Below are 70676 nucleotides of genomic sequence, written 5' to 3' on the forward strand. Positions count from 1 at the left end.
GATGAGGGGATCGAGTGCACCCTCTGTAAGTTCACACACAACACCAAGTTGGGCGTGAGTGCCTCTGGGGAAGATCCAAGGCTGCCCGGGGTATCAGCAGAACCACAGAATCACTTGGGTTTGGAAAGACCCCACAGATCGCCGAGTGTAACTACCGTGCACCCATCACTACACCACGTCCCTAGGCACCGCATCCACACCTCCCTCAAGTACTCCCGGGGACGGGGACCCCACCGCTTCCCTGGGCAGCCCCTTCCGATGCCTGACCCCGCTCTCCGTGCAGAAATTCCTCCCCTGGCATGACATGGGGCCATTTCCTCGCACTCCGAGGACAGACTGATGCCCTCCCTGTTAAAGCCCCCTTACAAATAGTGGGAGGGGGCCATGAGGCCTGCCCTCAGCCTTCTCCTCTCCACCCTCAACAACCCCAATTCACTCAGGCCGTTGGCCACCACGTTCAGCTGGCCATGCCCATCTCCCCCATTTCCTCATCTCCCCCAATTCACCAGTTCCCCATTTCCCTATCTCCCCTATTTCCCCATTATCTTCCCCATTTCCCCATCTCCCCCACTTCCCCATCATCCCCATTTGCCTGTCTCCCCCACCTCCCAATTTCCCCCATCTCTCCCATTTTCCCCAATTCCCCATTTCCCCCATGCCTCCATCTCCTCCACTTCCCGATCTCCCCCATTCCCCCATCTCCCCTATTTTCCCCATCTCCCCCATGTCCCCAATTCCTCATCTCCCATCTCCCCCAGTTCCCCATCTCCCCCATCTCCCCTATTTCCCCATTATCTCCCCCATTTCCCCATTATCTCCCCCATTTCCCCATCTCTACCATTTCACCCAGTTCCCCATTTCTCCCATGCCTCCATCTCCCCCATTTCCCCATCTCCCCAACTTCCCCATCTCCCCTATTTCCCCATTCCCCCATCTCCCCCATCCCCCATCTCCCCAAATTCCTCATTTCCCCATCTTCTCCAATTCCCCATCTCTCCCAATTTCCCATGTCCCCATTTCCCCATGTCCCCAACTCCCCATCTCCCCTATTTCCCCATGTATCCCACTTCCCCATTTCCCCCAGTTCCCCATCCCTCCATTCCCCCATCTCCCCCATCTCCCCAATTCCCCATCTCCCCCAATTCCCCATTTCACCCATCTCCCCGTTTACCCCATTCCTCAGTCTCCCCAGTTCCCCACTATCTCCCCCACTTCCCCATGATTTCCCCCAATTTCCCCCATTCCCCCCGAGGCGGCGGTGACCTCCCACCGCTAGGGGGCGCTCTCTCCCCCCTTCCCTCCTCCCCCGCCCCCCCCATGACGCACGTCCCCCCCCCGGCCGCCACGCGTCCTCCCGGCGCGTCCCCCCGGAAGCTCGCTCCGCGCTCCCTCCGTTCCGCCCCCCTCCGCGTTCCGCCCGCCGCCATGGCGGAGCCGCCGCCGCCGCCGCCCGCCGAGCCGGCGGGGAGGGAGCCGCGGGACCGCCTGGGCCTCTGGGACCGCCGCCCGCAGCCCCGCGCCCCGCTCAGCGACCGCCAGACAGACTCCGTGCTCGAGCTGAAGGCGGCCGCCGAGGACCTGCCCGTGCCGCCCGAGGTGAGGCCGGGGGGGAGGAGGGGGCCCGCGGCCTGCCCCCAGCACAGGGTGCCCGGGACCCCGTCCAGGCGCCTCGTGCCGCTCTCCCGGGAGGAGACCCCACAGCCTCTCTGGGCAGCCTGGGCCAGCGCTCAGCCGCCCGCCCAGCACAGAGGTGCTGCCTGGTGCTCAGGGTGAGCCCCCTCCCCTGACCCTCCTGACTCCTCACTCCCACCTTTGGCTCTCAACAGGTGTCGGGAAGGTGGAAGCGACCCGGGGGGGGAGCAGACCCACCCCTGCCTCAATCCCTTTCTGTCTAATTCCGTGCTTCCTGCTTTTCACGTAGATGCCCGCACACGTAACCGCTGGCAGGTGTCCAGAAGGATCGCAGGAGGATGTCCTGCTCCTGGAGCGGGGTCGTAAGGCTCTCAGAAACCTCTGCCGCGGGCGCAGTTTTGTGGCAGGGCACTGAGGGCTTCAGCTAAATGTTCCTGGCTGCTGGTGACGTGGACTGGGACAGCAGCTCCTCAGCTGCTGTGAACAAGCAGGCTCTGATGGGCTCTTCTTTTCCTCAGTAATTTTCACAAGAAAATCCCCAGCTCCGCAGCCAGGAACCTGCCCGGTTTCCTCCAGAGGGGTAGGGGAGGGTGGGCGATGTATAGGAAGCGAACAAGATCTGTCACTCGGTGTTTTCTCACGCATGAAATCTTGGTTGTTCCTTCTTTGACAGAGTAATATGATCAGAAAATCAAAATTTTACTAAGCAAGTGACTTTCTAGAGAGATACCAGGTTGTTTTTAAGTAGTGTTTTCTGTTTTTTTGTTACTCGTTTTCTTAGCAATAGAACTTCTGTGAAGTGAATCAAAAGGGGTGTTATGCTAATTAAGATCATATAACAATGTTTGTTTCTTTTTGAATTATTTTCACCATATGAGCTGATTTTCATCTCCAGTCATGTTTAAATAACATTTCTCTCAAGTTACTTCTTTCCATATTTTTATTGCTTAAAAAGTCATTGCGGCTGATAATTCCTATTCAGCAGGAACCATTCCTTGACTTCTAAAAAAAAAATTCAGCTTGACTTCTTCACTTAAAAAGTCTTTGAAAGAATCTGAAATTGTATTTCCCAAATAAGTTCTGGGAGCGTAAAATCATAAATTTTCCAAGGACTTCTGGCAAGGAAATTTGACAATTCCTGTACTGTGGTCTTGCTGTGTAGCATCGACAGTAGTGGTATTTATTTTTGCTTCTACATAATTCTGAGTTCTTATGTTCTCAGATACTTTTCTAGTACATTTCTTGAAGTATGTAATCAGCTAAATTGGAAATTAATGCATTGGTATGTCAAGTACATGCATATTCAGTTTCAGTTCCTACACAAATATATAAATACTTACACTTATATAAATACTTACATTTTCCGACTTTAAATAAATACATTTGTTGGGTGTTTCTGAATATATATAGCTGTGCTGGTGCTTGGTGTATTATCATATTGATTAATAAAACGTCCATTGCACTGATTACTTCAAAAATAAATGCTAGTATAATTTTCTTAAATTGATGCTTTGGATTCTGTTACTGTAGTTGAGCTGAACATACTCATTTTTAATAAACTGACTAAAGTTTGTGTGTTTTTGTGAGCAGCTTCCAATCGAAGATTTGTGCAGCCTAACATCCCAGTCTCTAAGCGTTACGTTGACGGCTGCGGTGCCAGAATCCACAGAGGATGTTCTCCTGAAAGGATTTGCCATGCTGGGGATGGAGAATGAAAGAATTGAAACAGCACAGCAGGTAAACGATTCCGGATAATCTCCAAGGTGCAGTAATCTTCTTCAGAGGGTTCTTCGAATTTTTTTTTGTCTCCTGCTCAGCTTTTGGTGGTTTCATTATTTTTTTTGTCAGTCTTTAAGATGCATGAAGAAACTGTGGAAAAAATCATTCGAGTCTGAGCTCTTGAGTAACAGATACTTTCTCCATTTTGAGTGGAGTCTTATGTGAGAGTAAGGTGGTGTGGCTCCCAATATCGAGGAGTGGCAGATCTCCCCCTTTTTTATTGTGAAAACCTTGCTTGTTCTTGTGCAAATAAGAACAGATGAAATTCCTTATTTCCTATTTTACTACTGATGGTGGTGTATTTTTATTTTTTTTTGATTAGTAACTAAGTTCTTAAACCTCTCTGTTTTTAACAAAAGCTCATCTTCTGAATTTCTACTTAATTGATCTGTTGTTTTGGGGGGTGAGAGAGAGGGTGGCTTTTTTTTTTTAAAATTAATTGCATTGCGTGTGAGGTGTGTTGTTCACACTATAAAATCTCTTCTAGTTCTTCTCGTGGTTCGCTCAGCTACAGACACAGATGGATCAAGATGAAAGTGCCAAGTATAGGTAAGTGTTCTTCCTCAATTTCTTTAATTTTAATTATTTTAAATCCTGAAGTACTTTTATCTTGTCCCTATAATCTTAGCATGCGCTTGGGGTCACCTGGCGGGGAATGTGTTGGAACAGCGGAAGCTTTCTGAGGCTGAAAGCCCTTCTTGAAGGCTGTTTCCCTTGTGACAGAGCAGTTAGAGATGCAGATTTCCTTCCAGACTGCCTAGTATATTAAGACAGTTTGGAATTACTTTTGGCTTATAGGCTGAGCTGTAGACAAAGGCAGCCTGAGAGCTATCTGAGAGCCTTTTCAGCTGCCACTGCCGCTGTAGTGGCGTGCTCTGAGGGCGACGCTGGGCAAGCAGGTGCGGGCGGTATTCTGCTGTCACCATTCAGTTCACCAGGGCCTCTATCTGTGAGGGTGTAGCTGCATTGCCAGCGTTCCTCGACACTTTGTTTGGCTCTGCTTTTGAGACATGGCATTCTCATCTATTTTTGTCTGCCTGACTTTTCCATCAGGCTCAGAAGAACTCCTTTCCACTGACTTCTGTGAGAATCTGTAGCAGGGCTGAACGGCGTAGCCAAACCTGCTGTGGCTTCTGTGGAAACTGGCCCGTGTTTTGAAACTTTACAAACCTGCCCTTGGCTATGAAGAGATTGTGCTGAATTTCTTCTCTTTTTTCTATTTATCTTTGGTCTATCTCTTCTGCTCTTGCTCTGACATTTGAGGACGTGGCGTTTCCTAAAAGCAGAGATCGAGGCATATGCTAAAGCCCACGCTCAGATCATTAGCAACCTGTAAAGAGCGGCAGCCTTGCACTTTGGTAGTTGGCATGTTCGTATTACTGCAGACAGACACGTGTGTGTGTCATGAACACAGGGCGGTTTGTAGGATGGCCAGGAGGAGTAATTATATGTAGGAGGCCAGAGGAGCAGGGAAAAAAGAAGTTGGTTCTTTGCGTGTTGTACATTGATGGTGAATGGTGAACTGCAACAACTTTGGGAGGGTTCTAAAAGGAAACTGAAAATTGTATAGAAAAGGAGACCCAAATTAATATTGCCCCTGTTGGACACAAGGCAGGTAGAATTTGGCTGCTAGCAGTAGCCTGCAGGAATTGCTACGTGTGTTCTGTCCATTTAGGCATTATTTGCATGCTCTAGACAGGCTGCTATTCCAAATCCTACAGCTTTGTTATTTCTGCAGGTCATGAAACACGTGCTTACTGTGCACGTGAGCTTGGTGCCAGTCTCTTATTCCTAGAGTTAATTTGTCTCAGGGAAAGGTACTGCCAGTGTCCCTGTAGGCAGCTGAATTTGTAAATACGAAAAGTGAAATTGTGCTTGTTTTCTGTTGATTCTTCCCCCCCCCCTTTTTTTTTCTCTCTAGGCAGATGAGGGATTACTTGTCTGGGTTTGAGGAGCAGTGTGATACTATACTGAACGACGTGAATAGTGCCCTGCAGCACCTGGAGTCACTGCAGAAACAGTATCTCTTTGTGTCCACGAAGACAGGAACGCTGCACGAGGCCTGTGAACAGCTTCTGAAAGAGCAGGTAAGCTTCGGTGGGAGGATTACTGGAAGCTTCCAAAGTACCATAAAGTTTCTTAGGCTGAGGAAACTTGTGAGCTGTGGTGACAATCCCTCCCTTTCCTTTGGAGCACCTTTCCAGTGTTTCACCTGCAGTTCAGGGTGTAAGGCTCTGTGTAGTGGGATGTTTAGCATGTGTTGATACATGCTTCAATCAAGAAGGGAGGCTGGTTGATAGGAGCTTTGGTAATCGATGCCTGACAAGTACAAATCTTATTGAGATCAGTAATTCGTGTCAGAAATATTTTGAGCTGGTTATTTGAAGAAGAAAAGTGGATCTTTTTCTCCAGTTATTAGCTTAGTTCCCAGATATTCTCTTTCCCTTTCCAGCAGGGATAAAAGCAGACATGCTTTCTTAGCCCTCAGAACTTCAGTGATCCAAGGTTGTTGAGGCATGATGTTGCATGTAACTTGTAATTATAAAATATCCTGGTCCAAAATTAGTCTTATTTTTATTCTGCTTTTCAGGGGGAGGAGAGGGAAGGACGAATCATGAACTCTTTGTCTTTGCTTTTACTCATAAACTATTGCCTCGTTTTAAATATGGCATGAATATCTTTCATAAACAGCAGAAACATAACACATACTCGTGGTGTAATCGGAATTTGTTTGAAGGAATGGTTAAAGAAAGAAGTACCTTGTAAGAGAGGGATGGTAGAGAACATGTATTTGTCTCTTTTGAAAACAAAAACTTTTAAGCAATTTTTTGTTGGTGTCTGCCATCCTCATCCCCACCTGCTGTAGTAGTTGTACATCTTTGTGGAAGAAACAATATCAATTTCAGATGAATCGATAGAATAAAGTTCTTAAATACATAGATGAGAATTAGAAATACTGTTTACGGTGTTGAAAATAAATTACAGACTAAAATACAGTTCCAAAAACTTTTGACCTTCTCCATGCTTGCTGGATAGCATGGGCTGTTTCAGTGTACAGAGAAGCAGGATTAACAAGTTCAAAGAGAAAGCAGCTTCCAAGTTACTATCTCTGCATCTCTATGCTGACTTTTAAGAGTTCTCCATTTTTGTGGATGATCTGAGATGTTCCAAACTGGAAAAGGGAGAACTTTTAAAGGCTCCAGTCCTGAAATACAAGACTTGGAGTTCTCTGAAATACTGATGTCAGCGCCGGTGTTTGTATGCAGGACTATCTGTGGAATGCGGACAAACCTGTAGAATAGACTTTTTAAAGACACTTCTGAGAGGAATGTATCTTTGAGAGAGAGGCAGAGAGAGAGCATGCACTGCTATATTCTGCGTGTTTCGTTGTATTTGTTCAGGTGCATGTTATTTGAAGATAGTTAACACTAGTGTGTGTTGAGATGCTGAGAGTGTTTTACGTCTCAATTTTGGGGAAAGGGAGGCTGATTTTTTTTTCCCGTATTTAAATTACTTGCTGAGTTATTGGTTTTCTGTAATTTATTGCTTTTTTTAATAGTCAGAACTTGTTGACCTGGCTGAAAACATCCAGCAGAAACTTTCTTATTTTAATGAGCTGGAAAACATCAACACAGTAAGTATATTATTTCACTGTTAATAATTTTAGCAAATGAAAATGTACTAATCTTCTGAACTACATCACTAAAATTAGGTTACATTGGTTATAGCAATGATGCTTTGTCTTGTTTTCCAAAGAAACTGAATTCCCCCACATTGTCTGTGAACAGTGAAGGATTCATTCCCATGCTGGCTAAGCTTGATGATTGTATTGCATATATTTCATCACATGTAAGTAGTTCTGAATTGTTTCTAGTTAAGTCTTAGGTTTCAAAACTATGTATTCAAACTATTTTTTTTTCCTCTACAATATCCTGTCTGTCAAATACAGTCAGAAAGCAATGATGACAGTTTATATACTTAAGAATATTTTTTTTTATTGAATATACTTAATGTTTTTATAGACTTTTGCTTTTAGTTTGTGTAAATTAGCATTTCTGGCTAGTAGAAGTATCTTAAGTTTTGATAACCTTTTGACTCTTTTTGTTCTTATTTAAAATGGGTTTCTTGTTTTTTCCAGCCAAATTTTAAAGACTATCCTGTATATTTGACCAAGTTTAAACAATGCCTTTCTAAAGCTATGCACCTTATCAAGACGTACACTGTGAACACACTACAGAACCTCACAAGCCAGTTGATGAAAAGGGTAAGGGGGATCAGTAAGTGGTATCTCAAGCTGTACTGAAATGTGTGTTGTAATGCTATACGGTTTTATTCTGTTGTCGGTTTTATTTTGTGGATGGGAGGTGTCAGCAATTGTCTGTGAAAATAGGTCAGTCCTATCATGGGTGCCACAATGTTTGTGTGGATTGGCCAAGTTTCAGCCAAAATCTGGCAGAGACTTGGTGATCTAAAAGGAAAAAAAAAAAGAAAAGAGGGAAGTTGGAGACTAAGCAGATGAAGTTGCCAAAGGCCAGGAATGGCTAAGTAGCTGAGTTAAAACTGCTGAGGGGCAGCAAGCAGCTGGCCAGACGGCATGCTTCCCTGAACTGGTTCGTGCACAGCAGCTCTGAATCAGCCACAGCACGTGCTGCTATCTGTGTTGACAAATGGGGAGGTGCACGAGAGAAATACGGTACTGTGGGGATTAGCTCTGGAGATGAATTGTTAGAGATGTAGAGAGGTTGAGGGGAATACTTGAAGGGTGGACGCAAGAGGCAGGAATCGGGATAAAACCTGTTTTAAAGCACAACAGCTCTGAGTTCCTGACGTGAGTCTGCCACTACTATGCTAGGCAGAAAGAATTTTGGGGTGCTTTTGGTCATCTAAATAATTCTTCTTTGATAAGTCCGTGGTGCTTAGCGTAGCTGCAGAATAACTGACAGGTTCCTCTTGGTTTTGCTACTCTCTTTTGGTCAGTTTTAAAACGTTAACAACGATGTTCAGGAGTCACAGGGAGCAGTTAGGTGCTTCATTCCTACTCACTCCAGGGAGTTTTGGCATAAAGGTGAGTAGGGAGGTTTTCTGGTATTAAAACATTAATAATCTCATGATGCAGTATTTTAGCAGAGGAGAAAGGAGAGGCAGATGTCCTTTTCTGCCTGTTTTATTTCTTTCTCTGATTAATTGTTGAATGCTTTGCTCAGTCCTCTTATAGTCAGACTTGGTGTCTTGAGGGATAACCAGTGAAACTGAAAGATGCTGGAATTGAGAACTGATACAAATGAAGGGATTTTAGGCATTTTTTGTGGAAACTATTGCTAAAGGATACTCTCAGAGTAAAGGTCTTGGTTAAATGGCATTGAACGTGTTCCATGTCTGGTATAAAATGACATATTATTTAAAAAATCAAGATAAAAACTTGGTATAGCTTGGTTTGATGCCAGCGGATTTCCATGACTTAGGAGAATCCAGGCAGAATTGGACATTCCTGTTAATAAGCATGTCTGCAGAACAAAGTGAAACCTCTTTCCCAGATTTGAACTGCTGCTTAGCAGTCGTAAGTCAGGGAGGAAACCTCTACCAGGAGACAGATGACCTTCTTCCCATCTGCATGTTTTTGTGTGTGTGTGTGTTTTGCATATTTCTCCAAGATACCTTATGTTCTTATCTGCTAGAAGTGCCAAGTGATCTTTAGCTGTGGTCAAGTGTTGAGTTTTCCTGTTGTGGCATAACAGAGGTCTTGTGAGGACTGTTAAAGGGCTGATGAGAACTAGACATTCTTCTGTGTCACACCTCACGTGCAAGTGTCTGGGCATCGCAATCTGTGTTTGAAGGATGATCAGGTTGCTCACAGGGGGGAAATGAAGAGGAGATAGGGAAGACAGGATAGTTTTCCTGCCCTCACTGTGCTTCAGGAGAAGGGCATGTGCTTCTTTTGATGTCATCAGTAGGGATGAGGCGAAGAAAGCTGGTTGCTAACCAGGGTTTCTACTGTGCTGCGTTAGTGCTAGAGTCCATCCAGATAATCTAAGGAGCCGCAGGAGCAAGTGCCTGAAAACTTGACCTTCTAGTTGAAGCTCAAATGTGCGTTGAAATTTATCTTCTCAGGTCTGGGACAAGACCTGCAAGGGAAATTTTGTTCCATTGTAGTACCATGGATCAAAGAGCAATACTCAGTAGTACTGTGGCAGGTCCAGAGGAAATTGTTATCTCAAATGGAGAGTGTCGTAATTACTGGAAGTTACTTTTGCTGTAGAGACTGTTCGTTGAAGCTTTCATCGTGGCTTTTGTTCTTCTATCTGCCTTATCTGAGTTCTGAAACAAGCACGCCTTTCTAGGTGGAAATTGTCAAAGACTGTAAAAATCCAGTTCCCTGTTTTAGAGCCTGATTTTCTCAGATGGTTAATGCTAGAAGTCAAATACAATATTTTCCATTTTAACCAATTATCCACGTCTTCTTTCAGGATCCTTCATCTGTGCCAAATTCTGACAATGCCTTCACACTGTTTTATGTAAAATTCAGAGCAGCTGCTCCCAAAGTCAGAGTAAGTAGACTGGTAGTTAACTGTTGAACATAAAGCTTTGAAAATGGGTTTTAAATTTATTGGTAGTGTGAATACAAGGATTGCATATTAACTGTCCAGGGAGAAGATAATTCTCAACTATTGTCCAATGATAAGAAAAACTCATTTGCTGCTAATAACTTTTTTCTTTTTATTTATTAGACTCTTATTGAGCAAGTAGAGCAAAGATCTGAAAAAATGCCAGAGTGAGTATATCTATGGAATTTATTTTCAGCTATTTTAAGTTTTAAAAATCTTTATTTCTATTTTAATAAAACTTTCTTTTAAACAAATAATGTGTTAAACTAAAAATTGAAATTACATAGACTTGAAAGAAGATATTAAAATTAATTTTATGTTTACCAGAAAATAAGCATTAGGATGTTGTCAATGTTCTAATTTCTTGATTGTTTGGCCTAGGTATCAACAAGTTCTCAATGAAATCCATCAATGTTACCTCGATCAGAGGGAGCTTTTGCTTGGTCCGAGTATCGCCAGCACCGTTACAGAATTAACCAGTCAGAACAACAGAGATCATTGTGCTTTGGTAAGCAGAGAGTGGTCATGTGTTGTGTTTTTTTTTTTTTTAATATATTTTCATTTTTCCCCTTCTCTCAGTAAAACTCATTTATTTAATTTGACCCTTTACACACAGAATTATGAGATTTTGTTTGTGGTTTTGAATCATATGAAGTTTTTAGTGATTTTTTCAGTTAATGTGTTTTGCGAAAGATTCTTCTGTAAAAACTTTGCTCTGCTACAAACCTCAGAAAGGGTTATTTACAGAAGCATGAAATGTGGTTACTTAAATTTCATAAGAAACAAAAAGGGACAGTATTTGCACAATGAGCACTTATTTCGCTGGTAAAATCTTTTTAGGGTTGTAGTTGATCTCAATTTTCAATTTCATAAAGCTTCCATTTAATCATATCTGTAGTTATATAATACATGTCCTTTGGCACCGATGCAAGGAAAATCATTTAATAATCAAGTATTTGTATTTCTCTGCACACAGGTACGAAGTGGTTGTGCCTTTATGGTCCATGTATGCCAGGATGAACACCAGCTTTACAATGAGTTCTTCACAAAACCAACACCAAAACTGGAGTAGGTGGTACATGCTGTTTTTGTTTTACTGCATATAGTATTTACGGTGTTGTGATATGGCAGTCAACAATATATGGCAGATAGGGTGGTATTGAAGTGGTTTGGTAATAGCCAGCATGAAAAAAAAAAAATCTTAGATTCTTTTATGCATCAGGATTTGATGCTCTTGTGTTTTTTCCTTCAAGTGAAGCTGATCATTTACATTCTTTGTAAGTAATCTGAGTAATGTAAATGGTCAGAGAGATAGTGACACACAGTTGCTTTGGAAGTAGGTATAGAAGTTTTCAATTCTACAGCCCATAACTGTTTTTGTATTAGGCTGATAAAGACACACAAAGCCTGGCTAAAAATCCTCCATGTTGCAGAGTTCTGAAAGATGTCTGAACCTTATGGATGGACTCCAAAGCCTAAGAAATTCATCAAAGCGTGGAGGTGTATTCCTCTGAGCAGGAGCATGGGAGAAGGGGTCATAGATAAGGGGTCATGGTTACTTTTAAAATATATATCTCGGGAAGATAAAGTTCTTCTCCCAACTCTCTCGTTCCTTTGTTGGAAGTTTGAGTAAAGAGTTGCAGTAGCTGTGATGCTACTCTTTTCTTTTTCCTTCCCTGAGAAGGAACTGTTCTCTGAGAAACTGAGGTCTCATGTGAGATGTGCTCAGGATTTGAGGTGACCTAACTCAGTTGACTTAAGAGCCAATTTAGTCCAAATCCTGAAGTAAATGTCCTTCCTTGAAATTAGTACAGAATATTGTTCAGAAAGAAATTTCCTCACTGTTGCATTACACGCCAAGAATGAGAGCGGACAAGAATGAGAGCGGTTATTTTTGAATCAATGGCATGTAGTTATCCCCTGTCATAAGAAACTGTTTCCCTTTCTTGCTTATACCTAAGTAAGGTGTTTTGAGGAAAATGTTTCAAATACATTTGAAACATTGGACCTTTGGTACAAAAGTACCTTTTTAGGTTTTTCTTAAGTGCATAATAAATAACCTCATTTTTTCTAAAGTGCTGAGATACTGAGAGGAAATAATAGTAAGGTGTCTGTATACAGATGCAAGAGTAGAGATGTGAAATTGAGTGTTCTGTTTAATAAGGCTGATGAAACTTTCTTCTTTGTTTCTGCTTTTAGCATAAAGGGGGATACTCTTTTATCAAGTGGCTTGTAAAGCTATAGAATTCTAGAAGAGAGACATTAAAAATGTTTTTTTCTGTGAGCGTTCACCTTTTGTTTTTCAAGCCCTGAAAGGAACTTGAAGTGTCCTTTTTCTGTTGTCAGAGATTCTTATTGAATTAAAAAATGTGTACAACACAGTAAACTCATTAACTGCAGTATACTGTAAATGCTTACATATTCTTAGTGTTTGTATTTCCTAGTCTAACTGGGAGATTAGCTGCTGACGTGATCTGAACATTCAAATAATCTGTGACTAATAAAGGGGTCATTGAGTGGCAAAAATGCCTAGAATGAATGCCATTCGTATCTTAACCAAGACACACATCTATGTGAGCAGTAAAGAAATATTTTAACAAATGGAAATGGAATTTTTGGTGTTTGATACTGCACTGATTTCATAACTTCAGCTAGACTGGGAAGTGTGTCCTGCAATGTTGGAAACAGTTATAGTAGAGCTTACCAAGATTTTCCTTGATAGGAACTTGGGCTTGTTTTTTAAACAGTCCTTTATTATTTTTATGATAGCATTTTGCATTGTTTTCTCACACTCATTTAAAAAATCCTTGCCATAAAATAACCAGTATTTGTGATAAGATTTTAGGTTGATTATTGAGGGATCCTGAAATGTTTTGCTGTGCTTCATTTTTTCTTCATAGCGAGCTCTTGGAGAAGTTGTGTCTTTCACTATATGATGTCCTGCGGCCAATGATCATTCACGTTATCCACTTAGAGACACTGTCTGAACTCTGTGGGATTCTTAAAAATGAGATGCTTGAAGATCATGTACAGAACAATGGTAACTCAGAGATGGAATCTAATTGCTTTTAACGTTCTGTCTAATTGATAAAATTATTCAAGAGCACAGGCAACAAACTCCCTAGATTTTTTTTTTCTTCTCTAATGGGTCTTAAACATGTCAAAGATGAGGTAAGGTTATTTTAAATAAATTATGGCTTTTTTTGTTTATAATAGCAAGGTTTGTATTTTATGGGTCTGTGTTTTATCTTCACTTAAATTAATATCCCGATGTTATTGAGTCCCATTTTCTGTAGATTGTACAAATACAAACAACCATTCACCCAGCGAATGGCAGACTCCAAGACTGATATAAATGAGTCTTTTCAAATGAATAAAGTGCTTCATTTGGCTCTGCTGATGCAGCATCCATACAGCTTTCTGTATTCCTTTTCTTTTATCAACATGTGTACCTGATTTTTGTTCATTTTCCTGGACATAGTGGTTCCCTGGTTAGAAATTGTAACTTCAGCAGTGGAGTTGGCAGGTTTTGGAGTTTTAAGTGTTCAGTGTCCATGTTCTATTAGAAGTGGGCTGACCATCAAAAATACCTGGTAACTCATTTCCTTTCTCATTACCAGCATGTGATGGAATAATTTCACAGTCTTAGCCATGCACCAAGTGATAAACAGAGATCATACTTGGTAGCTGGTATATAACAGCGTAGCTCTTTGTCTCTGAACTGTGCCAATATCATGAAGGATTGTTCATTTTCCTGGAAGCAAGATTGTAACACTATTGGGAACAAGGAAAAAAATTGTAACATAGTCCTTAGGCTAATCTTAAGAAGTGAATGACTACTATTAAACTCAGGCTGATACAATAGTTCTCAAGCTGGACTTGAGCTGCTTTGGATCATCTGCTGTGTTGGGTAGGTAGGTGAGTTAGCTTGTCAGCTCTCAGTAGTCATACTGCAGGCATTGGCTGTGATAAAACCAAAGCACATAGGTCTGGTATCCAGGCAGAAATGCCCCTCTGACCAGCCTTAAGTAAGCACAGCTCTCAACTCTGACGTGGTGTCTGATGTTGTGAGCGGGAGTTCACGTTTTCACACGTGATACAAATTTGGAGAGCTACAATGACTGCAATATGGAGTTCAGCAATTCCTCGTTTGTCACAAATTTGTCTGCATGCCACTAGTCCAAAAATGGTCTGCCTTCTGCAGCAAGTCAGTTTTGTAACAGTTCTGTATGTGATACTTAAACTTGTGCATCTATAAACTTGTTATGTAATTAAATTAACAATTTTTTTTTCTTTATAAGCTGAACAATTGGGTGCGTTTGCTGCTGGTGTCAAGCAGATGTTAGAAGATGTACAAGAGCGTCTTGTCTATAGGACACACATCTACATTCAGACTGATATCATAGGCTACAAACCTGCTCCGGGGGATCTTGCATATCCTGACAAGTTGGAAATGATGGAGGTATACGATCAGCTTTTATTGTCCTTGATTTGGTTTTCTTTTTATACGCAGTATGTACATTTGTATGGTATAGTGCTTTGCAGATGGGATTTTCTGTTTTTTAGGTGTATTTAGTCTTACTGGCACTATCAAAGAGGCACCTGCTGATTAAATTATGACCCTAAACTGGATGTCAGGAAGCACTTCATGTCACGCTCAATAAAACTGGTGATAGTTCTCACAGTTAACGGTTTTATCTAAACTTGAAGCTTCTAAATTTTCCCTCATAACAGTAAATTTTTATTTACTTTCAAAACTAGTAGGTGTTACTTGGTGTTCTTCAGTTGAGCTGGAGTTGAAGAGAAGCTTTAGACAGGCGCAGTTAGCTCCAGGTTTGTTTTCGGAACTACTGGTCAACTAGTGTTTGGTATGAACGTGGGTACACTGCACACAGATGATATGAGGGGAGACTTGGTTTTGCCTTTATATAATTTAACATGTCATCAATGGTTTCCAGTTGCCTTTTTGAAGTTCTTACCAGTATTAGCCATTTTAGCAGTCATTCCAAGCCCTTTGACTCAATGTTCCTAGTGAAAGGAATCAGGCTAACTCTACTTTGTTTAAGAGGTCAATACTATGTTGATGAAATATTCAGAATGAGAGTACTCGCTAAATTAAAAATGTGTCCAATGAAAGACTTCAAATTGGTTTTTTTTGGCTAGAGGAATCTGTATTTGATATGCAGCTGGAAGGTAGCATTACTTGGAAGGGATTAGGCATAACAAAAATCCCCCAAAATAACTGTTGCCATTCATTTCATAATGAGGCTTCCTAGCTGTCAAAGGATGGAGCTGGCAAAGAATGATAATTCCAGCATGGATTGGCAAGATGCAGATTTCACTGGTCCATTCTGCTTTTCATTATCTACCAGAACAGCTGGTGGTCCTTAGAAAATCATAGGACTTAATTGCAGCTGATGTGTCAGTAGAGAAACTGTTGTTTCACTTTGGAATCAGATCATTACTTAGCTCTAAAGCTTCTGTGTTTTACGTATATATGTGCGTAGATGTGTGTATTTCTTAGGGCCGGAAGACATTTAACATTGTAGAACTCTATCTTATTGTGTTCAATTTTTGCCTCTAAACAGGCAAACACAGTGAGAAACCTCTTAGTGCTGAATTTGCATTGCTATAGTCTTGTTGTTATATGTGTTTAAAACTTTTGCTATGTTACAGTTTATGTCTTTGATTATAAATGACACTCATAAGTTTTTAAGAAAGGATTTACAAATCCTGAAGGTAGTTAATTTTGTAGTATCCTTGCCCTTTATGCTGAAAGTTTAATGACCAAAAGGTTTTCGAAGAAAAGGCAAAACTAGTAATTGAGAAGCCCACCACACAAAATGTAGCTAAGTGGGATCCCTACGTTCAGGGTAGCTAATGATCAGAAGTTTTACCAGTATGACTGTTTGGAGTGCAGTATTTTTACTAAATCTGAGTGAATATAACTGAATGCAAAAATGATTGTGATAATTTTCTAATGTTAGCTATACCTTCCTTAGGTTGGGTTTCTGCATTGTTTGCTTACATAAGGCCTTATTTTCATAGAATCTCAGAATGGTTTGGGTTGGAAGGGACCTCAAAGATCACCCAGTTACAACCCCCTGCCATGGGCAGGGACACCTCCCACCAGACCAGGTTGCCCAAAGCCCCATCCAGCCTGGCCTTGAACACCTCCAGGGATGGGGCATCCACAGCTTCTCTGGGCAGCCTGTGCCAGGGCCTCACCACCCTCTGAGGGAAGAATTTCTTCCTAACATCTAATCTAAATCTGCCCTTTTTTAGTTTAAAGCCATTCCCCCTTGTCTTATCCCCACACTCCCTGACCAAGAGTCCCTTCCCACCTTTCCTGTAGGCCCCCTTCTGGCACTGGAAGGTCACTGTAAGGTCCTCTTGGAGCCTTCTTTTCTCCAGGCTGAACAACCCCAGCTCCCTCAGCCTGTCTTCATAGGAGAGGTGCTCCAGCCCCTTGATCATCTTTGTGGCCCTCCTCTGGACTTGTTCTAGTAGGTCTGCGTGCTTCTTATATTGAGGGCCCCAGAGCTGAACGCAGCACTCCAGGTGGGGTCTCACAAGAGCAGAGCAGAGGGGGACAGTCCCCTCCCTCACCCTGCTGGCCACGCTGCTTTTGGTGCAGCCCAGTATACAGGTGGCTTTCTGGGCTGCAAGCACACATTGCCGGCTAGCGTCGAGCTCAGCCAACACCCTCAGGTCCTTCTCAGGGCTGCTCTCAATCCATTCTCCACCCAGACTGGACTTGTGCTTGGGATTGTCCCAGCCCAGATGCAGGACCTTTCACATTGGCTTGTTGAATCTCATGGGGTTCGCACAGGCCCAGGTCCCTCTGGATGGCATCCCTTCCCTCCAGCGTGTCAACCTCACCACTCAGCTTGGTGCCATTGGCAAACATGCTGAGGGTGCACTCGATCCCACCGTCTGTGTCACCAACAAAGATGTTCAACAGCGCCGGTCCCAATACTGGCCCCCGAGGAACACCACTCGTCACTGATCTCCGCCTGGACATTGAGCCATTGACCGCAACTCTTTGAGCATGACCATCCAGCCGATTCCTTACCCACCAAGTGGTCCATCCGTCAAATCCATGTCCCTCCAACTTGGAGACAAGGATATCGTGCGGGACAGTGTCAAGGATCAAATGCTTTGCGCAAGTGCAGACAAATGACTTCAGTTGCTCTTCCTCTATCAACCAGTGCTTTTGCAATTTTCTAACGAGTTCTCTGGCCATTCAGTTAGGAAGAGAAAGAAAGTATGCTTTACAGTTCGTTCTACAGAGAGCAAGTATGCTCTTCTTCATTTGTCCTCATAACACTGTTTTTTACCTGGTTTGGGACTCATTTTGATGTTTGATTGCTTTTAAACCTCAAAACCTTACTATTTAGAGAAACCTTCTGTCTGAGTAAATTAATTATTAAAATGTTAAAAGCATGGGGCAGAAGTATTTCTTGCGCTGCTCTGCTCAAATATTAATGCAGTTCTCTGCCCGTTCTTGCTGCCTGTAGTTGCTGTGAAGCAGACCAAGCGGTGGAAAAAGGTCGAAGCGTGCAAGTGTTGAGTAATGTTAGCGGAAAGCTTTTTCTTGAACTCCTGCAGGGAATAAACTAGAGAGCACTTCAGGACCATCTGCACGTAACATTTGTAGGAATAAAGCCATCATAGACATTATCTGTATGAAACCCAATTAAGTGTTGAATTGGGTTCCCCTGTTTTGAGCTTCTCTTTCTAGGTGTCTTAACTGGTTAATCTTCAGAGATCAGTAAAAACAGGCAAAATGGAAAGAACAGTGCTTTACAGAGACCAGTTCAGTGCTTGTGAATCTGAAGTTTGTACTATTTGTACTGTTTGTAATATTTCATTTACTGTTTTGGAAACAGCTGTCTTTATTTGTTTTCATTTCTTTGAAATATTGGTGACAGTCAGTATAGCTGACTCCTTTCGCAATTTAGTACTCTTTACTCTATTATAATCAAAGCATAATGCTGCTTAAATAATATATATATTTTATACATATAATTTTTTTGTGGCGTGTCTTCCTCTGCAGCAAATTGCACAGAGCTTAAAAGATGAACAGAAGAAGCTGCCGTCTGAAGCTTCGTTTTCAGATGTCCGGCTGGAGGATCCTGAGTCCTGCAGTTTAGTGAAATCTGGTATGAAATATATCTCGTGTTGTCAAATGAACGCATAAAGCTCACAGAGAGTGAGCATTAACTTGAACCATCAGTGAGAAACTTGCATGCACCTTAAAGGGCTATTTCCCTAAAGATGTTGAGGGGAGAGCTTTGTCTTGGAGTTCTTAACGTTGGTTTTTTTTTTTTTTTGAAAGAGGAATGACTTATTCTTGTTCCTTCAGTGGCTGTGGTGTTTCCTGGTGCTCTCAACTCAATCCATTTTTTGAAGCAATTATTTTTGTAGTTGTATATAATTATTGTTTTTTGAATAAAATGGAGCTTCAGCATTCTTTACTGCAAAGTAGCCCTGCCACCAAGATGTATGCTTAAAGGGTGATGTTTGTTAGCTGTGCTAAGATGAAAAAGGTGGTTTTGGTGTCAGGCATGTCTCTTAAATGAATGCTTTTTACATTTAGGAGTGTTTTTGTGTGTGCCTTTAACTGGGAAGGCAAGTTCTTTCTTTGAATGCTTTTCCACTTACTGAAATCAGTCAGTAATTTTAGCTGTTACAATAATTTGTGGTATAGTCCTTGACTTTGTAAACGTGAGCTCTGTGCCTGTAAATTACAGTGAACTGGAAGCGTATTCCGTGAAACCCAGTTCTTCTAATGCCAGCGATAAGTGTTATGACCCTTTAAATTTTTGCCTAAGGTCCGTGAAGGATTTCTTTATTTTATCACTGTTCAGAATGCTGTAGTGTTACGTTTCCCATAGTCCCATATGTTTTCCAGAAGCTCTTTCTGGCTGCTTCTAGCTGGACTCCACAAATGCTATTAACAGCAGAGTCCCTCTTGCCTCATGCCAAGTGTGTGGCATTAACAAGCCCTGTAAACCCCACCTGCGGTCAGGAGAAGGAAGGAACCTGTGTGGTGTAATTCGTCCCATTACAAGATAAGTGCCTAAGATACCTGGGATTATTTGCCCTTCAGAATTCCTTACTCCCGCTTCAGTGCCTGCAGGAGTAGCTGAAGTGACTAAAAAGTAGCCTAGGATCCTCAACCTGATAGTTAAGGTCTTACAAGCCTTCTAATTACTGTGACAATAAATATATTGTTGCAAAAGGAAGAAAGATATTGCTAATTTAATTTAGACAATTCCTGCACTTATCAAATAAGCACCACACAAGTGCTTATTCCATCATTATGGAAAAACTTCAAAATGTTTACTTTTTTCAATGGTTGCCGATGGCAGTCTGAGTTACGATGCTATTGATTTAGCTATTTCCCAAGACTTTAGGAGAAAACAAAAATAATACAAGGCTTCTGTCTGTCAGGTGTTGTGAAAATCCATGTTGAGCATACAGAGGTATTACAGAGGTTACGCAGGAGGAGGGCTTTCTTATTTTTACAATCCTACCCCTGCCCACCTCCCTGAAATGTTTTTGCCATTATTTTTGAGGTTATTAACATGATGTTCAAACCCTACGCTTCCTACAGCTCTTTAATCCATGTAGGATCATCCCCAGCAGAAAAGAAAGCATGAAGAAGTAAAATTTATGGAATGTTTTTTTTTCTTTTTTTTTTTTTTTCTGGGTGTCTCTTGTGGTTTCATGATCACTAACTATTTGTTTTTTCCTTCTACACCTCTCAGTAATTGTTTGACCATTTCAGCTGTTGAGTTTAGGAGGGGGAGCCACTAGAGACATGCCTGTAAAACTAATTCATTAAAAAAGATTGAGCTGGACCGTTGCTGAAAGCAAAATTGTGTCTTTCACAGCCGTGTGTTCTATACACATCAGTAAACTAGTTCTGACCTGTTCAGAAAGAGAAAAGCTAACCTGTTTGGGTGCAGTATGTCGTGTTACTGTGGTGCCGGTATGAAGTGAGTTGATAATGCAGTTGAAAGGAAAGATGGGTAAGTTTTTCATGTGTGCTTTTTACTTTTAAATAGGTTCAGCGGAATCCCTTAATCCCAGACACCAGTCCACGATTTCACCAGCAGATCTGCATGGAATGTGGTATCCCACCGTCAGAAGGACTCTAGTGTGTCTCTCCAAACTGTACAGATGTATAGACGTATGCAAAAGTTTCTTTATCTAGTATTTTAAGGGAAGTTATGAAGTTTATAGCACCGGTTCTGAATATTTTAATCTAAGAGGAATGGACAGTTACTGGTCCCTCTTATCTCTTATTAGACTTTTTGCTGATATCTTTATGTAAAACGTGAATTGACAAATTTTGGTCATTGTTTCCCTGACAATTTTGGAATTTTGTAGAATTAGAAAAAAAAAATGCTGGTTTGTACATCCATTCCTTTTGCTATTATGGAGATATTTCAGTATCTGATGCTTAAGTTATTTACCACACCAAAACTGAGGAGTGAACAAGACAGGAAAGGGTGAAAAACTCAGGCTTAATTATACAGAACGATCTTACTGCTGAAATCACTGGGTGAATGTGATTTTTGCTATGTACTTTTCAGCACGTCAGACAGGGTGATGTTTCTGGTCTTAAAAATTCTGGCTCTACTACTTCTACATTTTGAACATGTTCCCAAATTTTTTGTGTTGCACATCTTTGAAAAAGTAGGAAACTGACATACCAAACAATGTTTAAATTATCCAGAGTTTAAGACAGTAGGAATCCTCCTGTCTAAGAGAAACAAATGTGTTACTTACTTCACAAGTATTTAGAGATTTTCACTTTTCAGTCTGACTTTTGTCTGTCACCTAACAGCTAGTAAGTCTCTGAGAAACATAATGTGAGTGGTTTTGCTTCTCTGTATGTGTTCTATCTTACTTAATACGTGCTTAGTGCATTTCAACATATCTTTAAGTGCAACAGCTACCGAGATGCTATTTACTTCAAAAGAAACTGGAGAATATTAATACTTCTATCTCTTAACATATTAATCTCATTAAACTTAAATGATTATTTGTCATTGTTTCCGGCTAGACCCTTGGAGAAGAGGTCACTTTTGAATTGCTTGCATAGCTCACGAATCGCGTGTCCGCACACTAGCAGAGTTGATATGCCTTGCCAGCATCCTCCAAATAAGATAAGAAATAAATGAAGTGGTACTGGCAGGTCCCGGGGCAGTCAGGGCTGTCACGTACTGCGTGGGAGTGCTGAGAGAGGCTGCCTGTGTTCTTAGGGCTGGCTCAACCATGGGATCTCACTCCTGCAGCTCGACGAGTTCTTGTGTGTCATCTGCGCCATGGCAGCTGTCACATTTGCTTGCTGACCTGTCCCAAACACAAAGTAATTTGACTTTGCTTTGAAACACCTCACTCAGATCATCTCATGTCTGTTGCGAGTTGAAGTTGCACACCCAGGTAGTTACCTTGACACTGGGTGTCACTGACCCAGGTACAGATTCAGAGCTGGCGGGTGGTGGACACAGGCATACTTTTAGTGTAGACATGTATCCAGTGTAAGTGCTGTAACAAACTTTTATGTATCAAGGCTTTATTCTATTGTATTTCATTTGTCAGTATGTTTGTAACTAACTAATCTAGAGTTTTGTGTGCTGGTAAGCATAACCTTCACAAGCCACAACTCTAAATTCTGCTTAAGCTTTGCTAACGCTTTTTTTTCGATCTGATTTCTTCTTCCCTGCAGAGGGCAGTGTTTCAGGGATTATCGCAAGAGGCCTTATCTGCCTGCATCCACTCACTGCTGGGAGCTGCCGATTCTATCAGCAAAAACAAGGTCAGAGTCTGTGCTTTGGGGATAGGGTGTTTTTTTTTCTCCTTTTTTTCTTTCCCCATGTACGTGTAAAGCCATGAAGTAGTTGTTCCAAATTCCACTGAAATCTTAGTGAAATCATGTGGCTCTAACCCTAGAGACTCGATGGAATTACTAGCTGATTAATGTATTCTAAAACATGCAAGCCTATCTGAAAAGGTAAAATACAAATCACACCAATCATGTTTACAGGCTGCTGTAACTCATATGAATTCAGTCAAGTGATGCCTGAATAAAAATAATGCTGGAAGTCTATTCTGCTACCAATTTGCCTGTTACTATTTTCTCTTTTTTTCTGCTTCTTTTCTTGGAGTTTTCAAAAATCTTTCCAAGTATTAACTTCACTGGCAAGATTTGATAAGTATTTTCTGCTCAGAACTATCTATTAATCAAAAGCTTTGATCTCGTGTGTGTTGTTCAGAATTTGATGCAGTTTCATCAAGTCATTTTTACCTTACGTGCTACTTTAATTGGAGTAAACCTGTGTGGGTTTTTTTCTCTTGCAGTTTCTTTAATGCAAATACTGTAGTATTTACTAATTCCTAGCAGCCAGGAAGTGAAATTTATTAAAAAAAAAAAAGAAAGAACTCTTGATAGGATAAACCTGGTGGATTTGTATAAGCAGTAAACACTTAGTAATGAAAAAAATAGCTGCTATTAGAAATGAAGAATTATTTTGAAGTATTTGTTTTGAGTGTCTCATGAAAAATATCTGTTACATGTAGCACCTCTAAAAAAAATTCAAGTCACACTTTCCTCTGGCTTGAGCATGTAACTATTTCTTATGTAAATGATTCAGATTTATACAGATCCATTCCAGCATTGTATATCAGGTCAGAGCATGAAACTGATCCCACAGTGAGCCCGGAATAGACTGGCCCGGGACTGGGATCTGTACCAGTTTGCTGTTGATGCATGATAATATAACATTATCTGATGAAATTCTGCATATAAGAAAAAAAAGCCTCAAGAAACCAGTGCACCATGTATTTTTAGTGAACACTTCCGTTTGTTAAAACTGTAGATTTAAACCTATTTTCTTTACTCTTTCATTTAACATTATATCAAGGAAAGTTCTTTTCCAGCTTGTAAAGGCAAATACAACTTCTTGAATCCTCCTTCATTTACCTCAATGAGCCATGAACTTGGAAGATTAAAAACTGCTTGCGGTATAAAGCATAGCTGAAATAACAAGCAGTGCAAAACTGATCATCTCGGTGGTGTGAACTTGGCCTTGGTTTATTCTTTATATCTTTGCCATACAGTATAGAAATTAACTAAGCTTTGTGTTTAATGATATGAGAAAAATGCCTCGTAAGACCTTTGCACAGTAGCAAAGTTAATGTTTCTGTAATAACCTTGATTATCTGTCTTTCTGGCTTTTTAAAATCATCTTAATGATGGCAAAAAAAAACCACCTTACAATTTCATATTTTTCAACCTAAATCATACGAATTACATGAAATAATTCCTGGCTTTTATGAAGAATAAGTTTGTGTCTTTCCAATAATGGATACCTGTACCTAATGTGGACATTTAGAAATAGAGCTGTATATAATCCAGGTCTCCTGAGAAATAGGAATAAAGTCAGCTTCTGTAGGGCAATCTATTCAGAGCAGTACCGATGTGGGTCTTGTTGATCCGAGAATGTCGTTGATGGCGCTACAGACTAATGCAAAAAGCTTGCCTGTAAAATTATGGGTATTAATTTTGTTACAGGACGTTAACAAATAAAAGTGAAGGTGTTGAAATTGTGCTGTTCTTCTAATGGTTGCTTTTGACATGTAATGAGTATTTTTTTTTCCTTGTGCTGTAGACCCAGGTTGATGGACAGCTTTTCTTAATAAAACACCTTTTGATTCTTCGTGAACAAATTGCTCCTTTCCACACTGATTTCACCATTAAGGAAATTTCCCTGGACCTTAAGAAAACTAGAGGTACTAAACAGTTGCTGGCTACAGAACGGGATGGCAGTGGCCTCCCTTCATGTGCTAGCAAAAGTTCTGGGTTTATTTTATGTTCACCTGCAATGACCTGTATGCTTGTTCTAATCTCTTGCTTTGTTCTTATCTTCTCTGAGAGAAAAAAAACAAATGTTCATTTATTAAGGGCAATTCAAGATGTATCTAACAAGTTCTTTATTTTTGTATGGAATGCATTTGACTGCCTTGTGCTGCTCACCTAACTTCTTTATCCATTCCTTTTTAAGAACAGCTAAATAATTCTGCTGCACAGAAATGTCTCTTCCCTCTTCTGATCTTTTAAATGAATATCTGTTGTTATTGCTGTTTAACAGGCTAACTTAAAAAATACATAGTTGACTTGCCTGGAACAAATTAAGATTTCCTGAACTTTTCTGTTTTATTTTGTTTAGGAAAGATTTTTTTTTTTATATTGCAAGTCCAATAAGCAGTATTGTTGTATACTTTCGTGTCTGTTTTTAGGAATAATAGAGACTACATGTTTTTTAAAATTGTGCTTTGGTTCCTTTGTAAAATGCAGGAAAAAAAGCCCTATGAAAATAGAAGTGAACAGTCACGGAATTCTCAGGTTTATAAAGATAACGGGGGAAAAAGTAATGGGAAGCGTGTCAGGTTTCTCCTCTTCCATTCTGGAACAGAAAGCTGAAGAAATAACTTTTCTTGCCTGCCATCTAATACGCTGCTCTTCTAACTGCGAAGCGAGCAATTCTCACACTAACCATTTTACCTGTTGCATTTGAACATCAATGAAACCACGTACCTGTTGAGTAGTTTCTAGTTGACTGGAGGTTAAAGGGTAAATACGTCCTTTTGGTGTCTTGTCCTGGCTGACACACAAGTTTGTTCTCCATCTTTAATTAACTGAATAAATTTTGGTGCCAGCCAGTGCTTTGCACACGGTAGTGGTAAGTAATGGAAAATGCTTTCTTTATGTTGGGGGATGGAGGCTGTTGAAAATGGAGACTGAGCTTAATTCTTAATGTAGCGTGGCATAGGCCAGCGGGGCTGTTATATTTGGGATGAGTTGTAGTAGAAAGATAGCATGGCTAATAAGAGTTTTATTGTCTTCTAGCCAAGCTTTCTGCACATGGATTTTACTTTGGGATTTATATCTGAAAGAAACACTGCTTAATGTAAAAGTCATGCTTGCATTTTTTTTTTTAAAGTAGTATAATACTAAGGTTATTGCAACTGGAAAATATAGCAGGGAGAGGTGGTTTTCACACTCACTGGCTTGTAGGCATCTGAGGAAGAATTTAGGCTCTCTTTTTGGAATCAGAAGTAATTCAGAGAACAGAATGAATCTTTCTCTGCAGTCTCCTTTAACTGCATAGGAGTGCAGATTCTTAGTTTGGCATTTAAGTGCCTGGCATTCCCTCTTTGTTTAATGCACTTTGACAGCACTTCTTGAACTCACAAATCTTCTTTTCCTCCCATTGTTTTATACAGCAACAGAGGCATGGAATTACTTTTGATACGAAAGAAAGCAGATGGAGGTGTAGGATGGTAAATGAATGACACTGGGGCAACAAGCTACGTGGAAACTGTATTGATGATTTTCTTTTCCCCAATTTGATTAGATTTCAGGTTGACAACATCCCCTTAATTCAATAGGAATAATTTCAGGATGGTGTGTTAATTGCAGGCATTGTTGGTTTTCTTTCTTGGTACCATAAATATGAATGTATATCAATATGTTGGTGGTTTTTGTTTAGTTTTAACTAAAAAAAATAAGCACAGAGGAAAAGAGTGCCAGTTCTGAGTCGCTTTGTGCAACCATGCTTGGTTTTCCCAGTTTAACTGCTTAACTACATAGCTTATGTAAAAGTCTTTCACTTGTAGATGCAGTTACAAGAGGAAAAGAGTTCACACACTTTGTGTGCTGATAGCGCTACAGTTGGTATTGGTCGTTTTTTAGTTTGCTATAATGTATTTATCTGTTTGAACTGCGTAACTGTTAGATCCAGGCATACTATAAATGTTTCTGTGCATATGCATTTGTGTGTGCACATGCATGCACAGCTACTGATAGGGGGATCTGTCGTGTTACAACAATGCTAATGAGGCTTGGCCATCTTAATGAGTAAATAAGTAAATAAGGCTTTGTGTTCCTGGAGCTGAATCCCATTTACTTACAGTGTGAGTGATTTTCTGATTCACAGATGCAGCGTTTAAAATCCTGAACCCTAAAACAGTTTCAAGATTTTTTAGACTGAACAGCAACAATGCCTTGATACAGTTCTTGCTGGAGGTAATACGGAGTCTCGTTTCATTAAGAAAAAATTGGTCATAAAGCGGGTGGTGATCTTTGGCAAATAAAAAGGTGAGATCTGTTGTCTTTTGTTCAAGGGTACTCCAGAAATCAGAGAACATTATATCGACTCTAAGAAAGATGTAGATCGTCATCTGAAATCAGCTTGTGAGCAGTTTATTCAGCAGCAAACCAAACAGTTTATAGAACAGCTGGAGGAGTTCATGACAAAGGTACAAGCATGTTGTATATTTGTTAATTTAACTGAAACACTGATAGGCCAATGCAGTTAGTATTTAAATTCGTACAGGAGAAGCTGCTAGATCTCTCTGATTAGCTGAAGGTGTTGGCATTTCCCATTTTAAGACTGTGATTCCTTTTAAGTTTCAACAAGGAACTGTCAAGGCATTTTCGGAACTAATAGATTAGAGGAACAAGGCATGGTTTGTTTTTAAAAGCAACTCTTACACTCTTTTATTCAGAAGTTTTACCTGTTTCAGTGAGTTGAAATAGGTCTATGAAAGTCAGCAGGAGCTTTTCTGTTTGCAGGAAAAGCACTATCCATCCGACCTTGACTGAATATGTAACCCTTCAATAAAAATCTCAGAGAAATCTTAGTATGACAGCCATACTCTAGTATACTCTTAGCAGCCAGCTAAGTTTGCTGAAGGTTTTTATTTTCAGCATCTTTTACGGCAGTGAAGTGCTTGCTGAGCAGGACTTTCCTTCCAAGTCTTGTTTTGTCAGGAATTTCTGTCACAAACTGAGGCAGGAAGATCGGGCATCCTAGAGGACAGGAACAAAAGCTGTCTTGTTACAGTACACTTTTTTTATAGAACCTATCCTAGGGCGCAGGATTCAAGACATCTTGAGAAAAGCATGCAGCGTGATCTGTTATTTCTAGAAAATGAAGCGTGATGCGGATCCATGTTGCACTAAGAAGATGTGTTTTTATAGCACAACAACTCAGAAACTGGGTCCTACAGCATTGCTGACATCAAAAATATCCCAGATGCTGGCTTTCTGAGAGTTTAGAAGATTACAATGTTAAATTTACTGATGCCTGTGATAATGGGGCGAGGGGCCAGTAACATGCCTCAAATACAGATGGTTAACTGAGATTGCTAGATTGTTGAAGTTATTCCAGTTTGGGGAGTTTGACTAACTTGAAGAAGTATAAATCCCTTTTGAGGTTTCTTTGTGTCCTTAGGTGCTGAAGCATCTTTGTAAATTTAATCCCGTTTTGAATTTTTTTTTCAAGAAGTGTTTATGATTGCAATTTTGAACTGCATTTCTGTCAAGCGTCTTCCCCTGTGTATTGTTAAGTCAGTGCATAGAAAAAAAGAGCGGGGAGATTCAGTAACTACAGTATCTAGGAGACTTGTGCAATTGTTACTTGGTCAGTATGTTGTGACTTCATCTGAAAGAAACAAACATCATTTTGTTGATTGTAATTGTTTTAGGTGGCTGCTTTAAAAACAATGGCTACTCAAGGAGGTCCCAAATACAGCCTTTCACAGCAACCTTGGGCACAACCAGGTATTTGCTTTGTTTTACTTTCATACTGCTTCAGAGATCCTTATAGGCTGATAAAGCCGTGATCATTTACTTGTTCAAGACACCCACAGGAAACTCATCAAATGGAGAAGAAAAAGGGTCTTTCCATTCACCATTTTGGTAGAGCAACATAAGCTGCATTTTATGGGGCTGGAGTGTTTCAGAGCGTCATTTGTCATACATGCATGACTTCTAAAACATAACAACGTGAAAACTTGGGCAGATTAATTTGGTTTGTGAGACTGTGACTGATTTGGAAAAATTCTAAATGCCTAAAAACTCAACCTTTCTCTTCAAAGTCCTGGCTTACGTTTTTACTTGTATGCCAGTTTAAATGTCTTAAGATACTTCTAAATCAAAAGCTGACAAACTTAAGAATATGCATTTAATTGGAACAATAGCTGAATGAATTGAGTGTTTCTCAAGCTGTGAGTGCTCTTGCATGAAAACAGCATTTTCACAAACGGATGCAGAATGTGCTTACGAAATTACTTGATCACGTTGAGATGGAGCTTTTGCTTTTGTAGAAAAAAATCCGAGTCTGTATTGAAGCTTTTGTTGTCTGTAGCTGTTGTAAGTGCTTCCTTTTCAGAACTCAAATGCGAATGCTTCGTAGGAACATTTGGAATAGTTCAGATGTTCCTGGGTTGCTTTGCTGTTCGCATTACCAAGTTGAGCTTCTCGATGACACTGAGAAAATCTGTTTATTCCAATTCATACATTGAAACCTTCTGTTGCTGCATCATGTTCTTAAAATGCAAAGCCAGCCGTATTCATTCATAATTCAGTGCTGCTCCATGGTCAGACACTCTCAAGGGCTAACTTGAGCTTCTACTTAATATTTCCTGCTTCTTCAGGGGTATTTTTAATGTTTGTCTGGAGATAATTATGTGTGTAGAGGCAGATCTAAGCAGATCTTCTGTTGTTTCTTGGAGTCATTTGTGTGGGAAGCAGGAGTAAGTAGGAGAAAATTTAGGTACTGTAGAAGGAGAGGAAAAACAAACGTAGTATACTAACTTTGGGGATTTAAAGCGACAAAATGTATGTTTCCCCTGCCCTTTAAGCAGAGATCTTGTAAAGCCATTAAAGTACCTAGCAATAAAGAAGGAAGGTCTTGTCTGAGAGAGGATTCCTGTCTGGTTGATTCAAAATCCAGATGACCGTGCAGCCTTTCTTCTTCCAGACACAGCATGTGGACAGTAAGGAGAATTGGTGATATGCTGTTCTGTTTACTAGCAGTATTTATTTCTGGCAGTTCCTTTTCCAGGACAGTTTTACATGGGGGTAGCCTGTGTAAAACTTTCCTACTTCTTCAGTTGGAAGGCTGCAACTCCAGGAACCTGAGGAGTCTGTGTTCGCTGGCAGAAATGGGTTTGGGGCTTTTTTCTGCAGAGTAAGAGAGGCTGATGCCTTAAGTAAGTCCTGAGAGGCGAGTCTTGTCTGGTGTGTGGTCGTATGATGGAATGATGCTGTGCTGCCCAGTCTCCCCCCGTTTCCCCTTCAGTCCACCCCATGGTTACGATCAGTCCTAGTAAAGTGGAGATGCTGTTCAGGAATGTGGATTTCCAATTGCAGAATGATGTTCTACTTCATTAAATATGTTTACTTTTATTTTCAGCAAAGATCAACGATATGGTCTCTTCCACTTACAAGACAATAAAAACAAAGCTGCCATCAACATTACGAAGCATGTCCTTATACTTGTCCAATAAAGATACGGAATTCATTTTGTTCAAGCCAGTTAGGGTGAGTACTGCTGTATGTACATCAGTGTGTTTTTCTGTAGGTGTAAAACCTATCGAGAAGGCCTGTGAAATCCAAAAATCTAATGGTATCTTTTAGCCTAAAAAAAAATTGTCATGTTTTCTCTTATATTCAGCCTGCATAGTATACAGTGCAGGGATGGAGGTGGGTTCTGGTACTTGTTCTGGTCAATGTTTGAGGTTAGTTCTGTGTGTATTTGTTTTTTTTTAATAATGACTTTTTTTTCCTTCTTTCCTTTAAAAGAATAACATTCAGCAAATGTTTCAGAAACTCCATGCTCTGTTAAAGGAAGAATTTAGTAATGAAGATCTCCAGATCATAGCATGTCCTTCAATGGAACAGGTATGTACCGAATATATTGAAGCTCCGTTTTATGTGACTGTCTTTTTTTTTAAACATTAACTTTTAATTTTTACTACTTTTAGTGTTCAGATTTTTTTAAAATCCTCCTTAATCCTGGCTGATTAAACTCAGGACTTCTCTGAACTCCAGGGTCTCAAATAAAAAGGTTTTGCTCGTTTGTTTTTTATGAATATCCAGTAGAATTTTTTTTAAATTGAAGGCAGTGACTGATGTTTTTGTGGATTGGTTTGTACAACATCATGGCAGAGTCTTACCATTTTTGGGCATTGTCTTTTTGAAGAGATACCACAGATAGTGAACAAGCTTAAAAAAGTCTGCACGTGAAGTTGGTCTTGCTTTTGACAAATACAAGAAGCAGCAACTTTTACATTCAGGAAGTAGGGGAAAGAGTTTTAAGGGCTCTTTTGAAGTAAATTGTATTGGGAAAATGTCCATTTTTTTATGGAAATGGAACCCTCACATTAAGAACTTTAGTCTCAGAGATGATTGCGATTGAAAATTCTCTGTATTAGCACGCTCTGACAAAAACAAGTAGGTTTTCAAAAACCTGTCTTTGACCTTAGGGGTCCAGGGAGTGTGGATAGAATCTTGATATCAATATCATGGGCTGCCAGTATTTAAACCGATAATCAAGCTTATGCGTTAGAGGAGTTTGCCCGCAATGAACGTGGCCACAGGGATGTATGCTAACTATCCTGGAGCGTGGAGTAGAAGTGATGCACTGGAAGGTGGGGTTGTCCTAGAGGAGTTGGCTTCTTCTAATGTTGTTTATCTGTTGATCCTGAGGATCATTTCTACAAACAGAAGTGTGTCGGAAGCAATATTGTCATTTGTGGGAAACAAGGATTGCAAAGGATCCCAAACGTGTTTCAGATATCTAAGATAGATGTTGACATTTTTTCCAGCGCACAGATTTTTATGGAGTTCCTTGACAACGCCAGAAATCATTCTAGAAATTCTAAAACAATACGTTGTGACTGCTGAAAAGACATTTGCATTTTACAAAGCCTGTGAGTTGGGATTTGACTGGAAGTTTTGACCACTTGCATCTCTGTTCTGCTCCGTATAAGTCTCTGTGTGCTTCCATGAATTCCTGTTTAAAGGTTAAAATATGAGACATCAGATCCTGAACTTAGCTGTTCTGTCTAATGTAGGCTTTCGCTTTGTCTTCCAGGTGAACTTACTTTTGTCGATGTCCAAGTAGCCAGTGAGGCTGCTTCAAACAAACTTCAGCTGAATGTCAGACAGTGAAGGGGACGTGAAGACATTTGCTTGAAGTAAATGAAGGATCCCCCCGTGCAGTCCAGCCTGCATTAAAACCCTCCAGGCTGTTTAACCCCGTTTTAGGAAAAAGTTTTAAAAAAAAATCAGTTTTATTGATTTGTTAAAGGTCTTCCTATTTGCTGGCTTGGGAAGGGGGGGAGAAAGAAAACAAAACAAACCTTTTGCTGATCACTCTTATGGAAGCTCAGTTACTGCCTTCTCCAGATATTCTTGAAGTCCTGTTTTTTTATGTAAAATCCTTTCATACTTTAAGCTGATGAATGGAGTGAAGAGAAGCGCTTTCAAAACCACACTGGAAGTAAAGTGCAGGGAATAAAATGGGAGCGGTGGTAGGTATTTGCAAGGCTTGGAGATAAGCGCGTTGATATGACTGTTTGACTTAAGCAGGCATGCTCCAATTTTTTAACACCCCTGAGAATCCTGATAATTTACCAAGTGCGTGAACATAATTCAGAGGTTTTTAGCTGGGAAAACTTTATTTTCTACATCTGAAGCGTTTCTTGAAACACTGGATGTGCTGTGTTTTCTTGTACTCTTGTGATTAAGAGCTGCGAGGCCTGACCTGAAGTTTTATGCTCTAGCCTTACTCCATGTAAAGAATCTCGGATTCTTGGGATTTGCAATGGAAAGCTGTGCAATATAATTTCTGTTGTTTCTGAGGGAACTGCATGTTTTCAGATGCTTTACAGCAAAGCGTAGCATTGAGATTCTCAGGTACTTAGAGTTTTAGGTTAGAGGTGTTTTCTTTTTTTTGTGTATTTTTTGCCATACCCAAGATCAACTGGTGGTGTTGGATTAGTGAAAGTGGGTGCTGGGACTAGAATTTATACAGCCGCTGTGTGCTGGAGCAAATGCTAGTGGGGGCATGGAGGGGATGCCAGAAATGAATGTGTAAGCACTGTCAAATCATCGCCGTTAGCAGGGGTTAAGCATACAGATACTGGTAAACGTTGTGATGTGATCAGTAGGCATTAATTGATCCTTATTTCGGAAAGCTGAATGCTAACCACTCTGCCATTAATTGAATGAAACACTAAGAGCAGCTTTAGAGTATCTTGGTGTGTAAATCTTTATCGTGCAGCACTGCGGAAGAAAAACATGGTGAAGTACATGGCAGACTTTCAACTCACTCGTAAAAACTCTTCTGAAATTTTAATTACGGAGACACTTCCATGCACATCAGTGGTGTTTTGATTTAATGTTTTTCCTGTTATGAATCACGTGGCTGGAGACTAAAACAGCAGGATTTAAAGCTACCAAGAGAAGTGTTGCAGCAGTGGTGCTGAGGTACGTAAGTGGTACTTGTAGGACCTTACATGACTCTTTAAAATTAACTAAAGGAACTAACAAGGAAGAAAACCTGCCCCTTTTTTTTTTTTAACGTATGTAGAAACGCAGGCTGTAAAATACTGTCCAGTGCATTGTAATATATGTATATTTGTTTTTTTACAAAGTTTTACAGAAGGATTGCATGGTCACTGTACAAAGCTGTGACGGACTCAATACATTGTACAGAAGAGATGTGAAGGGTAAACCCTTGCAGTAGTCACTCTTGTGATTTGGGTCTTTTCTCTCCTAGAATACCTAGACAGCTCTAGGTCAGCCGGCTGGAAGATTAGCAGAGCAATCAGTTTATACAGCCTGTTTGCTAAATGACCATTTGTTTAAACATGTACAGTTTCAGATATTTACGTTTACAAATAGTGTAAATACTTTCAAAAGATTAATTTAAGATGCTTTATATTATCTGACTAGAAACTTGCCGTTTTTAATTTTTTTAAATAAAAATGTTGCCTCCTATTTTGGTCAAAGAGTAAAGCTTTATTCTGTATCCCGAGGCTTGTCTGTCAAGATAACTGTAATACAGAGACAATAAACACCCTGTAAGCACAGGCAGTGAGTACATTGTTAAAAAGAAGTGTTCTTCTTTGGCAGTAAGAGAAATGACTTTATTTGGCACAGATGTATACCTGAGTGCTGAGCGTACAGCTGATTGTTGAAATAATCCCTCTTTATGGTTATAATAAAGTAAATTTGTATTTTCTTTACTGACAAGTGGTCTTGCGTGACTAAACGGTCTCTTTGCTTGCAATTTTATTAGGGGGAAGAAACCGTGACTGTAACAAGAACGTATTTTATCTAGTTGGCCCTTACTAAGAGTAAACTTGGGAGGTGGTGGCCGAAAGCACAACGATTATTTTATTTGATAGCTGTTCTTGTTGCCTGTTGCTTGCAGGCTTATCTACCCATCATTTCTTACTACCACAACTGTTTTTCTGGCCCTTGGTATTGTAGGAACGCATCGTTCAAAGTCTCGTGGTTTGTTCACTGTACTGTCAGTGTGAGGCATCCCTTTACTCTCTGGCTTTGGCAGTGTCATCTGAATGAATTCATCTCAGGACAAACACTGCTTTCTTGTGGAATTTATCTGCTCTCTGACTGGCGCAGGCAGCAGCGTGTGACCATTGCTGCCTGGACGCTTGGAGCCTGCTTAAAAAGGTTTGGCCCTTTGGGTTGTCTGTCTTGGGAAATGCAGTGAATGCCAAGGCAGTTGGCCAGGCATTTACTCGTTCTTTTTTCTCTTTCTTTGTACAACAATGACACCTGCACCATAGCTTATACTGTGCTGGGTGTTCTCCAAGCAAAAACAACAGTCTCGTCCTCGAACCGTGCCTGTTTGGTGTTGGCAAAGTGATGTGGGCAGGAAAAGGAAGAAAGTTTTTGCCGCTAACAGGCTGTGGTCATTGCAGCAAAACCCAGCCTTGTGCCTGTGAATGCTGCTTTCTCCTACCCTCACGTATTTTTTCAGTCTTACTGAACCCTAAAACCAAGCCAAGACCCTACAGCAAATCAGGTCTTGGATATGAAGGTCTCAGAATACAATAAAAGCTCCCCGATGCACCAAGTGGATTCAGGGCATATGGAGGTCTCCATTCCTTCACACAATCTGATGGTAAGTCCAGTGAAAGGAGTCTTTCAGCACTGCCTGTAGAAAACTTAGCCAATAAAATGTCCCGGTGAAGATAAAAGCATGGTCAAGAAGTAAGGAGTTGGGACCATCTGTTAAAATGCATGGTGTTTGAAATAAACATCTAGATATTTAAAGGGGAAAATTCTTTGATAACATCACTGGGTGCCTTTTTAATTGGGCATTTCCAGGGCATGCTTAAAGCGATGCAGTGGCACAGGGACATTTGGGCTGTTGGGTGGCAGGTGGAGTGCTCGTGTGAGGTGTCACCTCTAGGCAGCATTGCTTTTTGCTCCGGGAGGAGCAAAAACGTGCTGACTGGTCTCGTGGGGGAAGCATCGCTGCAGGCTCCGCTGTGGTGTGGTCCCCCATGTTGGTCATCTCTGTGTAAATCCTGGTATTGGCACCCAAACGGCTCTTGTAAGAAAGCTTGGCTTGCTATGGCTTCTTCCTAGTTTTGTTGGGACTGTGCTACAGACTTGTTTTCTTTGCTGCTTGAAACACGAGGGGAAACTTCTAGTACGTGGGAAAGAATCAGTCCCTTTCAGTCGTGAAACTAGTGGCTTGTGGCCATGCCACCAAGCTGGAGCTGCGTACCCAGAGGCTCCTCATCGTCGCTCTGCCTTGGACTGCCCCTGCTCATCCCCGCTCAGGCAGCGTGGCTGTTAGTGCGACGAGCTCCCCACGTCCAGCGCATCAGCCGAAGGAGGGAAACCATCTCCTCCTTCAGTGATCGGTGTGGTAACATTCAGTGAAATCCCCCCGATGGAACTGCAATCCAACAAGTGTTTTCAACTGAGGTGGGCCTGGTGTTACAAGGACTCGACGTACAGGAAGGTAGGCATGGTGGGCTTGGAAAAAGGAGCTTTATTTTTCATTGCCAAGTGACTGTTTTCACCGTGATGAAGGAAAAGCAGATCTGAAGTGCTCGTGTAACCGTTTGCTGCGTGTCTTGAGGTCTTCGTTTCCGTATTTCGTGCAGGTACAAGATGATGAAACACAAGGAGTGGTATCGCTGGGGCACTGCCAAAGCTACTGCAAAACTGCCTCTATTTTGGAGAGCAGGCTCCTGAGCTGAATCTTTCTGGACTGCAGGAAGAGCTCCTCTTCGCTTTCTAGCCCTTTTAGCAGGTGACTTGTCTTGGGGTCTTTCAACTGCAAAGAGAGCCCGAGCAAAAAGAAGGGCATTAATGCTGAAACCCCTGGAGGGAGGCTGTGTGGAAGAGCATCGCTTCCAACCCAACCTTTCATGCTTGCCCTCATCCCAGGAGGGTCAGAGGTGGGAAACCCGAGTGGCAACAAATGCCAAAGGATTTTCGGTTGTTCCTGTCCCCAAATGCTTGTTTCATGTTAAGTGAAATGGTGTTTAGATAAAATCAAGAGCATTGTGTTTGTATTGACATTTATATTAAATGTTTTGAGAAGGAATAGTGTTTCAAAATGAATTTGAGACATGCTGTCCTCACCCTTCAGTGGCAGTGTTTCAATCTCGGCTAAATGCTTTCCTGAAGGGGAATTTCATTAAGACTCACACAGGCAGGAAATTTGCTTTTGAACGAAATGGTGACTTTTTCACCTGAAAATCTGTGACCAGACCCATGCAGCAGCCCCAGGGAAACGTCTTTACTCAGGTGGGCTGCTCCAGGCACAGAAAGTGCTCACCTTGAGCCGGGCCCCCACGTTGAAGTGGATGCAGTTGCTGTTGCTCGTGAACCACAGGTGAATCTGATCCTGGGACACAATTTTAAGGGTGAGGTGGCCGTTCAGTTTCACGGTGATGGGCTGGAAAGGAGGGCTGTGGACGTGGTGGCTGAGGTCGTGCCAGCTCCAGTGCTTCTGGCTCGCCCCTGCCTGGTCAAAGCAGGTTCCGGTGCAAGGGGTCAGGATGATCCTGGGGACAAACATGGGGTGAATCCACAGCAAACAGCTTCCCCGTCCTAAATGCTACCTCTTATCTGCGCTGTGACTGAAGTAATTATTATTGCCTTCCACGAGTCAGGGCCTGGAGCTGATCCACCAGATCAGGGATGATATTTTCATAATGGTTATCCTACAAAACCCTCCTGCCCTCAGAGGGCAAAGAAAATATTTGCGCGTAGCACGGGCTGCCCCTCTTCCCATTGCTCTTCTGCATGTGAGAGTTACTGGCCACGGTCATTTCTATTTGTAAACATTTGTACTAAGAGTAGGTGTCCAACACACGGTCACGCATGTTTGTGTGCATGGCAGGGTGTGGGGAACGGCCTTGATGCAGAACAAAGGAGAGGGAAACTCTGTGTATGGGGGAACAGCCCTCATTTACAGCACACAAATACAAATCAATGCTCCCCATCTCACGACAGCCCGAGGAGGTGGCTCCAGGTGCTGGAGCACCCCCCCAGACGTGGCACGCGGGGCCATTTTATCATTCACGTTGCGTTTTTCCTGCTGGCGTGTTAAAGAAGTTGATTCTCACCACCGCAGCAAAAGCCCAGCGTTAACTTGTGCTGCAGCTTGGAAGAAACAGCGGGAATAAACAAGAAAGCTTTTTATAAATGTATGAGTGGTCACTGGCTCGATGTTGCCCTTAATTTATGGCTGCTGGGAGGTACTGGGAGAGCTGTAATCGAGCCTGGGGCTCGTGCTGTTGGGAAGCAGTCCGAAAAGCATGGTCCAGCGGGGTCAGGAGCGCCCTGGGGTGAAGGACGGGGCTAGGCTGCGGGGCGGGTGATGCTTCCGTGCAGCTGGGGATCACGGCGGTGTCGAGCCGCGAAAGCCTGGCTGCTGCGTGATGGATGAGAGACCAACGTGTCTGCAGGCGGGCGGTGGGACCTGCAGTAGTCTGATGGCAATGTTATTACAACAGCTATTGAAAGCGATTTGTAATAGCCGGTTAGACATTTAACGCGTCCATTCATTAGTCTCGACACGGGGAGGACTTGTAAAACTGAGATGGGATTTAATGGTTTCCCCCAGTTCCTGGCTTTCAAGGGGGAAACTTTGGAGACTTGGGGAGGGGAGGCAAAAATTTGAATTCGAAGGCTCAAACAGCAGCAGCTTTTCCTGAGAGCTGTCAGTCACCTCACGTTACCACTCAGACTGCATGAAATCAGCCACCTAAGTCATTCTTTACGGCGAGGAGCACGACCTGGATATGAGAAACGAACCAAAGGCAATGTGACATCAAGCTCGACAACCTCAGGTATCGCAGTGTCCCCTTGCATGCAAATTATAAGCCCATGCTTTGCTGGTGTGGTGACCTGGCGCCCCACGAGAAGCCAGGAGAGAAGACACATCCTTATGTATCCCTGTGCTGTGACGGGACTGAGACACCTCCAAGGACGTGTGGCCCACCGGGCCTGCACCTACCAGATTTGTCCGTCAGGGTGGAAGCAGACCCCGTGGCCGTGGCTCCCGAAGGCAGCCCTAACGCCCAGGTACCTGCTGTCCTCCAGGATGACGTAGGTGAACCGGGCTTCCTCGGTGAACGTGATCAGAACGGCCACGTTGCCCGACGGGTAGCTGGGAAGCGGTTAGGGAAAGACAAGCCCATCAAAAGCCCACAGAAAGCACACGTTGCAAGAAACACAATGTGGGACACAGCCTGGGGGAAATAAAATAACCCATGCCCTCCACCACCCTTCAAGCAGTCAACCTGAAGGCTATCGGCTCTGTAGGCTGTACTTCCTCTGAAGAGCAGTGCTGAGCACAGCAGTGGTGCAGCCAGCCCAAAATGCAGAGGCAGATTACCCCCAGGGAGGAGGAGAGCCACGGTGGTCCACCCAGAGGCACGACTTTCCCATGATTGCCCCCCCTCTACATGAGCTACGTTGCTGCTGGATGCTAAACCTGACCACTTCCATCTGGGAAAAGGAGAAAAAACGTCCGTCCATCGGAATAGCATCTTCTCACGGGGCCGGGAGAACGGCAGAGCTGCAGGAGGAAAACCACGGCGGTGAGAGGCAGGTGGGGGTGCAGAGGAGCGTCGTGGGGACACCTGCCTGGGTGCACGGGGTGCGGGTGCCCGACACCACACCTTCCTCTCTCCATGCCTGTACCAACCCCAAAACATCGCGTCCTGCGCTCTCCACCTGGCCTTGATATTTCCGTTTGCTTCCTTTTTAATTAAAGCCTTTTAAATTACCGAGGGAGGCTCATCCTTCAGTCCTGTGTTTTCACATTTCATGTACAAAGCTCGGCTCCTTTTATTTTATGTTATTAGCTGCTCTCCGATGATATAATTTGCCAGGAGCCCTCTTTCCATCAGACACACGAGTAATTTATCCAGCAACGTCCTGACAAGTGAAATAGAAACATTTCTTTGCTGAGGGCTTAGCTCCAAGCATTGCAAAGGAGCTTTGGTGCTTTCTAATAGGAATAAGAAGCATTACTGCTTGCTTCTCCTGGAAAAAAGGAGAGCGGCTTGTTTTGCTTGAGCAGGGGGAAGCGCAGCGAGTTTGCTTCTCCCATTTAACATCATCATTAAGAGCAGCAGCTGATTACCGGGTGCAGAACGGGGCCTTGCTTGGGTTTTGCCTCTCACGGGGATTTGAGGGACACATCCATGGCAGCTCCCAGGTACCTGAGCAGTGACTGATTTCAGCCCGAGCTGCGGCACTCGTTAATAACCCAAAGGTGCACATTTTGGCTCTGCAAACTAGCTAAAGATTACTCCTTGGTTGTAAGGGATGGAGGGGAACAGAAAAGCTACAAACTGACAATCTTGTGCCTGCTTTCATTTTTCAGTCTTTTTATGAGGCTAAAAAGACAGGCAGTCCCAGGCAGGAGGATTTGCTGCCCCTATATTTCAGGAGGGGAGAGCAGTATAATGCACTTCTATGTCGAAAATAAAAAAGCCAACAACATCGCTGATTGTGTGATAAATCACCGGCGGTTTTCTTGTATGCCTGAGGAAACTGCAGAAATGTTTTCTGGTTTGGGGAGGCAGAGGAAGGGGGAGAAGGGACAGGCCATGCTGGGGGGCTGAGGTGGTGGGGGGCCGGGCAGCCACCCTCTGGCTGTCAAATTGTTGGACTTGGCCTGGGACCAGCAGCTTTCCGAGGGGTTCCTAGCTCAGGAGCCCACATCCATCCCTGCCAGTAGGTTTGGACAGGGCAGCCTGGCTCGGAGAGTGAGAAGGATGGATGGTATGGAAGTGAGCAGAGCAGGGCCGAGGTTTCAGTTGGCACGGAGATGGCTGACTGGTGGCATTCAGCCTTCAAGCTGCACAGGATGGTCCCGAAGTAAAACATTTACACGTGGACATCATCCTTGTAAACCCCCAGGGATGCCAGGCTCAACTTTCCACCCCATCCACAAACACCTGACTAAGTTCATCCTTCAACAGCCACAGGCAGGTGTGTCCCATCGACGTGGTGCACTCACTGACAAACATTTCAACAGTTTGCTGAATCAGCACCTTCTCCATATCTCATAAGTGGTATCTAAATGCGCTGTAAGTGGTGTCTAAATGCACTTTACTGGAAAAAACATGACTCTTACGGGATACGAGCACACTAAACACCGTACAGCTCTCTATAATCCCTGCCTGAAAAGCAACGAGAAGAGCTCCAACAGGCTACACCCACCTTCAGGTGCTCTGCAGCACAATCACTGTCCATCTCGAAAAGGTCTTCTGGAGGTGCTGGTGTTGCTTGGTGCTTTTCGGAAGGGACAGTCTTTGGTCTGGCAGTGTATTCATTTGGTTTTGAGAGTCTGAAAGAGATTCTGGTCCCTGAAAAAAGAATAAAATTAGAAGGTTGGTGTTGAGGAAAATGATGTAGGTCTGTTTCTCCAAGCTTTTTGTATTGGATTATTTGGAAAGGAGAGGGAATTGAGGGAGGGGTTGGGGAGTTTTTACATCTTTTGCTTTATTTGAGAAGAAACAAGTGGGAAGGGAAAATCTAGCCTAAATAGGGTGGGGTAGGCTCTGTAATGCTGTAGGATGGTTTTCCTAAGAGATGTGAGGGATCTCCTTGCTAGAAACAATGAACCATCCAGCTGAGAATTGCTTATAGCGAAGGCTGGACTAGACACGAGCTAGCAAGTTTCTTCTGCACCCTCCCCTGCTCCTCCCATATGTACAGCATGTAGCTGACAGGCCTCACAGTCAGGGAATTACGTGGACCCGTGTTTTGTGTAACTATAAAGGTCCCTGACCACCCTCATTAGGATTAGGGCACCTTTTCCTACACGAAGGGCTGCAATCCCTGCTTCTTCTCTGGGTGCCCCGAAGCTGCTGTGTGCTTCTGGCTCCAAATCAAGCCCACCGATCGCAGCAGCTCGCTAGCAAAGGTACTTACAGGCAACAAACCTCAGGTACTGCTGAAGTAGTTCCCTGTAGCTCTCAAAGCCTCCCTTATCCAACCTAAGATTAAAAGCAAACAAACAAACAAAAAATAACAACGGAGGTTGAAAATACGATCAGATTGTTGGCTGATGTTACTACCCACAAAATCTAAGGGGAAAAAAAAGTATCTTGCGATGTTATTTCAGGAGGATTCACCTGAAGCAATGAGGATGGCTGCATGTGAGATTGTCACCACAGATGGCTTTTGTAGACAAAGAAGAGAGACGGGCACCCATCTCATTGCATGTCTGATGAGCAGTGCAGTAGAAATGCCCGTTTCCCTGCCCTTTGTGCAGGGAAGCTGCAGGTGATGGGTGAGGGCATGGCTGTGGGCTTGCAGGGGTGAGTCCCAGCCCCGAAGACCTCCTGCTCACACAGCTCAACACACATTTAGCTGGTCCCCAGGCCTGGCTTCACCTACATGTTGTGCCCCTGACTGAATTACTTTTGTAATTCAGGGGGAAATTTGGCTGGCAGGACCAAGTGCTGCATGCCACTTACACTGCTGCACCCTACAGACCCCACAGACAGCCCAAAAGGCTCAAATCAAATCCCACCCAGAGGTGCCCTGTGCGGCATTCAGACCTCACATTGTCCTTCTGCACCTGAGGGGAATTTTGGCATGCGCTGCTGCTCCCATGAAGATCTGCTGACACTTATAAGTCAGACCCCAGAGGACCAAAGCAGTGGGAGAAAAGGGAAAACAGCAACGAAGGACAGATAACTCAAGTGATGTGGCCTGGTCCATGCCCTCCGTGGTGAGGTGAGCGTGCCCCAGCCAGTCTCTCCGATTTCCTTACTGTTGCAGCAGCTTCTCCTTGATGCTACTCCGCAGCTCAGCCTGCAAAGGGTTGGCGTGGGGAGCAGCATCCGTCTCTTCCTCTGCTTCGTCTTCGCTCATCAGGTCTTGGATGGCAGTGTCAAATACCGTCCTGTAGCTCCGGCAGCAAAAGAGCTGTGGGGTGCAGCACCCGTCAGGAGCCGTGGGGCTGGGAACAGGCTCCTGGGAGGACCAGGAACCTCCTCACCCTTCAGCTCCCTCCACCCATTGGCTTCATCCCTTCCTCTCTGCCTCTGCCATGAAGTGGTTGCTCTCCCTTTTGCCATTAAAAAAAAAAAAAAAGAACTATTTATATGGAAGGCATCCTCACACCATAGTGGTAGACTCACTTTTTCTTGAGGTTGCTCCTTCAGGTCAGCCACTGTTGGGATTGGCTTCTCAGGTGTGCTGCAAAAGGTGCACCTTGCAGGAGGCTCTTCAGTTACAGTAGTTTCCTCAGAAGACAAAGGAAATTCAGTATCAGGGTCGTTATTTATTTTTATTTTTTAAAGTGAATTGGGATTGAATCTAGACTGCTCCCATAAAAGCACCCAAACCCACTGCATTCAGTGTAACACCAAATCTCTCATTTTTGTGCATATATACATATATATAAATAGTCAGGAAACTCAGGCTATATTTATTTATGTATGCTCCCAAATAAGTGCAGTTGTTATGTGCACTCTTCCTTCCTAAGATCTCAATGGAAAAGTATTAATTGCTTTTCATGTGAAAATGGGAATGACTTAATTTGCCTTTCTTTTAAGATGCTGTGAAGCACTGAGAAAGGGAAAAAAAAAAGAGAGCAAAATAAAGCTCAAATGAGTTTTAAAAAGCAACTCCTGTTTCTTCTTTAAAAACAAAACCCAGAGAGGATACATTAAATAAAACACTAGACGTGCTCAGTTTTTTAGGCAAACTTCAAGGAAAGTGGGGATGTTTGCATTTTGGAAAGAAAAAAACAATTGTTTGCAAATTGTTTGTGGTGGAAACGTTTGTGATCAGCTCTTCTCCTTCTTGATAATTGCTCAGAAGAGGCTTACGTCTAGCTTTAAGGGCCTTTTCCCTCTCTGATGTATTTATAGTACTTGCCCTGATGTCTTCTGCTCCGAGCAGTGGTGTCACCCGAAGACACCATCTTGCCCTAGGTTTCTTTCCATGCACTGAAGGTTTTTGCTTGCCCAGCTATATTGGCTGCAGCCACTGCTGCTTGTACAAGAGACATGCTCTGACTACAATCCACATCTCTCTGTCTGGTGGTGAGGAGAGTTATTATTTTTTACTTGCTCCTCCTCAAAGCTTCCCCTTGCAAGAGGAAAGCAAAGACCCTCCAGCTCTGACCGAATGAAATGGGACATTTTTAACATCAACCAAAGGGATGGTTTCTATAACCCATATTGCTGCAGAGCACACCAAGCTTGCCTGGTTCTCCAGCAGCTGGTTGGTATCGGGTACCCCACACGAGAATTCAAGCCCCCCCAGATTTAACCTTGAACAAACCAGGGATGAAGCCCCTTGCCCTTTGGCTGGAGACACAGGTCTTAGCACAGCCCGAGACACTTTGTTCCCCAGCCACCGCTGCTTGTTCTTTTCTTTCTTTGTCAATCTTTAAGATGGTCAAGCCTAAGTCTCTTAAAGGGAGGAGCTGCTGTGCTTTTGAGCAATTTTTACTCTCAGATAAGTTGTTAGAGAAAAAACATTATCTTTCCTTCTCCCTTGAAAACCACTTGCAGCTTGAGGAGTGTCCATTCACCTTTCTGAAAGACATCTCACCAGAGCAGACCAGTCCTGCACCTCTTGGCTCTAGATACAGCCACGAGAAATCACCAGGGTTGGCAGGAGAGGGAAACAAGCCCATCTGAAAGTCTCTGATGGCCAGAGGGAGGCACACTCCATGTGACCCTGTGTCTCAGATGTGCACTGCCAGACAGGGATGACGAACCCTCCACTAAAGATGTTTATTTTTTTTTTCCCTTGGGTGAAATAATTTTGTGCTCTTTTCCATTGCTGGAGTGATGCTCAGCCCGACTCCTTTTGCCTACAAATAGCAGTGGCAATTATCCACCCTCTTCCCCTCAACAAAGACACCTTTAGGAGAAAGAGGTGCCCCTTGTTGTTATCCTAGAGGTCACCCAGCACCCATTCCAGCTGGGCACTGCTCCTCAGAACAACAGCAACAAAAAATACCAAAACAAACCACACCAAAATGTGCTTGTCGCAGTAATTCCTGGTCCTCGTGCTAACCTCACCTCGTCTGTATGGAGGAGAGCTGCCGTCCCGTCATCCTCGTGCTCTTCTCCACCAGACAGTGGTTCCTCCTCTGACTCTGCCCTTGGACTTCCCTGGGCAAGCGCGACAGGCTCACACGCAGCTTTTTGCAGGGAAGAGCTGCTGGTTAGCTGTTATTCATCAGCACCCACAGCCCACAGATTTGTGTGAAGCACTTTTCTCAGATAAAGGCTTCACCATCCAACGCTTCCCTTCTGCCTCCTCTCCTGGGGCCCCAGGGCATTTGTATGCCTGTTTGTGCCAGGGCCCAGGAAAAAGGGCCACCGTCGGGTCTCCTGTTGGTCCCGTACAGTCTGGAGGAGGGGGCAGATGCATAATCCAGCAAGTAACAACACCCCCCCATCTCTTTGTGCAGTGGGGAGAGGGAGACGTGCTAGTTAGGCACATCGCCATCCACTCCCAGAAGCACCAACTAACCTCCAGTGACATCCAGAAAGTCTGGGAGGCTGCGTTTCTACCCTCTTCTTGGGACCTGGCACTTCAAATTTCGGAGAGGAAGCTGCTCTCTTAGCCTAAACGCTGTCCCATGTGTTTTCAAAGTGTTCAAAAGTAATCTCAAATAGAGGTGAGCAGAGAGAGGAGAATTTTGCTGATGATATTCAGGGCGGCTCAGGCAACGAGCTGACTGCGAAGAGTCACAGAAAGACCCCCCTGGCACTGAATAGAAGGATAATAAAATCACAGGTAAAATCTGATGTAGATAAATGTAAAGTGATGCACATGGGAAAAGACAATCCTAGCTTTACATACAAAATAATGGGCTCTGAGGTGGCTATTTCCACCTGGGAATGGAATTTTCGGGTTATAATAGATAGCTCTATGCAAATGTCAGCTCAATGCTCAGCAGCAATCAAAAAAGCAAACAGAAAGCTAGGAATTATTAGGGGTAGAGAGCAAAACAGAGGAAATCATTATGCTGCCGTATAAATCCATGGGCTCCCATCTCTTGAATGCTATTGTGCAGTCCTGATTCACCAATCTCAAATATGATACAGAAGAAATAGAAAAGCTACAGAGAAAGGCAATTGAAGATGATCAAAGGCATAAAAGGGCCTCCATTCAGGGAACGACTGAATAGATTAAGACTTTTTTATCTATCTTGGAAGAAAAACGACTGAAGAAGAAATATGACCGAGTTTTGAGATGGGAAGAGTGGCGTGACTGGGGAACAGCTGTTCACATCATTCAGTGCTCTTCAAAAGAAAAGGATGATCGCCAGAGAAAACTATCAAGTGGCAAGCTCAAAATAAACAGAAGAGATTCTTTTTAGCTGCGGTCCTCCTTGCCACGGGGTACGGTGGCTGTTTAAAGTCTGCACTGGTTCAATAGGGTGTTAGCTAATCGATGGGAGAAGGATCCATCAAGGGCTATTAAACGCAGAGGTGGTGTCTACAGTGCAAGGAGCTCCTGAGTCTCAGATCACCAGGGGATGAGAGGGTATTCTGGGAAGCATACAAATTTTGGCTCTATTTTTGTATTTCTTCCTGAGCATCTGCTGGCTCCTGTCCAGGGCAGGATGCTGGGCCAGGAGCAATTGTGGGCTCACCCCTTGCAGCCATTCTTACGTTCACGCCTGGCCACTAAGGCAAAGCAGCTTGCATATAGCCTGAGGTGTCTTTGCTGCCCGACGTAGCTTCTGACACAGCCCCTGCATCACAGAGATACACCAGCTTGGTGGCTTTCCAGGCTGAACACACCAGGCATGATTTTCAGCTTAAAAGCACTACCACCAAGACCCAAGGGCAGCTGCATCCCCTCTTCCTTTAGCTCCCAAAGAGAAAGCCCCCGTAGGCCAACCAGTTCAGAGCAAGGACCTCTTCTGGGGAGATATCTCCGCTGTGGAAGATGAAGCAGTGACCTCTGTGAGCATCACTGGGAGCCCTGAAGCAGGCCGTAGTGACCGAGAGCCAGCACCACCCCACCCGTGTGCTGGCTGTCCTCTATGGGTATGTGTGTCCCATAGCAAAAGGGACCCCTGCAGACACCGGACCCGCACCATCTCCTCCCATGGCCAGCTCTGGGACCTGGGGAAGCCTGTCCAGTCCTTCTGGCCTTCAGGGACATCAAGTGGCTGTGTCTCAGAACAAGACATTTGGTGGCACTCAGCTCACTTTCCTCTGGCGTGACCTGGGTCATCTTGGTTTTTCTTTTGTTCCAAAGTAGCACCCAAAGAAAACACCTCCTCTTCTGCTTATTATGCATGGTTACAAATGAAGGGAGAGCAACAAAAAGCAGATACACATTGTCTTGAATGTCCAGATTTGATTCACTCAGGCTTTCCCCCAGTAAATAAAAAAAAAAAAAACACACTAAAAACATTGGAACACTTCAGTTGCACAACATATAAGAGCTTCTTCTGGCTGAAAGCTCAGGATGTTAATGACAGGACCTCATATACATTTCTGTCCCTGTGCACCTTTCCAAGGTTGCCTTAAAACTCCTGCCTTGGCTCTTTACCAGCTGATGGATACGAGCCAGGAGCCTAACTCTGCACCTCGTCTCCAGCGAGAAATGAGGATGAGGGATAGTGGCTATTACAAGGTAATCGCGCCCCGGGGGAAATTACTGAGCTCAAGTATCTCTGCTCCCCAGACCATGGTAATCTCCTCGCACTCAGCTAGCCCTTGGCAAAGCTTGTCAGAGCAGGCTGGCTTGTCACTCTCAGCATTTGCCGGCCTGCCCGATTTCTGGAGGCGGCCGCATCTCCCGAGCAGCCTCGTGTTGACATTGTGCGCTCCGTAATGTGGAGGAGAGGCTTATTTTCCGAAAAACTATGATTTTTACCTACAAAGCCTTATCTAAAGCAAATGTAAGGCTGAATTCTGTTCGTATTGACACTTGTGCTATTTTGCAGCAGCTCCGAAAGGAGTAATGATGATATACATTGAAACAGGAGGGCAATCAGACACCTGTCTGTTCGATTGATCTGCAGGAGAGGGAGCACAAAAAGCTCTATTACACACACCGAAGAAAATAATCTGATAGTGATTGTTATGGGGGAAAAAAAAAAAAATCTTGCCCCTAGATTTCCATTAGGAAGGAGTTCCTGCTGTGTTTGGCTCTGTATGGAGATGGAGGAAGCAGAGTCCTGAAACAAGAGTGCAAACTGCAAGTGGGCAAGAGTAGAAAACCTCTTCCTCCTCCTCCTCCTCCTCTTCCTTCTCCTCCTCCTCCTCCTCCTCCTCCTCCTCCTCCTCTTCCCCTTCCCCTTCCCCTTCCCTTCCCCTTCCTCTCTCTCTCCCTCCCCTGTTCTGACTACCCCTACCACCCCCTCCTCCTCCTCAGTGTGCTGGCCCCATCCCACTGGTGCTAGAGAGATTGTTTAGCCATGGAAAGGCTAAAACATAAATAATATTTGTCTATTTATTTATTTATGTGCATTATGTATTATATGATATATTTTCAAATTATAAATATTTTTTATTTATATATCATTATAAAAATATAATGAATAAATCAAAGCTGGGCACCCCACAGCCATACACCTTGTGCCTAGGCTGCCCTTGCTGGCTCAGGTTCCTAACTCCCTTGATTGCCTTATTTTAATGTGGTTGTACTGAATAATACATATTTCTCGTGAAGAAAAAGCAAGCATTTCTGTGCAGGGGCAACTTGGCAGCTCTGAATACTGAGCAGCAGTTTCCTCAAAGCAGTAGGATTCAACCTGGTAATCAACACTATTAGCATTAAAAGGAACTGTCTAAATGTCAAGCCCGTTCAATAAATAAGAGCTAACACACTTAGAAATAGCTTAGAATGGGGAATTAAAAGTTTTGCTGCTAATTATGTTTCTTATTTTGGATTTTCTGTCAATTCTAGCTCTTCCATTCAAATGAGACAATCATTTGCTGCCAAGACGAAGGAAATGAGATGGTCTGAAAGTGGAGCGTGGGCAAAGCTGTTCGTCCATAGCAGAGAGCTAAGGGGGACTGCAGTCCCTCTCACAAGCCCCTGGAAGCACCATAAGGGTAGGGTCAGCAGACCCTTCAGTCAGGAGCATCCCTTCCTAGGGCACCGACCATCAGAAACACTCCTGAGGAGGACATCCCCCATGGCCAACCTCATCGCTCTTTGCCCATAGCAGCTTCTGACCCCGTGTCATCTCAGCAGGGTGGGGAAAACCAGCTGGAGCCAGCCTGGGTGGTCTTATCTTCCATGCCCAGGTGTAGTACCAGCAGTCAGATGTCCCAGCACTTCGATACCACCCAGCCCACCAGCTGCAGCAGCTCCTCCGGTACCTCTCAGTCCCATCAGAGTTGGGAGACGCCAAGAGATGCTCCAGGGTTTTGCAGGAACTGGTCTTTTCTGTGGCTGCAAAGCCACAGACCCATGAGCCCCAGGAACCCACGTGTGATTTAGACTTGTATAAAATGAAGGTATAGGATGATGTTGTACAGCCACGGCCTCTATATTGTACTGCAGGATTCAGCCCTTGGCTCCGAGCCGCAGAAACCAGTGCCAGAGGAATATCATTTGGGTTAGGGGAAAAAAAAAAACCAAAGGGCGATGGGCTGGGGATAGCTGGATCCTGCAGGGCTGAATCTGGCCCTAAGAGGGCAAGGGAAGGAGGGCGAACTCCTCTAGCGAGCCAAAGGCATGCGGCGTGCTGCCCGGGAGGCAAGCAGCAGAAGCAGGGGGGGTGCAGCTTGCTGGAGGCATGTTTTATAGCAGGCTTAGAAACCAGCAGTGGCTTTAACAATTGACCCTGCTCCTCCAGACCCAGCCACCTGCAGCGCGGCCCGGGTGGAAGTGGCTCGCCTACGTCTGGTGCTTTGATGCAGTAATGACACGTAACTGATACTGATGGCAGAGGCTAATCCGCTCTGCCCTGTAATGTCCCCAGTCAATCATGCAATATTCTGTTATTGGAAAAACTCATTTTTGCCCCTCCGATGGTAATCAGCGTATGCCCTGAAGCACGAGGCTTGATAGCCCGCGTAATTTGCAACCTAGCTCAGTGTAACTGCGGATGTTAATCCTATTTATATGAACGGCTGACAAGCAACCGCAGGGATGGGGGGATGAGCTGCGGGGTGGGGGAAATCTGCCAGGCATCCTCCTGCAGATTTCAAGCTGCTGCACCCCACTGATAGGAGATGGAGAGGCTTGGGGTGGGCAAAGGGGGGGAGCCCAGGCAGCAGCTCTGCTGTGGTGCCTCGTGGTTTGCTCGGCACCCAGCGCTGGAGCAGACCTCACACCAAGCGCAGAAACGTGTGCCAAAGCCAGTGGGACTGTTGTGAAAATGAAAACCTCCAAATAAATTAAAAAAAAAAAAAAGGAAAACAGACAAGCAAGATTCTCCTCTTTCTGCCCTTTCCCCTTTTCTCCCCAGTGCAAGTGCTTTTTATCCAGAACAGAAAGGAAGTGCTTTGCTGTCCCAGCCCTTTCTTTCGCAGCCTCTGAGGACTGCAGATACCCAGACAGAAGAGGAAAAGAGGAGTTACGTTTTCTGCTACATTTTGCCACTGAACTTTCAATGAACAACAAGCAAAATCATCTTGCTGAGTCTACCCCCCGCCCCGGCTCTCTGGCATCAGTCTCTTTGCTTTGCAGCTTCCACTTGGCTTTCCAGATAAATTTTTTCTCTGCTCGGCTTTGCTTCTTTAGTTTATACCCACCTCCCCCTTCAATGTCTCTCCTTCTGCTTTTCCACCTTCCTTCCCCACTTCCCTCCTAACCCCTGTTCTTGTTTTCCTCTGCTCCCGGGGTCTTTCCTCCTGAGTTTTCCATTAATTCCTCCACAGATATTGATATTGTTTTACTTCTCTTATTCCATATTTCTTGTTCTCTTTCTCAGATTCCCACTTTTCTTTTTTTTTTTCATCCCATTTCCCAGCTGTTTTCTTCCTCCAAAACATGTGTTTTTCTTGCTTCTTGTGGTCTGTGACGCCCCTTGCCCCACCATCCGAGGGGGGTCAGAACTGGAACCCATTGAAACTGGGGGAGGAAGGCCATGTGAGGAAGAGGACTGAGACCCTCCGGTCTAAGGCTGGTGCTGCCAGGCATTTGCCTGACCCTTTCCTAGAGGCTACCTCTAGTATTCTGACAAAAATACCCCAATTTACATTTCCCTCCTCGTTTTTATTACGGCTGCATCCAGCATCGCTGGTCCTCCATTACCACCAAACATTGCCAATCCCTGATCCATGGTGGCAAAAGCAGGACTTCAGTGGTTTGGCCATCCTCATGAGCAAAACAATTTCTAGTTTAGTTTAGGCTTTTCAAAGGGCCATCATCGATGGCAGATGGGCATCTTGAAAGCTCAGATTTATCTCGTGGTTGCTGTGATTAAGTGAAGGTCTCACTGTACCTTGCTCACCCATCTCTGCTTGGTTATCTTCCTCTCCTTCCTCAGCTCCTGCCTCTTCCTCGGTTTCAGCTGGCTCCTTGCTCTCTTCTGCCTCGGAGAACATCTCGGTGTCCCTGAGGAGCACCACCACACCTGGAGGGAAGAGCAGAAATTCCCAAAGCACGAGGACACAACGTCGTCGTGACTTCTGAGGGGAGCCATGTGGAGTACGGACCACGTATCTCCAAATTCTGCTGCATTCCTGTGACTGTCAGCTGCCCAGATGTCACTCGCACCCCACTGCACTGTGCCCCGAACTATTTCCTGGCCATGAGCACGGTCTGCAGCTTCCCTTGCTGATGACTCTGCTTGGCAGGGAAATGGCAAAGCAAAGTGACCCTTGGAGGTCCTGAGAGGAGGCAACTAAAGGGGGGAATGAGATGGGGACACAAGTACTTGTTCACTTATAAAGTGTCTGGAAAATGCACTTCCTCTCCTCGCCAGGGTGTAACAAGACCTGAATACATTAAATATCCCACTTGCTGTGGTGAGGTTGGGCGGGTAATACTTTTAATTGCATCCGTTAATATATATGGAAAGGAACAGATGAGCATTTGGGCATATTTGCTGCTTTCTTTCAGATCTGAGAAAGAGCTGTTGCAGCCAAAACCACATTTTCCACCCCAGCTGTATACTACAATTGGTCTAATAAAAATGAATTTCATTTGCCTACAAAAAAAAAAAAAAAATCACTGTTCTGGGCACTTTATAGCAGTAAAGCACGCTGTTTGCTATTCCTGGCCTCCTGTAAAAGGACAGCTCTTGCTGCCTGTACGAGTGAATGCACGACACATGTTACAGCCAAGTGAGCACTGCTGTAGGAGTCTTCACATCGTAGTTTTCTAGGCTTGATCCTCCATGCACTTAAATTGATTTTATGGTCATGGTCCTCCCGGGACGCAGGGGCAGCTGCTTCAGGTTTTTGCCGGTTTAAGTAAGATTAGGTCAGGATGCACACGCCAGCAAGTAGCATTTGCTTCTCTCGGTGGGCCTTTAGCATCCCTGGGACCATGTGCAGGCAGAGGTACGGTCCAAAAATGGTGTAAAAACCAGAACCTGCATCTTCTGTGGACTTGGGGCTGCTCCTGCCACTGACAGCCCCAGAGCTCTCTTCTCCTATTACTGAAACAGCCTAAACATCATGTTTTAGTTATAAAGTGAGTTTAGTGGGTGGAAGGGTGGGAGGGGAAGGGGGATTAAATTTACTGCTTCTGTGACTACAGATCTGAAATAAATCTCCGATTCAATGATAGATCAATAACACCAAGATTGGGTTTAAATTATTAATAAACTATGAGAAATGAGGATAATTATTCTATGAGTCACAGCTCTCTAATGCACTGCACATTTTTTTTTTTCCCTGAGACATCTGCATTGAAGCACGACCTGCCTATCTCTTGGCAGCAAGCTGTAGCCAAGAAGCGAATGCCTTTTGTTTTGCTAGCTAAGCATTAACAAGCCCTCACGGGCTGAGGCAGCCTGGTGACAATGCAGGGCTTCTCTCATGGATAAGCACTTAAACGAGGAGCCCCCTGAAACATTTAGGTGCCTGGCGTGCCCCTGGAAATTGAAGCAACCTCAGCTCTTGAGCATCCTTCTGAATTCGGATGGCTGGAGATGGAGGAGTTGCATTAGCCCAAAAGGGGATGCTGCCTTTGAAAAGTGACCTTGGGCTGCTGGAGAAGGTGTATGGCTAGGGGTGAGCAGGGTAAGAGCAACCTCTGGCTGCAGGAGGCATGGACGAGAGGGACGGCTTTTGCTGCTTTAGCCCACAACGGCAGCAACCTCTCAGTTTCACTTCAAGCGAAGCTCAGTTCAACCCCTTTCTTGGGGCAAAGAGAGAGGATTGATTCATCAGCCTGAGGAGGTCTGTGAGGAACAAGAGGCTGAAAACTGGAATATTGCCCCATTCTGGGTCAGGAATATCCCTGTCGACTTAACCAACTTACGTGGGCACAGCATGGGCTGGAGAAGCTGAGCACCGCTGGGTGTCCTCCCACAGCAGCACCCTTCAGCTCCAGCTTGTGGTGGTGACAGAGGACAAACCCAGCATCAGGGCCGTCCCAGACCTTAGCACCCGCACCATCTCCTTTGGGGGATTTCCTCAGCTCACCACCAAGCCAGCTTTTCCCTGTGCCTCCGCAGAGTGGGATGGGGATGGAGGGGCTCAGCGCGCTCTTGCTGATGCTCATCAGCCGCGGTGCCACCAGCTGAGGTGCTGAGTGTGGTTTACCGCTGGGTGCTCACTGGTGTCTACGTGAAACCCCTAATAATGTGGAAAGCCAAGCAAAGCTGGATCTAAGGAAAAATGCCGCAGGGCATTTTGAGCCTTAATGACAGGAAGGGAGCAGAACTTAGGATATCGGTAATGAGAGGCATTTATCCTTGTCAAAGTGCTCCAACTGCATCAGAATTTCCGCTGAACAAAACTTATTTCTGAATAATATTGTTTTTAAAGTAAGCTGATGCCAAAAAGCTGCTTTCCAAAGCAAACCCACAGTTCTTGAGTACTCGGGATGTTGGGCAGGGTCACTTCAAACGAACTCACTGTCCTCCCCGGCAGCCAGGGGCTCATCTGAGTAGCTCCACTCCGTCTGGGTCATCTCGTCCTCCATCTCGTGCCTTCTGCTATCGCCCCTGCAAAGAGGTGACACCGTGTGGGATGCTCGTGGGCAGTTCATGGCCACAGGGGAAGAGGGCTTTGGGGCTTAGGCAAGGTTTCCCAGCAGTGACTCACGGTGGCATCATGTAACACCAATCCTGGAGCCCCTGCTTTGCTCATTTTGCCTTGCACGGCTCTGCAAACAGCATTAGGCTGGCATGGTCCACCGTGCAGCATGGTTTTTGGGCCACCTGGGGCATGGGAAGCAGGACTTCTCCCCTGTCACAGCATGTCCAGCACAAATGGCGCTTTCCAGAAACCCTCCCACTCCCTCGTGTTTTTTTTTCTTTTTCCTGAAGTTGTCTGGCATGAAAATGCCAGAAATGCCTGCATGAAACCAGTTTGAGCTTACGACAAAGAGCTATCAAGGTGTCTGTGCAATGCAGGGAGAATTTTGTGATTGCCTCTGATCTACTAATTCAAAGATGCCTGTGGCCTCAAAAAATGGAAAAAAAAAAACATGGGAAAAAATAAGGGATGCTGAACAACCTGTGATTGGGGCCTGACTCAGGCTGAATCAGGGAAGGAGGGAAGGGCTTTTGATAATTTTGTTTACCTGCATTAGTAACTCAAGGAAGCCAGTAAAGACTGCTGCTTTTTTTATTAATAACCTACATATTTTAAAGGTTTTTGGGCACAACATCTCTGGGTGAAAACCTGAGGGTTTTGGGGGGAGCAGCAATGCTCTGGTGCTTCCATCACTGTCCCCTCCCTGAAGTGCCCTCACTTCCTCCTTACATGCGAGGGGCAGAGGGCCACTTGCAGTCTTGGAAACCTTGGGACTGATTCTCCTTCATGTTGCAGTGGGGAATTTATGACCTTGTAATGACAAAACCTAGCTGTGTGCTCATACAGCAATATGACAAGCCTTCCCTTAGACAGCTGCTTATATCCCTTTTCCCATAGTGCCAAGCACATGTGGTAATTAAGGAAAAAAGCCAAAACATCAAATAGTAATAAAAATAACATTATTAATGACACCCAGTTCATTGGTAACATTACCAAAAACTCCAGAGATGCCATCAGCGTCCCTTTGAATACACCAGACACTGACGGGCCCACAGACAGCCACCAGGACAGGCATCGCTTCCAGTTTATTAACAGCAGAGGCAGAGCAGCGGCTGCAGGGCTGTGGGTGTCTCAGGCATCCTGTAAATCTCCAGCTGTTTGGTGCTCCTGCTGCCAGCCCACGTACAGCATAAATACAGCCTCACCTGGCTGCGCGATACAGAAAAATTGCTACCAATTACTCTCCTTACTTGGATTCCCTTGGCTTAGAGCCAGTGAGACGAGCTGACGGGGAATCTGTCGCCGGTGCTGGAGGGGAGAGAAAATGGTTTATCTTAAAAAGAAATCATCTTTTTGTGTAGAACAGCAGGGATTTTCTTTCTTTCTTTTTTTTTTTCCTTTCTTCTTTTTTTTTTCTTGAGATTTCTTGCCATTTCATTATTTTGTATTTCAGATAAAACCTCCCCCACCTTAACGAGGAACATTTTTTCCCTATTGCTTTTAGTGGTATAATAAATTGCAGGCGAGCCAAGAAAAAGCTCCCGAAGAATGAGCCTTAAAAAGTGGCTGGCGACTGAGGGCAAGCTTTGCAGAGGAAGAGACAAGAGTTACAAGCTAATTCACTTCACCTTCCCCTGCAGGTTTCATCCTGCAAACAACTGCATGCAACCTCAGTGCCAAAACCCCAAGTGGCATTATTTCCAAAAAATCAGGAAGGCCTGAGGGAGAGATTTGGGGCAGGCATTTGCAGAAGGTGGTGGGGGAGGAGAACCCCCCCTTTGGCATATGGAGGTTGGGGAAAGGACATGGACATGGAGGCATTTGGGGAGGGTGAGAGGTATCGATGCTGTGCAGTGGGGTGGCAGAAGAGGTGGTGGAGAAGAAAATGTGGAGAAATAAAGGATGTGGGAAAAAGAGAGGCATGGCTGTGACAGGGAGCCAGAAAAAGCATCAAAATGAGGCTGCACTGCTAGGACTAGATAAGCTATTCTTATGAAAGATGAAAAACAATGAAAAGGGATTGAAAAGGGCCAAAGAAGCCTCTGAATTGCTGCAGTACACAAATTCTTGAAGACAAATTAACTGTTCACTCTACGTCCCTATTAAGGCATTCCCAGCTACATTGGGTTTTCCTTGGTATGCATTTCTAAATAGTGGTCCTTTACCAAAACAGGCTGAGAGAAACATCCTATTTCACCTGAATTTTAAATTCCACATTTAAAAACTGTGGAAATCCAACAAGAGGTTTCCTGGGAGAGCCCTGAGAGAAGTTTCTGCACCTATCCCCTACCGGTCGCTCGTGGCTGCTGTTTCAGATCCTTTGACTTTTGCAGGAGCAGGTTTACCCTCCAGGATGCTGCTCACGTGCATGCCCGCTAAGAACACTTGGTTTCCGTGCGGAAAGCTCTTCAAAAGAAATAAACCTTACGTGTGCAAGCAGTCAGTTGTTCTCATTCTCGGGGGCAGGAAAATTTACATTGAAAAAAAAAATATGCAGAAGTGAGCAGAAAACATTTCCGTTGGCCAACCCCCAAGGAGGAGTGATGCGTGAATTCTCTAGGAAACTGCTGACCCTTTACGTGAAGGGTTAGCCCGGCTCTTTCATGCCAGCTGTGCATTTCTGGCTGTACGAGGCGCTGTCCCACAAGTAGGCGGAATGCATGGTCATAGAAATGACCATGGGAAATATGGGAAAAAGGCCAAACTTTCCTCTAATAACCTTGCTTAGGATGAGGCCAAGCTGCCTGGCTTGGGTCCCATTTTGGCACCCACTCTCTCTCAGAAAGCCAGACTTGCCCTAAGTAAGGAAGCAGTTGCCGTTCCCCACGGACGCTGTGGGTCCCTCCCCAGTGGGTCTGGCTTTGTCACGCGTCCCTTGCTCACCCACTCCCTGGGGACAGCTGTGACCCTGTCCTGCACACAGCCACAAGACACCTCCTGGCTTGCAAGCAGAGATGGGCTGTGCCATTGCAGTCAAAATAGGACAAATTCTTCCCATCCTTAAACAATCTTTTTTTTTCCCTATAATTCAAGGGTTGTTTTTTTTTTTTTCCTTTCCATGGATTAACCACATTTCCGTCTCTCTTATCTGCCTCCAAACACTAGTTAGATTACTTAATGAGCTGTAAAATATTATTAAAAGCAAGGCGTATGGAAAAAAAACCAACAAACTGTAAACATAGCTTGAGATATCTAGTGAGAGACAGTTGTCTAATACACATTTGCTGGCATATGCATGCAACACAGCAACCGTGACTGCTCCAGGCAAGCCTAAACCATGGTGTTTTGAACACCTCAGACACTCTGAACACATTGTTTACTAAAATGGATGTGTGGGTTTTTCAGTTGCACCTAGACCAGTGTTTTCCATTTGTGATGAGCTGTCCCAAGGCTCTGTCGCTGGGGCTCAGGGCTGGGTGCTGTGCTCCTTGCCTTGCCCTCACAGCTCACTGCCATTGCCCCAGACAAACCAGCCCCTGCGTGGCACTCACATTTACCATATATAAACAGAAACTGAGAAAAGATCAAGGACAGCTGCCTTCCTTCTAACAGGCTGCTTTCAACAATACCTGTTAACAGTTTACCTTTCTTTGAAATTACTGCAGAAGTCTTCCAGCAAACATCTTTGTTATTTTCTCTCCATTCTTCTGGAAAGGATGATGAGGCTCCTTCAGGCTCTTCTTCCCAGACAAGATCTGTGCTGGTTTTCCTACTTTTCTCTTCGCTGGAGAGAGCAAGATTACTCTGCTTAATATAATCTCGTATTTTCTTGTTATTGAAGGCTTCTTTAGAAGTTGCATACTCCTTTTCCAGCCTTTTTACATTTTCCACTGTGAGAGCAGAGCTGGAATCTGATGAAATGGTCCCAGGGGGAAATATTTTTGGTGGGGACTGGTTACTGCCAGGCCGTGACAGCTTGCGTCCATTAGACATATCTGCAATGCATTAAGGAGATGAGACTCTTCAGCAACAGGCAAAGTCAATTCATCATTCTGGTAACAAAGAAAGAAAGAAGAGAGAAATCCCATTAGTCATTTACTCCTGACGGGCGTATTGATTGATGTAGTTAAAATGTTCACACTAAGATAACCTTATTAGATTGAAAATCACTTTCTTTTCAAGAGGATCTACTAGGCTACAATTCAACAAAGCACTTAAGCGAATACCTGGTATTAAGGGCAGGCTGAAGTCCCATTGGTGGAATTTTGTTAAACAGATTCCACATACCACTTAAACACCGAAACTTAAGACACTTTAAAAAGCCTAAACAGACCAGAATGCCTGCCTCTGCTCAGAGAGCCCCAACGGTGAGCAACCAGACACCTTGTGTCGTAACACTCAGTGGTACCCTCGTCCCCACTAAGGCTGCACTAAAGATTGCATCAGTGATTTTGTTATTAACCCAGTTTGCTTTGCCTGTAAAATGCTCTATGGCTGAAACTTACCGTAGGCAGGCTGGAACGGAGCACATTTAATACTCATTACCTGTTATCAGACAAATTGTTTTGGATATTTTACGCTACACACTGATGAAGAAAACAAACAAAAAACAAAACAAAACAAACACAAACAAAAACATACAATGGAATCTATTGAATCTGTTTATTTGGACCTGCTGGTGGCCATCTGACCATGCCAATTAAATAAAGGCAAACAAGAGCAACTCTCAAAGGACTTGCAGTGAATAAACCCAGGGTAAATGCCACATGATTTTTGTTATTGCATTATTCTGTATAGTTGTGTGTGTCTGAGACATAAACTAGTTATAAAAAGCGACTAGCCCTGCTGTTCGCAATATCTGGTTAATTGTGTCTGCATCTTCCCTTCATCCACTCGGCCTGTTTAATGTCAAAAGAGAAAGGAGGGAAAAATAATAAGGTTAGTTTGGCGGCACTAGTGCTTCTCAACCTCCCCTTCCCCTGCCCACTTCTCCCTTCCATTTCCCGTTGGGCATGATGCTCCTCTGCTCGCAATGACTGCAAACTAAGACAGCTGTTTCCAGCTGTTTTACAGATGCAGGAGGCCCACAGCCTTCCTGTGTCCTGGGTGTCAGCTTTGGGGCTCCCATCTGGGTCAACTCCAGACTATGCAGCCCTCTACATCCATGTGGGCAGAGTGGTCAGGGGACCCTTCAGTTGGACCAGAATCTTGCCTCTTGGCTGGGCTTCTCTGGTGGGAGTCACACCAGGAGGTACATCTCACTATGTGGGCACCTGGTGAAGATCACTAACTCGAGTCCTCTGCATTTGCCTTTCAAAGAGCAGCACCACGTGGAGGGGTGCCTGTCTAGGAAGGCTGGGGAGTCTGTGTTATTGGAAATTTCTAAGAAGACACTAGACAAATGCCAAGGAAAACAGTACAGAACCATCCACAGTGCAGACACTGATGAGGTAGGGTCACAGTCAGCTCTGTTTTTGAGAAGAAATTCTTCACTGTGAGGGTGGTGAGGCCCTGGCACAGGCTGCCCAGAGAAGCTGTGGCTGCCCCATCCCTGGAGGTGTTCAAGGCCAGGCTGGATGGGGCTTTGGGCAACCTGGTCTGGTGGGAGGTGTCCCTGCCCATGGCAGGGGGGTGGAACTGGGTGATAGGCAGCTGAATATGAGCCAGCAGTGTGCTCAGGTGGCCAAGAAGGCCAACAGCATCCTGGCTTGCATAAGAAGCAGTGCGGCCAGCAGGTCTAGGGAGGTGATTGTCCCCCTGTACTCGGCTCTGGTGAGGCCGCACCTCGAGTACTGAGTTCAGTTTTGGGCCCCTCGCTACAAGAGGGACATGGAGGTGCTTGAGAGAGTCCAGGCAATGAAGCTGGTGAGGGGTCTGGAGAACAAGTCTTACGAGGAGCGGCTGAGGGAGCTGGGGTTGTTTAGCCTCGAGAAGAGGAGGCTCAGGGAAGACTTCTTCGCTCTCTATAGGTACCTTAAAGGAGGCTGTAGCGAGGTAGGGGTTGGTCTATTCTCCCACGTGCCTGGTGACAGGACGAGGGGGAATGGGCTAAAGTTGCGCCAGGGGAGGTTTAGGTTGGATGTTAGGAAGAACTTCTTTACTGAAAGGGTTGTTAGGCATTGGAATGGACTGCCCAGGGAGGTGGTTGAGTCGCCATCCCTGGAGGTCTTTAAAAGACATTTAGATGTAGCCCTTAGTGATATGGTTTAGTGTAGGACTTGTTAGTGTTAGGGCAGAGGTTGGACTAGATGATCTTGGAGGTCTCTTCCAACCTAGACGATTCTGTGATTCTGTGATCTTTAAGGTCCCTTCCATACCAAACCATTCTGTGATTCTATGATTCTACTCTGTTGACGATAGGATTTATCAAGTACTAAAGACTGAGACGTGTTGGTTAGTAGGTCTCAATCCACAGGGCTGACCTAGTTCAGTTTTTTTAATTAAAGTTCCTAGCAGAATCAAGTCAAATACTATAAAGAGGCACACATATAAAGTATCAATAGAAGAAATCAATGAGCTGGTTGGACAAAAGATATATTCTCTAACTGTGTATTGGTTCACATTAAGGTTTTTTTTTTTTATTAATTCTCCACTTATCCTTCTCTCAGGATATATTTTATCAGTTGTCTAGAACCTTCCTTCCAATAAAGGACATCTGAAAAGCAATACCAGTGGTGCAGGGAGACCACCCAGGTTTTTCTTTTAGTACTATTTGATCCGGGCTGCCTGTCTACATCTGCTGATTTTAAAGCATCTAGCTTTATTAGTGGCAGACTAACACTTTATCCTTCATTGCTGGGACAGGAAATATTATCATACTGTCTAATTACACTGCTTGATTTTCAACTTCTCAGAGAACCAGCTTTTTGGAAAAGTCTGTTATTTCTGCATTTTATGACCAATACTATCATGCATATATTATATATTAAATATCATTATATATTATATATATAATACTATATATTTCTCTTGTAAGAAAGTTTTTATATTCCTTTGCTTCTTAACCATACTTTAAAGCATTTCTGATGTCTGTAACACTACTGATCATTGTACTACTGTCCTTTTCCTTCTTTTGTCAAGTTTTCATGATCATAAACTCACAGAACAAGTCAGGTTGGAAGGTGCCTCTGGAAATGGTGTGGTCCAGACCCCTCCTCAAAGCAAGTCCACTAGATCAGGAGGCTCGGGGACTTTCTCAGTCAAATCGTGAATATCTCCTAAGACGGGGATCCTACAGCCTTTCTGACTGCAGTACCTAACATGTCTTGGTGGCTCTTTGCTGCACTTTCTCCAGTATGCCCATGTCTCTTGTACTGGGGAGCCCAGAACTGGACACAGCACTCCAGATGTGCCCCACCAGTGCCAAGCAAACAGTGATGATAATAATATCCCTCCACCTGGAGTTTGGAAGTCAAGTCACAGGATCACAGCATGTGGCTGAGGCTGGAAGGGCGCTCTGGAGGTCACCTGCCCCAAGCCCTGCTCAAGCAGAGACCTTGTATTGGGTTTACGTGGCAAGGGTTTGGTAGTGGCAGCCTGCAGGAGTGGCCTTTGTGAGAAGAATCCAGAACCTGCCCCATGTCAGATCAGAGCCAGTTTCAGCCGGCTCCAAAGGGACCTGCCACTGGTCAGAGCCAAGCCAAAAAGCAATGTTGTTTGTGCCACTATGAGAGCAGATTAAAGAAAGGGGGAAACAAAAAAATCTGCTGCACAACAGGAGCTGGGAGAGCAAGGAGGGGGAACCAGCCCTGCAGCCCCCCAGGTCAGTGCAGCAGGAGGGCAGGACGTGCCCCAGGCAGGCAGCAGCAGTTCCCCTGCGGCCTGTGGAGAGGCCCCTGGTGGAGCAGGCTGTCCCCCTGCAGCCCACGGGTCCCACACGGAGCAGATCTCCACGCTGCAGCCCGTGGAGGAGCCCCCGGTGGAGCAGGTGGATGTGGCCTGGAGGAGGCTGTGGCCCAGGAGCAGGCCCCGGGGAGGGAGGGCGTAGAAGAGGGTGGATGGGGGAAAGGTGTTTTTGTTTATTTATTTATTTATTTATTTATTTATTTATTTATTTTGTGTGTGTGTTTCTCACTGTTCTAGGTTGTTAGTAATAGGTGATACATTTTATTAATCTCCCTGTGCTGAGTCTGTTTTGCCTGTGATAATTGTTGAGTGATCGCCCCGTGTCCATTGAAATGGACTTTTTCTCCCTGTGTTGCTCTGCACTAAACTAGACAGCTAACCCTTTGATAATCTTATATCTAAACCTTCAGACCAGACAACCTCTGTCTCTGCGCTCATGCCGCACCTACTAGGCTGAGCTTTCACTCTCCTTGGGATGGTCCTGCTGAGTAATATGCATTACAGTAGTTTCTAGAAGACCCTCTCCTCATTTTTGGCTCATCAAAGCTTTGTAGCTAATGGATCAGCAGTTTCACCACCATTGGTAGAAATGCGGTACTTGTAATGCTCATGTTGAACTTTTCCAGGAAATTGAAGAGGATCAAATGAAGCATTTTATTGAATTCTAAAGAGGGTTGTTTTTTGTGCATGTGTGCATGCTTGCTTTCATCAAAAGAAATGTTCGAAACAAAAAGCCCATGGCAAATTAGAGGGATGACATGCCATATTTTGAGAGTGCCAAAATTAAAAATTTCTGCTTTGGAACTTTGCCTCCCTCTCTCTATCATGAACCATTCTGGGATTTTGATATTAAGCCATCAAATTTTTCACTTGACCTGATACGTGCTTTCCTTACAAAACCTAGCCTTTTTTTTTTTTGCAAAATGCAAATAAACATTTCCCCAGTCTGACCAAATACTACCACCACACAAAGAAGAGTGCTCTTGCTTCTGTAAGCTCAGAGTTCATGTATTAAATAGAGAAATCAGTCACATCAGAATGACAGGCTTAAAATCTAATAGATAACGGTAAGCTGCCCATTACAATGCCACAGGAGATCGTCCACTAAGCATTCACAAACACATCTGCAGCAGAGCAATGCATCTCCTCCAAAGCCGTATCTGTCCATGACATCAGAGCTCTCCATAAAAAGCAAGTGAATTTAAAGCCACATTTATTGGCTATTTCCTCTCTGAAGCCTCGCTTTCTGTATATCTCTTCTGTTCTCATAATAATATGCTGAAATCTAGTCAGAATATTTGAATCTTGGAGAAACAAAACACAGCTGAAGTAGCTGGAAGGCTAAGGGCTTGGGAGGCAATTTCCTCCGATTCATCAGGAGACAAAGGGAGAGTGATGATTTTGTTCCTGTTAATAAAAGCCAAATTGCCTTGCTGGCACAGTTGCCCCCATATTTAATTCGCTCTTGCTTTCGTGCCCCACCTCAACCACAGCCCTGTGACCATGGCTGTTGGGTCATGGTCCTCCTGGGTTTAAGTGCAAGGACCAGGAAAACATTGCCCAGCAATTTTCTTGATGAGACCCAGCATCCCTGGCCAGGTGCTGCAAACACGTGGTCAGAGATGATGCCTTCCCCACCAGACCATCCCTAGGGAAAAGGTATTATTTGTACTGCTGTAGCTCCCCAGACAGCTGCAGAAAGCACAGAGCACAATGCCATCAAATGAGGATTAAACTCAGTGCCGTACCAAGAAATGTCAACTAAATTAATTTCAGTCGTAAGCTCCCAGTGCATGTCCCAAAAGGGCTGCTATGTACACAAGGCCAGAGAGACTTTCATGCACAAACGTTACGGGGGGATTTCCACTCTGCAGTGGGTCTGGAGAGAATACTGTGTAAATATGAGCTTGGTCAGCCTCTGGTTTCTTTGGTATCTCAGGGTGTTTGTGCTTGCAGAGGGAATCTTCCTGACTACTTTCCTAATACAGTGCATAATATAAACACATATTTAAAAGATAACACACATATATATTTAAGTATTCATGGGCTTTAATTAGAGAATAAGCCCATGAAAAGAAAGCAGAATGCATTTCTGCCACTGCAGTTGTGTCCAGACTAGATCTCCAAATTCCATGTTATAACCACTACCCTTGCAGAGAAAACAATCTCCTAAAATAACTCCGTCTTGCACTTTCAAAGACACTTGGAGAGTAATCGTTTGCTGTAAATCACAGAGAAAAATCTGGAGTGGGATCCTGTTGTGCAGCCCTGGCACCTATGGCACCCTATACATCCAGGAGTGCCAGTGGTACAGAGCCGGCCGTGCTCATCACAGCAGTGCCCTCCGGTCTCTCAGCCCCAAGGTTATAAAGACTAGACTACTTCTGCAGGAGCACAGATGAGAACCAGTTGACCAGCACTCACCACCTGCAAATTAAGAGTTAAAGTCATTTATTCTGGTAAACTGGAAAAGAAACTTCTCTTCCTTTCCATTTGTAATCTCTAGGTGCAAACAGCAACCCTGCTTAGGAGGGACATGCAGAATCAGGCTATCAACTACTGGTATTTTGAAATAAATCTGATTTTATCAGATCCCATCATCTGGGCCACGGAACAGATAGGGCACCTGCTGTACAGCTGAGGAGCTACAGCTCATGAATATTCTTCAGCAAGCATCCCTCTTCAATGGGATAGCAATTACACGACACAGTAAAACGTAACGGCTCGTGTCGTAAATCGTGGTCATTAGTGTGTATTCTGGGGTCTGTGTCACAAGAGACGCAAGAAGCCAGCTGAAATGAGAGTGAATGCACAGAAATCCTTCAATAATGCTGCTCTGCAAGGGCAAGGACTTGTCCGACAGTGCCACGGGAGATTTGCTGTGCTGGGCTTGAGGCAGCGTGGAGCTGAAGTTACTGCTATCTGCAGTTTTGATTTCTAGCACTGCAGCAAGTTGCGGGCAGAGATGTTTTGTGCTGGTTTCTGCACGCAGGACCTGACCCTCTCATCCACACGAAGGTCTTCTGCTGGTGGTGGTTTTAGCAGAGTCCCGCCTGCTTCACACTGAGCAATGCGAGAGGGAAGCCCAAGCAGCACTGCCTGTTGCCCTGCCCTTGGCAGAAGCCAAGTATTTTAGGAGAGATCACAACACACTTCTTACAGGTGCCAAATCATACATAATTAATCCATTGGTCGCTAAGCATCAAGCTAGAGGTTGTAGTCATGACACAGCCAGTGAAACACCAATGGTGTAAATTTGCAGCAATATTGAATAGCTGAAGTTACTCCAGGTTTAGAGCAGAATAAATCACAGATACGCAGGCAGTCATGCTGTGAAAGAGCTAAGAAGCTATCTGATGCCTCCTCCCTCCCCTGACAGAATAAACTATACTTATGCTATTCAACTGAGCCTCTTTTTTATGCTGTGGCCTCCAAAGTATGCATCAGGAAATACAAATGCTATGGTGAATCTCAGGAAAAAAACACATATATTCACAAAACTGACTATTTATGTTACAAGTTCTGAAGCAGAAATTTATGAAAGCATAACCTAAAAACAAAAACAAAAACAAACCTACAAAGGGAAAGAGACAAATGAATGAGAAACTTGTTTATGTAGAGATAGCAGAGAATCAGAAAGAAGCCAGGAGCTTCTTGACCCATCTGGGACAGTCATACCAAATCCCCTAAAATCCACCCACTGTTCTAAACAGCCTGCACGCTACCAGCAGATGCCTTGGGAAAAGGTCACCTGCAAGACTGTGCTGTCCCCATGAGCTGTTTTTAGGGTCTGCCAGCCCCTGGGTCTCACCTGCCTCCAGCTCTCACCAGGTCCAGATCTGGGTGGAAGACAGGGATTTTGGGGGGTTTGTTTGCTTTTAAGGTACGTTATAGTAGGGTCTGGCCCACAGTTGTTCCTAATTTCAACTCTGATTCCAGAGAGGATGGTCGGCTCTGTACATCTCCCCTCTCCCATCCCACCTCCAAACCTGCCTGCAGGGGTTTAGTTCTCATCACCTATGGGAAAGGGAAAACGGGGGAAGAGCAAGAAAAACAGGATCAACAAGGAAACAGGTAAGAAGCTGTAAAGCAGCATCTGACAGTCACGGCTGGGCAAGCTGTAAAATTTCCCCCCAAGTAAAACCCCAGGGGACGGGTTTACCTCTCTGGGCAGGAGCATCCAGGAGAGCAGGAGTGGAAACCACCCCGCTCCAGGCCAACCAGGGGCAGGCAGAGACCCAGCGGTGGGGAGATGTCCAGGACACCCTTCTGGCCCCTGGTGGCCCTGAGGGTTTGTGGTCTTCGGCCTCTTGTTGTCTCCTTGTCCGATTGTCCCCTTGTTCCGTCGTGGTCCCTTGGGGCCATAGCAACGATGCTCCCCCCTTGCTGGACACCCCTCCATTGCTAGCCCAGTACATCCCAGTAGGTGAGGGTATGGTGGATCCTGCCAGCTTGCAACCCGCCCCAGATATTTCAGCAGGGCTGGGGGTGAAGTAAGGTTACTTATTCTTCTGGCAGCCGAGTGTCTGAGCTGAAAGGGCTTGGTGTCCTCATGAAGCCGCAAAGGTCAATGACTCAGGCAAAAATTGCTTCTTCATTCCATTCAGAGGTTCCTTGGAAGGAAAGCCGCGTGGTGAGGGAGGGCTTGCTGAAATCCAGCTGTGAGGTGTGCCATCTCACAACGTGATGTGTGTAGCCGTGTCTCTGCTGTGTTTTGTTCTTTGCAGCCAATTTTGTTTTCCGGGAAAAAAAAATGACAACAGGTGAAACCAAACAAAATGTGACAAGGTCAGTGACCATGAAGGCAGGCTGCCTGTGGAGCTTTACGTGCCCTTCAGCTTGACGGCACAGCCTGGTCTTCCTCTTTGGTGGGACAGCGGTAAAAACTGCACTGAAATGTCAGTGGGTTTGACCTTTGCATGCAGTCTAAGAAGATAAAATGGATAAGGGGAGGCTGGAGGAGCTTTTCTTCGTGTCTGTGGCCAGGGGCACTGCTCCTCCCCTCTGCTAGGCAGATGTGATTGAGAATTTCACCTTGTGTCCCCAAAATGAGGTGCCCTCAGGGCACCCAGATGGAAGAACCAGTTGCATGCAATGGAGCTGCTAATGGGATCTGGGGAGTGGTTCTGTGGGGTAGGTGGGGTTCCCCGAAATACAGAAATTTACAGCAAAATCATATATTGTATAGTATATACCTCTGATATACTATAGATTTTATAACTGACTCAAATTTTACAAGGAAAAAGTCGGTTCTGCATGGCACGGTATCCAGAGGACTGAGCACTTTAGTCTGCTCAGCAAACAGGGACCTGTTTTTAATCCAAAGGTCCTCCGCTAGTCCTTACCCATTTAATATAAAAGCAGGATTTACTACGCATACAACTTAATCCCTTTTTAAAATTTGCATAGAGATCCCGGAGCATGTGTACGAACAATTTCTGAGATAAGAGAGGGAAGGCCTCGGGAGTCAAAGTCATTATTTTTGCATGAAGTATTTAATGCTAAACATAAATATTGAGAGGGCTGAATTCCCATGCACTTGCAGACTTCGCTGGTGCTCCTGAGAATTTTGCTTTACATCCAATTATTGAGCGCATGGTTGTAAGTGAATAAAAAAAAAAAACACAGGAAGGCTCTAAAGCAAAGACACTTAGCAGGCTTCGTTTTGCAGTTAACAGGATAGGTCACAGACAAAACAGAAGGAAAGGTGGTATATGCCTCATCTCACCCAAAAAAGTGTGGTTAAGGACTGGATGTGTCAGGCAGTAGGATACCAGCCCTAGGAAGGGACCTTCTTCAGTGGTGACCTCGAGGTGGATTGAAGCTGGAGTTCCTGCAGTGCACATTCATCAATCCCTCTCGTGGCAATTTGCGTGATTTACGTCCTCACCGTCATGATTAGGTGGTGGAAAAAAAAAATGCTCTACACTGGTGCTGACTTCAGAAAGCGATATTCTTTGTCCAAATCTAATCAAGCTCCGCAGCAGGCAGTCCTTTTGATTTAGCATTAATTTGAATATGTGTGGCCCTGAAAATAACCCTCCTGGCTCTGGAAACCTCGGAGATGAAAAGACTATTGGGTAAATGCTGGGCAGAAGATTATCTCCGAGAGCTGTCTCCTTCCTTACTCCGGAGGCAGTTTTCCTGGAGGGAAGAACAGGATGCTGCGCTGGCATGAAATTAATTTTAAAAATGCAGTCCAATTCAGCTTGGTGGGGAAATTTACTTTTCAAGCCTCAAAAGATGGTCTGGAGGAACCCCAGCAGAATGGTTCACGGGGTTGTTTGGGCTCACAGCACAGTGTAGCAAAGAGCAGACTTTTGCCTGGGAGGGGGGCAATGTAATCAGATTAATTTTTACTCTGTTGCTTCTAATAGCTTTAATAAAACTGGCAAAATGTGTCTGCCTTTGAATGTAAAATCCCTGATTTTGTTGATGCCGTTGTGACTTCAATGGGCCAACATTTTACGCTGAAGCCTCCTCCTGCTGTTACGCAGAGCTTTCCAAGATGCTCAGATGACAGCCTGGCTCTCACCTGCTGACAATTGGGCTCTCCAATTGCAAATCAAAGAACAGAAGCCAGCAAACTGTATGTATATCGGCCTGATTCTCACTCCTAAACTGGGGCAAAATAGGGGGGTAGAAACCTGGGCAGCATCTGTCCTGCTTGTCTTTCTGTGCCACATTGCTCTATCAGACTTCAAAAGCCAATCTTGACCAGTGCTAATGAGTAGGAAGTGTCCGTGGCCAGTCATTTGGCTCATGGATATGGAAGAGGAAGAAATCAGAAGAAATGTGTTCTTCAACTACTGCAGGCTGAGAGAACGAGTTTGAACCCCAAACCTGAGTCGGGTTCAATCAGACAGACAAATGAACAAGAGCGTACTTATTAGCGTGCTCCATCACAAAAGTAGGGAACTGTTCTCTCCTAATGACGTTTTTGAAGTCATTAACCAGCCACACTACACCAGTGACAGCTTTTTCCTATGCTCTTGAGTGGTTCTCCCACCCTATAATTTTTCTCCTATGAACAGAAAGCTGTAGTGCTGATTGCGAAGGACAGATACCTAATTATAGGGCTTGCTATTAGTAGATTCTGGGAAATAAAAAGTCTGCAGCTCATATGGTATAAAGAAAGATGAAGCATCTCAAATCTCTAATGTGACTTAAAAATTGGATCTATTGGAATTTGCACATTTTCCCTCCATTAAATCCGTGGGAAAGCCTACCTGCAGCAAGATTTGGAGGGCTTTGCAGTTCTTTCTCTTGACTTTTAGTGAAACTAAATTTTCAATGTTTTCCTGATGTCTTTATCCCGTCAGTCTGTCAGTCAGGCTCACAGTGCCCTTCATGCAAAGGTATCAGGAAATTTTAAAATCCAGTGTTTCACTCGTGCCGCTCTCCCAGCAGGAGACCCCACAGCCTCTCTGGGCAGCCTGGGCCAGTGCTCAGCCGCCCGCCCAGCACACAAGTGCTGCCTGGTGCTCAGAGGGAGCCTCCTGCCTGCCCCTTGGTGCCCACTGCCTCTGGCCTGGCCCCGGACTTTGTGAAGGAAGACAGTGTTTGACAATACCTCAAAGGCCTGGGATCTCGCTGTACTCAGGCACGCATCACAGCAAATTTCTGGGTCACATCGTCCCTTTTCTGTCCTTGTCTGAGGTTTCCCACTGGGCTCGGTGTCCTCAGATGTGGCTAAAGAGGAATGACCTTGGGAAGGGACGGGAGCTGGGCTGTTTCCAGTCAGCACACACCTCTGTTCCTGTTAGCAGTCTGCTTTATGGTCACATTCACACCAGATATATTGTTTAGACTAAAACAGAGAGAGAGAAAGAGAGAGAGAAAAGAAAGTGTCCATCAGTAAAGATGTAAAGTGAGGGGAAACAGACATTTCTTTCTACATTGCTGAAGGCTTCGTAAAGATAACAAGCCATTAAACTTTATGACCAAGGTCTCGGAGTAGTACTGGTTTGTTTTTAACGCTTTGGCTGTCTGCACAAGTTTTGGACTGCTTTTGACCCCTCTCATACCCTCCTCTACTTTCCTCCCTCCTCCCCTGCCCGTTTCTGAGATATTCTGTCCTTTGAATAGAAGTGCACCTATTCATTTTTCACAGGATCCGTGTCAGTTCTCCTAAGGCCATTCCGTCAGGCTGAGTTAACCTCATGTGGTGATGCTGTAAAGCGCATCTGGGCTTGTCTCTTCTCAGTAGATGCTCCTAGAAATTTTCTGTGCTGGTACTTACTCGCTTAATGAGAGCCATGTCTTTGTAGGCTGAAATACCTGACTCCAGAGTCCCTGTTATGTGGTACCTGGTATGCATGGGGATAAATCTTCGGATTTGGCCATGATTTTATTCTGGGCAAAAATATAGAAGAAAGGGTCATTTATAATTCCAGACTTATAGATCCTGCAGCCCTTCCTCCTTCTCACACCCTCCTCCTGGACTATTATATCTTAAGTTAGTCCTAAACTTTGGCCAAAACCCCAAAGAGGCACAAATCATAATTGGCAAATGACTACTTGCTCATAGAGGTGTTAAATGCGAAAGGGAAAAAATGAAGAAAAAGAAGGAAGAAGTATGGTAAGTTTTATGGGAAACGCGGAGCACTCTCTCAGAAAAGGAACAATGTGATCTTGACGTTACTAATGAGCAGATGCCTGTGGGACCCTGAAGCAGCTGAAAATGTAATAAAGAGCTAAAGAGTTTACAAAAAAAAACCACCAAACAAACAAGAAACCACAACAAAAATAACCCACAAAACAAAAACCAACCCCCCAAACCAGTAAGTAGAGAGAGAGAGTGACAAAATTATGTTTCAAGGATTCTGGTTCTCCTTGACATAACATGTCAAAAGCTGGAAATATCCAGGCATGGGCTGTAAACAGCTTTGACATTCTGATTGATGTGGGCATTAACAGAAGTTATGACATCAAATATACGATCCTGCAAGGGCTTATTTTTCCACATGAAAATGATTACCACAAGCACTCTGCCCAGTGACATGTGTGTGATCTTGTACCTGTGGTTTCTCAGACACACTACAAGGAGATGTCAGCGTAATGAAGAGGAACTATCTCTATAATTTATTTTAAATGCACATACAAGTGACAAGGCATTTAAAACAAGTATCTTTTTAGTAAACTTCATGTTGAGACCAGATTTTAGTTCAGTTCTTATTACCGCATCTTTTTTTTTCACTTAGGAAGTTTCTCAGTGATTCTGTTGTATGGAAAAAAAAGTAAGATATCATACAGAAAGAGACAATTTCACTCAATATTGACATTCAGCTATATCTCAGAAGCAGTTTCTTTAGGAGGCCTCCCCAGAGATCTGCAGCTCAGCCCTAACCATCACCCATAGGTATGCTTTGGTGGCAGTTGCACATCAGAATTGGCACATTGCAGTGACAGGAAAAGCAATTTCTGGTCTCATTTGCTCAAGCATGTTTCTTGCATGCAAATTTTTGCCTCTGAACAGAACCGCCTGGGGCTTCCTCAGAAAGGGAAACATGAGGGTTACATGTAGGTGTAAGTGGAGATGGCTGGAGATGGTTTCTAAGGGCTCGTCGTTTGGTGGGGTGGAGCTGGTGCAAAAAGAAGGACACAGAGATAGTGGCAGGTAACAGAAATTATAAGACTGTAAAGGCTGCCAACAGTTGCATTGGCTAGTCATTTATCTGTCTTTCTCTTCCGAGGTAGAGTTGAACGACATAGATGCTCATAGTGTGGTCTTTCAGCCAGCCTGTGATAAGAAAGCACATTCTGGGAAGAAAATTGCGGAGCAAAAGAGGATATGATAAAGCGAAGACAAATGATTAGACAGTTGACTCATCGTTTAGCACAGAAATCATAAATTCCCCTCGCTGGATGGGTGCTTCCATTGCAGCCTCACGGCTCACCATGGGCCTCCCAGCAGCTGGCACGTCCCTTCCAAGCTCAGCTCCATCAATGGGGTTGTAGCAAGAAAGAAAAGAGAGAAAATGACCTTCTGACTCCCTGGGGTGCAAGGGAAATTTAACCTCTAAAAAGATCCAGAATCCAGATGTCAAGCAAAAAGACCCCACTTTCTCATTTTTTTAATCAGTCTCTGTTTTTAGCCAGTTTTATCATTTCTGAAGGCTTGGGGTTTGCAAGAGAAAGCCTAGTCAATGAGACTGTAAAGTCCAGCAGATAACAGCATCTTTGATCAATCAGGCAAAGAAGATAAAGATGTGCCGCAAAAAAATTGGTCCAAGAGCCACAGAAATATCTTTCCTGTCTGTCATTCATCAGTTCTTGCGATGAGACATGTAGAAATTAATCAGCATTGGGGTGGAAGGTGAGGGAGATACGGGCTGATGACATGTACCTTGTGTGTGAGCTTCTGACAGGCTTTGGTTC

At 44.1% G+C, this 70676-nt stretch overlaps 2 protein-coding genes across 3 annotated transcripts; one reads left to right on the forward strand and one right to left on the reverse strand.

The window, feature by feature from the left end:
- The first annotated feature begins 1369 nt into the window (after positions 1–1369).
- Positions 1370–33141, forward strand: COG3 (component of oligomeric golgi complex 3). 2 transcript variants are annotated; one of them, XM_080552803.1, is made up of 23 exons: positions 1370–1596; positions 3223–3369; positions 3899–3960; positions 5333–5498; positions 6971–7045; positions 7168–7260; positions 7550–7675; positions 9876–9956; positions 10137–10180; positions 10395–10521; positions 10990–11081; positions 12914–13053; positions 14315–14475; positions 18073–18178; positions 20090–20214; positions 21760–21849; positions 23702–23822; positions 26030–26118; positions 26217–26351; positions 27582–27657; positions 29294–29421; positions 29683–29781; positions 30977–33141. In XM_080552803.1, the coding sequence occupies exons 1-23, from the start codon at positions 1426–1428 to the stop codon at positions 31004–31006; spliced, it is 2484 nt and encodes an 827-aa protein (XP_080408929.1). In that variant the 5' UTR covers positions 1370–1425; the 3' UTR covers positions 31007–33141. The 2 variants fall into 2 exon arrangements, with proteins under 2 accessions (XP_080408929.1, XP_080408930.1); XM_080552804.1 differs by lacking the exon at positions 1370–1596 and adding an exon at positions 1944–1994.
- On the reverse strand, positions 32875–56726 carry ERICH6B (glutamate rich 6B). The gene is made up of 9 exons (XM_080576121.1): positions 56096–56726; positions 49722–49933; positions 41183–41337; positions 40336–40400; positions 39622–39767; positions 37878–37966; positions 37403–37555; positions 35717–35981; positions 32875–35209 (listed from the first exon to the last, which is right to left on the reverse strand). The coding sequence occupies exons 1-9, from the start codon at positions 56442–56444 to the stop codon at positions 35087–35089; spliced, it is 1557 nt and encodes a 518-aa protein (XP_080432247.1). The 5' UTR covers positions 56445–56726; the 3' UTR covers positions 32875–35086.
- Positions 56727–70676: the final 13950 nt, after the last annotated feature.

The sequence above is a fragment of the Anser brachyrhynchus genome (genome assembly GCF_964034855.1).
Source record: "Anser brachyrhynchus genome assembly, chromosome: 1".
NCBI classification, from domain to species: domain Eukaryota; kingdom Metazoa; phylum Chordata; class Aves; order Anseriformes; family Anatidae; genus Anser; species Anser brachyrhynchus.

What these genes read in the sequence shown, in the direction of transcription:
- COG3 (XM_080552803.1), top strand. Translation starts at nt 1,426, where the DNA reads ATGGCGGAGCCGCCGCCGCCGCCGCCCGCCGAGCCGGCGGGGAGGGAG. An exon ending in ACCTGCCCGTGCCGCCCGAG is followed by an intron (nt 1,597 to 3,222) that starts GTGAGGCCGGGG and finishes TTTTGTGAGCAG; the next exon opens with CTTCCAATCGAAGATTTGTG. An exon ending in AGCTGGAAAACATCAACACA is followed by an intron (nt 7,046 to 7,167) that starts GTAAGTATATTA and finishes TGTTTTCCAAAG; the next exon opens with AAACTGAATTCCCCCACATT.
- ERICH6B (XM_080576121.1), bottom strand. Translation starts at nt 56,444, where the DNA reads ATGTCTAATGGACGCAAGCTGTCACGGCCTGGCAGTAACCAGTCCCCA. An exon ending in GTGCTGCAGAGCACCTGAAG is followed by an intron (nt 37,967 to 39,621) that starts GTGGGTGTAGCC and finishes TTCCTCCTGCAG; the next exon opens with CTCTGCCGTTCTCCCGGCCC. An exon ending in ACGTGGGGGCCCGGCTCAAG is followed by an intron (nt 35,210 to 35,716) that starts GTGAGCACTTTC and finishes CTCTCTTTGCAG; the next exon opens with TTGAAAGACCCCAAGACAAG.